This window comes from Perca flavescens, chromosome 24 (genome assembly GCF_004354835.1).
Source record: "Perca flavescens isolate YP-PL-M2 chromosome 24, PFLA_1.0, whole genome shotgun sequence".
NCBI lineage: Eukaryota > Metazoa > Chordata > Actinopteri > Perciformes > Percidae > Perca > Perca flavescens.
Genome location: NC_041354.1, coordinates 12,455,171 through 12,527,259, shown reverse-complemented (window position 1 = coordinate 12,527,259; position 72,089 = coordinate 12,455,171). Strand labels below are relative to the sequence as shown.

General features: G+C 41.8%; 3 protein-coding genes across 3 annotated transcripts; all 3 read right to left on the bottom strand.

The window, feature by feature from the left end:
• Positions 1–2,972: 2,972 nt before the first annotated feature.
• Positions 2,973–29,609, bottom strand: LOC114550887 (sodium/potassium-transporting ATPase subunit alpha-1). Its single transcript, XM_028571849.1, has 23 exons — positions 29,312–29,609; positions 19,040–19,153; positions 18,278–18,337; positions 16,733–16,834; positions 16,413–16,514; positions 15,265–15,378; positions 14,781–14,915; positions 13,478–13,595; positions 13,079–13,347; positions 12,671–12,979; positions 11,021–11,155; positions 10,465–10,657; positions 10,162–10,337; positions 9,915–10,051; positions 9,639–9,789; positions 7,581–7,749; positions 6,881–7,035; positions 6,601–6,724; positions 4,939–5,084; positions 4,710–4,840; positions 3,964–4,065; positions 3,704–3,795; positions 2,973–3,344 (listed from the first exon to the last, which is right to left on the bottom strand). Exons 1-23 carry the CDS (start codon positions 29,321–29,323, stop codon positions 3,316–3,318), a joined length of 3,075 nt encoding a protein of 1,024 aa, XP_028427650.1. The 5' UTR covers positions 29,324–29,609; the 3' UTR covers positions 2,973–3,315.
• A 4,038-nt stretch (positions 29,610–33,647) lies between these two features.
• LOC114550888 (sodium/potassium-transporting ATPase subunit alpha-1) lies at positions 33,648–50,209 on the bottom strand. Its single transcript, XM_028571850.1, has 23 exons — positions 50,037–50,209; positions 49,484–49,594; positions 45,493–45,552; positions 44,344–44,445; positions 44,058–44,159; positions 43,849–43,962; positions 43,492–43,626; positions 42,256–42,373; positions 41,776–42,044; positions 41,362–41,670; positions 40,764–40,898; positions 40,293–40,485; positions 40,009–40,184; positions 39,770–39,906; positions 38,004–38,154; positions 37,700–37,868; positions 37,430–37,584; positions 37,170–37,293; positions 36,906–37,051; positions 36,671–36,801; positions 36,248–36,349; positions 35,086–35,177; positions 33,648–33,836 (listed from the first exon to the last, which is right to left on the bottom strand). Exons 1-23 carry the CDS (start codon positions 50,046–50,048, stop codon positions 33,808–33,810), a joined length of 3,072 nt encoding a protein of 1,023 aa, XP_028427651.1. The 5' UTR covers positions 50,049–50,209; the 3' UTR covers positions 33,648–33,807.
• A 4,070-nt stretch (positions 50,210–54,279) lies between these two features.
• Positions 54,280–69,748, bottom strand: LOC114550889 (sodium/potassium-transporting ATPase subunit alpha-1-like). The gene is made up of 23 exons (XM_028571851.1): positions 69,737–69,748; positions 68,688–68,798; positions 65,577–65,636; positions 64,876–64,977; positions 64,594–64,695; positions 64,388–64,501; positions 63,942–64,076; positions 63,063–63,180; positions 62,565–62,833; positions 62,151–62,459; positions 61,137–61,271; positions 60,850–61,042; positions 60,566–60,741; positions 59,963–60,099; positions 57,874–58,024; positions 57,552–57,720; positions 57,293–57,447; positions 56,995–57,118; positions 56,723–56,868; positions 56,509–56,639; positions 56,124–56,225; positions 55,236–55,327; positions 54,280–54,366 (listed from the first exon to the last, which is right to left on the bottom strand). Exons 1-23 carry the CDS (start codon positions 69,746–69,748, stop codon positions 54,338–54,340), a joined length of 3,072 nt encoding a protein of 1,023 aa, XP_028427652.1. The 3' UTR covers positions 54,280–54,337.
• Between the last annotated feature and the right edge of the window lie 2,341 nt (positions 69,749–72,089).

Here is a 72,089-nt window from a genome sequence, read left to right as displayed (position 1 = left end):
TTGAACTCAGAGTTTAGTGGGTGTCCTGAGTACCACACTGTCAAATAGATCATTGAGCTGCTTGTGTGGCCTGCCCAATCACCTTCCCTGCTGTAAAAAGAAAGAGCTGTGATCACATAGCACATAACTATTGTTCCAGATGGGAGTTTGATGTGGGGTAGAATAGTGCATGTACATGAGTTTCCAGCATAATAGTAATTGTTTGAGGAAACGAAATGAGGACAGTTTGATTGGCAGTTTTTAACCTGAAAAATCACATTTAAGGACATATACTCTACACCACCCATTTTTTTTTAAACAACCCTCTGGGGAGATAAAACCATATACATTTTTTGTTTAGCAGGAAAGATATAAACCAATTTAATGTTGCATTAAGCATGCATTTAAGCATTCAAAGTCTATGGCTTTTAAACCACCATCTCCGTAACTTTGACTGTTTCTGTAATGTACTGTACCTGTAATGTATCCGTAAAATTAAAGTTCAATTGATTCATAGTTTTAATGAATTCATCAGGTATGGCCATTGAATATGCAGTGCATCTGGCTGGGGATTCCATCTTATTGTTCTCCCATAGACTGTCAGGTCCCTTTGTAACCACATATCCAGCTTAGATTTGCCTTCATGAATTTTGTTTTGTATATTTAAAGATTCGCTGGATTTTGCATCCTTGGTTATTTGAATTCCGAGATACTTCACCGAGGTTTTGATCAAAATATCGTAAACACTTAAGAGATTGCATTCGTGATTCGTTATTCACATTTATTTAGATGAAGTGTAATGGATTGAAGTAGTGGCAAGCACTACATACATACATCCATGGCAGTTGTATGCATATAGAAGAAGAAAAAGAAGGTGTTAGATCTCTCTTATAATACTGCATTTTAAAAGTAGGAGGATGCTGAGCTGCTGAGTTATTGCTCTCTTCTTCTTAAAGTCTTTAAAGTCTCTTCTTCTGAGTGTGTATATGTGTGTGTGTGTCTGTCTGTGTGTATCTTTTCATTTCTCAGCAAGCAGTGCGTGGGCGGACAGAGACCACATACAGTAGCTACTTGAAACTCCCAGCTTTAACCATGATGGATATTGGATTAGACATCATCACAGTGCCTTTTGGTAAACTAAATTTCCCTACCATGTCCTTAACAACTCCGGGACACTGCTGTTTTTGAAAAGATCACATGAGGCTAGAATTTATATCATCAATCTAAAGTTGCAGCATTGATTACGACTTAACTTTATGTCTAACTTAACTTTATAATGTCTAACTTGGCAGCATGACTTCATACTCAAGCTGAATATGAGTCTGGGTTTTTTTTTCTGCTTGTTCCTTGGCCAGAAATAGTTAAACAAAATATATAAATGCCATCAAACCAATATAACATGAACACAGCACAAACCAAAGGTCACTCAGTCCCCTGTCAACTGAATCTATTTTCCACCATTATAAAAAAAATAAGGAAAATATGGATTTTCACAAAAAGTACACAAAGAGGAGAACGTGAGTTATGAAACACCTCATGATTGGTCTCATTTAAACACCACAGTGCTCTAGTTTCTAGTGGTGCAGTGTGCACACACTGTACACTCCTGCAGGAATCATATCAACTGGCTGATAAGACTTTCCCTTGTTCTGCTGATAAAAAAAGTGTGCTCACAATTTGTCCCGTGGGTCGACCTTGCCAAAATGGCAGAATGATTTTTACGTGGGCTGTGATAGGTTAGAGGTAGGTAAAAGCTAAAAATGTATGAATCTCATCGTCCCTCTTGCTTTAATAAATTGTTACTTCTAAACAGATGTATACAGTAAGTTGACATATTTTGAAGAAATAAGGTATGAAGTAGTCTGCATTGCCAGACCTTCCTCCACAGCGCTGCAGAGGAGGGTCTGTGGTGTGTAAGGTGGAGTGTGGGGGTGTGGCCTTGACCAACTGCCACTTTGCTGGTTTGAAAGCCATGATGTCTCTCTCTCTCTCTCTCATGGGTGGGCCAAATTCTCTGGGCGGGCAAAGCAGAGAAAGGGGAGGTAACCTTGCTCCTTATGACCTCATAAGGAGAAGATTCCAGATCGGCCCATCTGAGCTTTCATTTTCTCAAAAGGCAGAGCAGGATACCCAGGGCTCGGTTTACACCTATCCCCATTTCTAGCCACTGGGGGACCATAGGCAGGCTGGGGGAATGCATATTAATGTTAAAAAAACCTCATAAAGTGAGGTATTTCTAGAGAGTATTGCTAGAGAAAACGCCAAATGAAAATGAAGGCGTGGGTCCATAATCCTCTAGCCTAGAAATCTAGATGCACCCTAGCGGCAGCAAATGTAATTGTCAGCCAGGGTCAGTCTAGCAACTCTCCGTTGGCTTGCGAGCTGGAAAAACCAAATTCTGGTCAGGCCAATCACGTAGTGTATAGAGTCGGTGGGCGGGCTTAACATAAGGACGGTAGAGTTGCGACGGTTCCGCGTGAATTCCCTGCTACTTGAAAACAAAGAAGATGGCTGCTGCTGCTGGATGAACAGTGGCCTTTCGAATCGGCTTCGGCCGTGACTCTGGAAGACTTGGAGTTAAGCACTGAAGTCATTCTTAAAAAAGGAAGTTTTGCGAGAGAGTTTTGCCGACCGGATACGGCAAAAGTTTAATCTATCAACTAGCATTGCTCTGGTTGGCTATGAGTGCAGAGGGACAGGAAGACAACCATTTACCCCGCCCCTCGGATTGAGCCCTGCCAATGGTGAGTTCCCAGACCCAACATCTTGATGTGGGTCTGGCTTGTCAGGCTAATAATCCTCTGCACTTGTGTAACGTTGTTTAATTTAAATTAAGCATTGATTTTTCCTATATTTAACACTAATTGGTGTCATCCCGCATGCGGAGAAGAACGGTGGGAAAAACTCAACCCAACCACCACAGAGATTTTGTATACAAATAAATCTTCACTTACAGGACACAAACACACACAATAAATGAGCACAGGAAACGCTTGTGGGACCTGACTCAAGCGCATTTTTATTGAACGTTTATAACTGTTAAAAACATGTATAAAATTGGTCCTGTTTCAGAAACAAGGCACGCATAGTCATGTCAATGTTCAGTGTTCATGTCATTATTAGCATTATCATTTTGTCAACATCATCAGCATCATCATCGGCACCTTCCATCTCAGTATTTGTCTAATAGTAGTATCAAGCATTCCCTAATATAAAAACACTTTCCAATTTTTGTTCATGGAGGTTACATTTTTTTTTATTCCGAGCAGCAAGACAATATTCATGCAAAAAACGGTGGTGGAGGAGAAGATGCGAGCTGACTGGACTGACGGGTCTTTAATAGTAGGTCTCCCGTTCCACCCAACCTGGACACACAGGGAGCGACAAAAAAACAAACCAAATAGAGATTTTAGAGGCACCTTCCTGGGTAAAACAGATAGATTTGATCTTGATACTTTATTTAAAAGCATGCAAAGAGACTGGATGATGACAAAAGATTTAAAAATGATAGCGGAATAAGACTTAAGCGTCTCCACCCTCACTGAGCAATAAGAATTATCCACAAGGCAGAGGGAGGTGGAGAGGAAAAACGGGAGACAAATGGGGCAGAAGAGCTGGCGAAAAAGGCAAAACAAAATGTGCAGGAAAAACAACAGCAGAGGGAAGAGAGAGAGAGAAGGATAATACAAGAGAAGACCATAAAAAGCATGGATACTGGACTCACCTCCTGGGCTGCGTCTGAGGATCAGCTTACGGATTTCATCATAGATAAAGATGAGCAGGGAGTAGGGGAAGGCGCAGAACCACCAGTTGGGCCTGGAAAACACACACACACAAAAAAAAAAAAAAAAAGAGATGAGAAACTGATCCAGTGCCCTGAGCCTGGATGAGCAACATGTGGTAGGTGGAGTGAGCACAGAGTCAACTAGATTTGTGCGCGGGCTTACTGGTGAATTGTGAGGTGAGTTTTTGTGCTTTACTCACTTGAGAGGGTACATCCTGAGGGCGACGCCCATGCCCGGGCAGTAAGAGAGGAAGGCGGCCAGGGCGGTCTCCTCAAACAGCCCAAAGATCAGGATCTTGTTCCTGGAAGCACACAGGGGAACCATTAAGACCGACCAGGAAAATGAAGACTTCAAAGCAATTTGAGTGACTGGCCTTAAAACCCACCTTTTTAGGAGAGCTTTTGAGTAAACTCGTCCCCTTTTCCTTATTGTTTTTGTTTCATTTCATTCTATTTATTTACTTTTATTTTCATGCTCTCCATGTGTTTTTATTTTTTTTAGCACTATCATGTAGCACTTTGAGATTTGCGTAAATATTAAGTGCCTTACAAATTAAATGTATTATTATTATTATTATTATTATTAAAATAGCTAGGATTGTAAAAAAAAAAAAAAAAAAAAAAAAAAACCTCATCATCATCATCCTGGTGCCAGGACTTTTTAACTATTGACACTGAGCCAAAGGCCCTGACGCAAACCACAGTCTGACATGCCTTTTAAAATACACTTCATATGGTTTAGAGCCCAAAATAAACACTGAAGTTATGTAGAGGTCTTCCTAGAAAAGCACAACAGCTAGTGCAATATGGAAAAAGGAGGCATGACGGAGAGAGAGACTCGGGTGTGTTTTCTGATAATACCAACGACTCAAAACGTAAACAGTTCCGAGTTGGAAGAGGATGCTGAAGTGCTCTCAAATATAGACTGGTTGTTTGTTGTACTCACTTCATGCCCTGTTGGAAGACCGAGTTCCTCCTGGTTTTGCAGATGATCAGATCGGCCCACTGGACGACAACAATACTGGCGAAGAAAGCTGTGTGACACGTGAACTCCACGATCTTCCTCTGCTCGTAAGTCTGACAGGGAAAACACACACATACACACACATCAGAAAAACAGATCTAACAGGTGATGAGGACCAAATTATAACCTTCTACAATACATGTTAACTGACCCACTGCTGTCCATAGCTGTCCTCCAGATCATTCATGTATTTGTTATCCCAGTTCACTCGGATGCCCAGCAGGGTGGAGGGCAGGAAGCCATTTTCAGCCAAGATCACAAAGTAGGTGAAGAAACCTGCCAGTGCCTGGATCATACCTGCAGGGCAAAGATGTGATTGGATGAAGGCATTAAGTTAGGAAGTCAAAAGTATGTTTGAGCGAGTCACCGAATCACTCGGATATTGTGTAATCTTTTGATTAATGGCTGAAAATGTCTTTTGAGCAGTTTTTAGCCATGAATTAATGCACTTAATCAGTCCATTTAGAATTAGAAACAAAAGCAAAACAAATTGGCCTTTGTGGTACTTTGGGAGAAATAAGATGAATGACTGAGTCAGTAAATTTGATTAGTCTTTTGGGGGGGGGGGATTTTAAGGACTACCATTTGATGAATGAAATTAAGTTGTCTTCTGTGAAATTAGAGGCTTAAAGGGAACCTAATATTTTCATTTTAAAAACGTTCATACTATTATTTTGGGGTTCTACTAGAACATGTTTACATGCCTTAATGTTCAAAAAACACATTTATCTCATACTGTCTGTCTGAACATACCATACATTTAGCACCTGTCTCCTAAAGCCCCCGTCCCTGAAAAAGCTCAGTCTGCTCTGATTGGTCAGTGTTTCCAGCTCTGCACCATCACAGACGGGGAATGACTGTAACGGCACTTTCTAGCTACTGTATATTTAGCATAGTTGTGACATCACAACCGTACACAAGTCCTGACGGCCCGTTTAAAAGGCACAGTTTCTGAAAACTGGTTGTGTGCATTTCTCTGCGTATTGAAGCCATGTCCACACGTACCAAAACTATCTTTACTCTCCCTGGAATCGTGTCAAGAATATTTGCGTCCAAACGGATCCAATTTGTAAATGACTCAACACGCTACTTCAAATTGCAGGCCTATAGGTGGCGCTGTTTCTGCTACAGAAATTCACCAAAAACGGAGTAGAAGAGGCGGAGCATGTGCGTAACGCTTGCGCGCTGTATACATCCTGTGGCAAACAAAACTCATCTTGTGATAGCACGTTGTTCAGTTTGAATAATTTATCTAATCCTGTCTCGTACCGTTACTACTCCACTGCTCGTTTGTCCATTACTGGAATTGTTGGGTCTTTGTAAATTATAGAGTGTGGTCTAGACTTACTCTATCTGTAAAGTGTCTCGAGACATGACCTGATTAAGAAAATTAATAGGTGGTCTGCTCCTTTGTGCAATAAGGTTTTAAAAAAGGGCAACAGCATGTCTCAACAAAAATATAAATAAAGTCATTACCGGAAACAAACAGATTGGTCTTACAGTAGCACAGTAGTAGTAGTAGCACAGGTTCAGGAGGGTCAAACCTATTCTTGGCTTCATAACCGAAGAGGGGAAAATCAAAAGCCAGAGGCACTGCTCTGTCATCACTCTCACGCACAAGTTCTCTATCAGTATGAGCCTATTTCTGGTGCATGCCACAGTTGTAGTTATCTTGGACAACCCAGATAGTGAGATTCCTTTCCAGAAAAAGAAAAATAACAAGGAGCCATGGACTGGTTGTGGTTTGATTTTTAGCAGTGTTACTTGGTATATTTGGACTTCTAATCACAAGTAACACAAAGTGTCTGTTTACCGATCTGTCCGTAGGCTATGCTGATGAGCCTCTCGTTCACCAGTTTGTCGGTTTTGGGGTTTCTGGGCTGTCTCTTCATGATGTCGCTCTCAGCAGCTTCATAAGCCAGGGAGATGGCAGGGACCTGGGAGACATGACACAATCAATGAGCACACCGACTTAGAGAACCTAATATAAAATCTTTCCCCCCCAGCTTAGTTTTCACTAATCACAGAGCAAAGAATAGATGTCGTGGATATCGCTACATGGCACCACATTTTAGAAATTTGTCCATCTTTACCATGTCAGTGCCCAGGTCAATACAGAGGATGGTGACGGTTCCCAGGGGCAGAGGGATGTTGGCGATGATGAAGAGGAGGAAGGGTGTGATTTCAGGGATGTTACTGGTCAGAGTGTAGGCGATGGACTTCTTCAAGTTGTCAAAGATCAGACGGCCTGACGACAACATGAGACAAGTGCATACAGTCATTTATTTTAATCATTTTAACCCTTCAGCTAAATATGAACATTACAAATCCAGTGAAATTGTCGTCATTTCTTTGCTAAATTTAAAGTCATTCAGCTCCGAAAGCTTTAAAAGTATTCTGTTAAGTAGGGCTGTGCAATTAATCGAAATTTAATCGCGATTATGATTTCGGCTCCCAATGATCACAAAAACAGAATAATCGGGAAACAATTATTTAGCTCATTACGTTTTGCAAGTAAACTCTTATTTTCTCTTGTGTTCTGAATGAAAAAATAAAGTTTCAATAGGAAAAGTATTACAGCAATTTCACAGTTGTCTGCGGGTTTTTTTTTGTTTTTTTTTACTGTTTATTTATTTGACTTTTTCCACTGTTAAAGTTCAACAATTGCAATATCTTTCCAGAAGTCAACGAGTAATCCTGTTAAATGATTGGGATTTCAATATTGACCGAAATAATCGTGATTATATTTTTTCCCATAATCGAGCAGCCCTACTGTTAAGTACAATCCGTTACCTTCTTCCACTCCGGTAACGATGGAGGCAAAGTTGTCGTCGAGCAGGATCATGTCAGCGGCCTGCTTGGAGACGTCAGATCCAGAGATCCCCATGGCGACACCAATGTCGGCCTTCTTCAGAGCTGGAGAGTCGTTCACACCGTCACCTGTGACAGCCACAATGGCTCCCTGCAGAGAGAGGGACGAGAGATGCGTTGAGGGAAATATTAATGGCTGTGTGTGGAAATTACAGTCACAAAGAGAAGGAAAAGTTAAGTAAAAATGAAGAAAGAAATATAAAAAAAGGAGCAAAAAATAAACAAAATGTTTGACTTAAGCTGAGAGAAATCAACTGATTTGTGTGTGTATAAAAAGAAAAACTGACTTATTATTCGAGTTAACAGATCAGTCACTTTCACTTCGGAGAAAAGTCACCATTCTTGCTGTTGAGTGGCATTTTCATATTCCTAACTAAAGCGGGATTTATGCTTCTTGCTGAGGCTCTATGCAGAGCCTTCGCTGTAACTTACGTAAGTGGACTGAAGTTCATACTTGTGCGTTGGTATGTGCATCAATTTTTTTAAGAGAATAGCAGGGCCGGCATGTGTGCGCGCGAGCAAGGGAGAGAATGACGGGGATTAGCGAGTGCCGACTCTATAGAGGCGTAGTGGGAGAAACTAAGGGGTCTCCCCTGTGCTTTCTGACAAGGGTCGGAAATCTGGAGCAGAAGAAGTTACACCTCTCCTTGATTTCATGTTTATGGAGAAGGAGAACCAGGAAATGAGTGGCGGGGAAATGCAACGCTGCCAAGCGGACCAATCGCAGTTGTGTTCTGTGTAAAGGGTTTCTGCAGAAGTCAAATTTCAGACTTTTTGAAGACCATTTTAAGACCATTATGAATGGAAATTTAAGACCTGTATCACGACATTAAAGTACAACAAAATGCAGAGTCACAAATGTACTTGCAAAGTGAATAAACTTATTCAAATTGAATAAAAGCTACACAGAGTAATAATAATCTATACTGCAAATTATATTTGAACTAACGAAAGAAAGAACTACGACACCACGGACAAAAATAAATAAATAAAAGATATTTCAATGAGCATTAGAGGTAGCGTTACATGTACGCAGAAAAATTAAGACCTGTTTAAAATGATTCAAGACCTAGAACACAATACTTAAATACCTACCATTTTGATTTTGAAATTCTAGACTTTTTTTTTTTTCTTCTTCCTCTTGAGCAAAAGCGAATGTCACAGCCATTTGCGTCTTTCTACTGCAAAGACAGCCCAGTTTCATGAGAGGGCCATCCTTCCCAGCTTCCTTTAAGCACAGTGAACGCTGCACTGCAAATAGCTCGGAGAGGCTATGTGGCTGAAGTTATTGAGGAACTGAATTTAATTAAAGTTATTGGGCTCATAATATGAAACGTCAATAACAAGTCGTCACTAATCTCCCCCCCTCCTACTCCTCCTCCTCCTCCTCCTCCTCCTCCTCCTCCTCCTCCAGGAAACATGTGGGATGCACTGCAATACATTATGGTAATACTTTGTGGGAAGACCACACAGAATGCAACTCAATAGTATTACATTTTGGTTATTTCCAACTATTTTGGCAGAAATATATTATGTAGTCAGGGTTATCTTAATTACAAAAAGAAGGCCAATAGAAATTTTTGTGCTTGCCCTCAAATAGGTGATAATTAACAAAAGACATTTTTAAATAATAAATAAAATATAAATAAATAAAACCATAGTCCAAGTCCACACAACTCTAAACCGCGTTCGCTCAGTCTACTGATGCAGTCATGAATATTTATGCAAGGTCACAGCTCGACAAACATTAAGCTTGATTATCCTGCCAAAACTTAGTCATCACACCAAAGCAATAATCAGAAATAAGCGTTGGGGGGAATAGGGTTATCAAATATTCACTCGTGAATTTACATAATAAGTCACAGGCACACTCTGTGTACTCCTGTTATACAGTTTGGCAAACACTGCAGAGACTCGTAAAGGCAGAAAAAAAACTTCTCCCTGACACACTAAACGCCTGCTGATGTGTTTAGTCCCCACCTGTCTCTGGCAGCCCTCCACAATGATCAGTTTCTGCTGCGGTGAGGTTCTGGCGAAAACAATCTCGGTGTGGTACTTCAGGATGTCGTCAAGCTGCTCCGGGGCCAGATCTTTTAGGTCTCCACCATGGATGACACAGGCCTTGGCATCTCTGGAAGGAATACAAAGCCATTAGGTTGAACTTGTAGCTGCCCAATACCAGAATAATCATGCTCATAATCCAATGACAACTGTGGAGCAAAAGTACTTTGGGGGTTCCCTCTGTATAGTCAGTACCTTGGGTTGACTTCGTTGACTGGGATGTTAAGACGCGCAGCAATGTCCTCAACGGTCTCGTTGCCTTCGGAGATGATGCCCACACCCTTGGCGATGGCTTTAGCTGTGATTGGGTGATCACCTGTTACCATGATGACCTGGGACAAGGGGAACATGTTATCAAGCCTGGGGATTTCACTCAAATTCTTCCATTATATTGTCATTTACACAACCACTAAGAAGTAAAGATTTAATATTATTAACATACCTTGATTCCAGCGCTCCTGCATTTGCCCACAGCGTCGGGAACAGCAGCACGAGGAGGGTCGATCATGGACATGAGGCCGATGAAGCACAGGTTTTCAGTGGGGAAGTTCACCTCCTCAGTGTCAAAAGCAAAGCCCTCTGGGAACTGGTCGTCAGGCAGGTTGAAATGGCAGAAACCTGGAGGTAGGTGGGGGGGGAGACAAGACGAAAAAGCAGTTTAGGATGGGAAATATTGCCCAGTGAAGTGATTTTCAGAGAGGGTCATTTGAGGGTCATCTCAATCCCAGCAGCCGTCCATCCTTACCCAGCACTCTCTCTCCCAGACCTCCCAGTTCCAGGTAGGCGTTCTGGAAAGCGTCTTTCAGCTCTTCGTCCAGAGGCTGCTCTTTGCCCTGAATCATGATGGTGGAGCAGCGGTCCAAAATCCTCTCTGGGGCACCCTTCATCACCAGCAGGTGCTTGGACTCCTCAGGTGTTGCATTTTTGTGAATGGAAAGCTAGGAGCACATGAGGAATAATACAAATGTTCAATCTGAAATGCTTGATTTGAGCTACGCTCTTTGCAAAGAGAGACAAACGAGAAAAGAGATGAACAAAAAAAATGCAAGCAAGCAGCAAACTATGTTTTGGGCTTTCTTGACCTTTAACATTAAGCTAAATCAGAGAATCCTATACATGAATCAATTTTTAACAATTAGCAAAAAAATCATAATGGTTAGCACAAAGACATTAAATATTTCAAAAGCACATGACTTTTTATTTTAATTTTAATTAATATTCCTGTAACAGCACCCGAAACAGTTGGTCTCCACATACTCATGATTTCAAAGAATGACATGAGCTAGCTCCGCGTCCCATACCTGGTACTTGTTAGTAGAGTTGAACGGGATCTCAGAAATTTTGGGGGTTTTATTTCTCATTTCCTGGACTGATCCGCAGCACAGCTCGATACATTTCAGCAGAGCCGACTCCGAGGCGTCGCCAGCCACGTCTCTCTGGTGGAGGGAGAGGGAGAGGAGAGGGAAGAACATTAATCACAGGCACAAAGCTCACCGGGCGCAAGTCACAGAATAACAAACATCCTGTTGGTCAAAGCCTCGCTGTAAAAGCCTTGGAATTGAGGACTGTTTGCGGCAGTGTTGTGGGGGCAATGTTATGGGGGGGGGGGGGAGCTAAGAAAATTTAAAGTAATTTTTCCATGACTTTTTAATGGAACATAGTGCTGAGAAAAAAAAAGGCAGTTCTCAATAAATGGCCAGAGGCATGGTCGCCATGAACAAATACAAGCTGGCCCCATTATATAAATATATTATATTATTATATAAACTCCTGGTGTCTGTCATATAATAATTCTAAACTTGTATTGTCCTGTTTGAGTCACTGTGAGCGTATGCGTGTTAATATTGTTAAAGTATGTACAAGGCCTGGTACCCTCTGCAGTTTAGGTAAATAAAATGGCAAAAGCGTTACCAGCGGAAACACTGGTAGCAACAGCCAATGGGGAAACTCCTAACACTTGACCGACCAATGGTGCAACTTCATCACTAACTCACTTTCAGTTAATCAGGGACGGACTTTCACGTTTTATAGGGCTGCGTGGTCCAGCCAAAAATAATGAGCAGTGAGAGACAGCTAGACATTTACAGGTGATTCACACACACACACACACACACACACACACACACACACACACACACACACACACACACACACACCTGAGGCTGGGCTCCCATGAAAATCTTGGAGTCAAGAGACATACGCACATCTTGGTGTGTGTGTGTGGGTGTGTGTGTGTGTGTTTTGGGGGGGCAGGGTTAGGAATAATTATGTGGTTACGAAATGTGTTCACTCCAGGGAGAGAGAAAACAAGCCTGCCGCTTGTAGCCTGTAGTGAAAAACATCTCTATGAAGTGTATGATATTAAGATCCAAATATGTGTATATGATTACAGGGAAATGCACTTTTAAGGCCATATCGACATCAAAAGAGGAAAAAAGATCAGGTCTTAAAAAAAATTTCAAAAATTAATCCACAATTCTCTTTTAAAATAGGTTTAAGTCTCCCTCTTTATATTCATACACAAACTCATCTTTCATTTAGTACACTTGAACTTGTGTTGGCATTACTATAAATAACATGAAGCCAATATTAGGAAAAAAGAACACTAGGGAAGAGAAACGCTTATTTGCTTTAAAAAAGGGGCACATTCAAATTAGAAAATGAGTCAGCAGTACAGGACTTAATGAGCACACTAACTAAAAACAAACAGGAAAAAGCTTTCTTGTTGTAGGAGGGATGAGGAAAGACAATATAGACTTCTGTTTTTAGTCCAAAGAGCTAATTATTTCCTTAATAAGGTTACATTTCGTGTAATAAAAAAATAAAAATAAAACTCCATTCTGAGGGTTGTTGTCTCAGAGAAGCCTTAATTTTGGGGGAATTATTTATTGAAATAAACAGAGAAAGAAATAAAATTGCAGGGTAAAAAAATAAAAAAATAAAATAATTACCTTCAGGATGGGAAGGTTGGACTGCTCTGCCAGGAAGACGGCACGGTTGCAGAGTCCGGCGATTCTGGCCAGGGCAGCCCAGGTCGCAGAGCTCCTGTCAAAGGAGGTCCCGCTCTGGTTCTCCGTGGTGTCGGCCTCGTGGATCTGGTTGTCGAACCACATGTGGGCCACGGTCATCCTGTTCTGGGTCAGGGTGCCGGTCTTGTCGGAGCAGATGGTGGAGGTGGAGCCCAGGGTCTCGACAGCTTCCAAGTTCTTCACCAGGCAGTTCTTCTTCGCCATACGCTTAGCAGTCAGGGTCAGACACACCTAGAGATGGGATTGCTTGGGTCAGTTAATGGCCAAGTTGTTCTCTTTTTTTTTGGATCCGTAGTTAGACCTTTAATAAACAGAAACACCAGGACTCACGGTGACAGTAGCCAGGAGACCTTCTGGCACGTTGGCGACAATGATACCGATGAGGAAGATGACGGCCTCAAGCCAGCTGTATCCGAGGATGAGGGAGAGGACGAAGAAGGACACACCGAGGAAGACGGCCACGCCGGTGATGATGTGGATGAAGTGCTCAATCTCGATTGAGATGGGGGTACGTCCAACTTCGAGTCCAGAGGCTAGGGTGGCGATTCGACCCATGACGGTACGGTCTCCCGTGCTGATCACGATACCACGGGCAGTTCCTGTCGAAAGGACGATTACGTATGCATATATTATTATTTTATTATTATTTTACTACAGAGCCTCTGAACTGCCGATACAATGTAGCACGGTCTCGGAAGGGCTTTGAATTGATGTATCCTGTCGTCGTACCTTCAACACAGTTGGTGGAGAAGAAAGCAACGTTCCTGGTCTCCAGCGGGTTCTCGTTGGAGAAGTCGGGAGTACGAGTCTGGGGCTCGGACTCACCGGTCAGAGAGGAGTTGTCCACCTGAGCAGTGAAACAGACTGTGATTGACGGAAGAAAGAAACACAATGTAGCTACATCCGCCTTAGGAAAGAAAATATATTAAAAAAATAAATAAAAAACGGAGAAGATGGCTGCCACAACCTTTCTTTCTAAGGAAGGAAAACAAATTCTCCAAATATTATCCCTTTTTTTTTCCTCTGTGGCTAAAACAGCTACTGAGGGGGCATATGGCAGATTCAGGATTGCAGCAAGAGCTAGATGATGCAGAGGCAAGTGACAAGATATAACAATGAATGACGCAGAGGCTAATGGAAAAGCAAGGGGAACATTTGGGTCAATTTTTGCTCTCGGGTGTTTTTGGTTAAGGGCCCAAAATGGGTCACGTACTTGGGGTTTTTTGTCCCCATAATAAGACTACCACTAGTCACAGGAAAGGCATGAGTTAGAGCTGGGCTATATGGAGAAAATCCAATATCACGATATTGTTGATGACCAAATACCTTGATATCGATATTGCGGCGATATTGTAGGGTTGACAATTGGTGCTTACAAAAACAGATTTACACAATGAGATTTTTGATAAATAATCCTCATTAAATTTGTATATAATAACTAAGTGGATGAAGGCAAACAACAGAAAAGCTAGAACAGTCTGGTAAATTAAAAACATTACAACACTTTACTGTAATCCAGCCATTAAAACCAGGAAAGACAACACTAATGTCATATCACGATATTACGATATCCAAAATCTAAGACGATATCCAGTCTCATATCATGATATCAATATAATATCCATATATTGCCCAGCCCTGGCATGAGTCTATTTATGAAAATAGTGACCGCAAAGGAAAAGTCTTAAGAGGGCAGTTTGGTGCCTCAAGCTCTACTTTACATTCTGATGACAATGAAATGTCAGCAATATGTACAAGGTGCTTGACATTGTTGGGAATTCATAATTAAAAACAACAGAAAGTAATTTATTGCTCCCATCTAGCAGTATGCTGAGGTTTTATGAGGGGGGAGTACATGGCACAAAGTTCTAGAGGTTCAAGGCACTAACACATATACATGTTTTGTGTGCAAACTAAAGCCCAGCAGCAGACTGAAATTGAAAAGGTCTAGGTACCCCCTTTAATGAGGATTAATTCCTTAGAATATGGCTCCTGGACCGTAGAAAATAACTTGTGTCAACAGGTCCCCCACCTTGCAGCCGTGGGCCGAGATGATTCGCAGATCAGCGGGGATCCTGTCACCGCCTTTCACCTCCACCAAATCCCCGACCACCACCTCCTCAGCGTTGATGTTCTTCTTCTCGCCGTCACGGACAACCAGGGCTTGCTACGAGATGAGAAAACGGCGGAGACAGACGCTTGTGTGAGACCAAGGAGAAAGCGAGACTTGCCCGTTTTATTTTCTGTGCCTCCGTGTTTTTAATAAATGATGAAAAGGATTTTTTATAATTAACCTCCAAATTATTTAACAGGGCTAATGAGAATCAGATGTCAAGAGGACTCCATTGTTTTTGTACCGCAAAGTGGAAAAGACCTTGAATTAACATACTAAATTAAGAGTTGACAATACCACAGGGTTGTTAGGAAGAGGTTTCAGTATAGTGTTACTCACTGTTCATTTGTTGTAAGCACGTTCATGATTATGTACAAAAAATGTCTCAAAATGTAAGGGGCACCTGTGGGACCAGGTTCTTGAAGGAGTCCATGATCTTGGAGCTCTTGGCCTCTTGGTAGTAGGAGAAGCAACCAGTGATGATGACGACAGCGGAAAGCACCACACCCAGGTACAGCTGTGAACGTCAAAAATAGTCACAGGACATTAGGGGGTTACGTCTAATTTATGGGAACAATATAGACCATTAGTAGATAAAGACCACTACCTTACTTAGTGTATTGCAATATTTTTAAATTTCAATTGGGGGCCAGCTACTAGGGATGGACCGATTATTGGCCCTGGCCGTTTTTTGGCAGTTTGCAAATTATCTGTTATATTGTAAACTGTTAAGTTAATTAATTAAAAAAAGGGCGCTACTTTGACTTAATGTTCCGCCCACAACACTATCGGACTATCTTTTACTGGGTATTCAGACTCTTCAGAAGAGGTCATTATCTACACTTGAGTTTCTGCGGGCAAATGTCGCCAGATGACACTAGCGACTGAACACAGCCGTACTAAGAAACACAGAGTTGTGTGGAGCGGATAGTCTTGATTAGCTTTGTAGCAACTCATTTGGCGATGGCTTGAATGTAACGGATATTCATTAATATCAAAAAGTTACGCACTAAAGCTTTAAAGCATTTAAACCAGGTGTAGTGTTGGAGTTTGTAACATTTCAAAACCTTAATTTTGACTTTGATTTGATTTTCATTTTCACGGTAAATGCATAATCTCTTCCAAATATTGGTTATCGGTTTCATTAATTACAAATAATCAGTATCGGTCTTGAAAAAACAGTATCTGTCGATTCCTACAAGCTTCTAACAGTATCTACTATTTTGTGCTGTAAAACTGGCTAATCCTGAACCCTACTCACCACACAATGAAGAAATAATAGTTTGTATTACATTGTACCTGGAAAACTATAAAGTTATTTCCCTATAATACCTACATATTGACACAATCACCATATTGTCAATGTCATAGCACCAACAGACTTCATAACAAAAAAACATCAGGAAACATACCCTCATAAAAATCGCAACATTGTATGAAATTGACCTCGGATGGCTCAGCATTTCTTGGGTTTTACATCAAGCTACGATTAAAGCATGAACTATACGGACACATCAAGACGCTACATGGACTACAAGGACATTTTCTTACATTGTCATTAGCAGGCTCATCCTCCATTGCAGCCTGGATACCATAAGCCAGGAAACAGAGGAGGGCACCAGTCCACAGAAGCATCGAGAAACCGCCAAACATCTGAAGGAAAACAGAACAGGAGTGACCTTTTAAGCCTGACATTTGAGTAAGATGCACCATTTGTGAAACTTGGAAATTAAGCGATAGAGGCTACATTTAAACATTCATAGGAGCTGGAAAAATAAAAATGTGTACAAGAGAGAATGTGCTCTCAGTCATGACAGTCCTCTACCACCAAGACAGATGGTGTACAGTTTACAACAGGGCTGATGTAATACCTGTTTGCAGAATTTGACCCATTCTGGGGTGGTGGGGGGAGGAGTGAGGGCATTGGGCCCATCACGAGCCAGGATCTCAGCAGCCTTGGCACTAGTCAAACCCTGATGCGAGAAGAAGATACCGATTCAGTTACAACAGTTGATAAAAGTTACGATTCTCGGGCCAGTGTTAAAACAACAAATCATTTATTTTAATAGGCACAACCTTAGTGTTTGCCAGCCAACCACACATGTACACACAAACTCACTGACACATATCCAAGTCAAGGGGTGGGAGTGGGGGTGGGGGGTCTGTATGTGCTACTAGTCGCCTAGCAACACAGCATCAACAGAATAAACAAGGCTGTGTCATTCAGCAGGTAGGAGGAAGAAAACTGAAGAAGAAGAGGACAATATGGGAGAGGAGTAATGGGAGGCAAATAGGATCACATGAAATCAGGGCACAGGGACTTCTGCAGCTAATAAATTATTCACACACACACACACACACACACACACACACACACACACACACACACACACACACACACACACACACACACACACACACACACACACACACACACACACACACACACACACACACACACACACACACACACACACACACACACACACACACACACCATTCTCCTTGATCTTTTCCTGAGTGATCAGGAGCACATTTGCATGAGGAGAGAGGGCCAGTTGGAGTGTGTGATTGAATGTGGTGGGGGGTTGAAGGCATGTCTTAAAGACATGGATCCTGCATGCCTTAAACACACTCCAAGAACACACTGGACAGGCAAATCATTCATACCGTTTTCTGATGTGGTTTTTGCTGTCAATATTTAATGAATGAATGAACAATTAAAGGTATACTATGACATTTTAATTTGCTTTTTTGCTGAGATTAAAATGAGAAGATCCATACCGCTTTCATGTTTTTTAACGGTAAATTTGAAGCTACGGCCAGCTTCAAGCCTAGAAGCCTGTTAGCTTAGCGCAAAGACTGGAAGCAGGGGGAAACGGCTAGCCTGGCTCCGTCCAAAGATAAGAAGATACACCTACCACCACCATAAAGCTAAATATTAACCATGAAGCTAAATATTAAGATCATCCCTCTTTCTCTCGATCAACGTTCTTTGTTTAGTAAGCGCTGGGAGAGCTGAGCCTGTAGTTGCTGATCACATCCTTCATTCTGTGAGAGGAGGTCTCGGCCCTCTGTAAACAGAGTCCTCGGTTTAATTCATCTAAGCCGCATTAATCATTCAGTCGCTGACAATCCACTGACAGAGTCAAGAGAAAAATGAAAGTTAATGGCAGCCGCTATGCTGCCGATGTTTTGAAATATTTATATGATCTCCATGATTAATATGGACACTTTTGATGGAAACTCTTTTCAAAATGACATTACGATGCCAGACTTTGGAGTAAAGAATGCTGGCTGTCAAAATGACATCTCAGTGGGACTTTTAAAGCGATACACCTTTCAGGTACAACACATTCAAAAAAACAGACACACCGACAAATAATACAGCACATTTCCCCAGTTATCTCACTCACATTGTTGAGGTCGGTTCCATATTTGCGATTAAGTTCATCAAGGGTCAGCTTGTGATCATCCTGCAAGGACACACGGGGAGAAAAGAAGGTGGCGTCAGTCCTGTGTTTAGGTCTGTGTACATGCGTGTATCTATTATGTGTGTGTGTGTGTGTGTGTGTGTGTGTGTGTGTGTGTGTGTGTGTGTGTGTGTGTGTGTGTGTTCAACATGCCCAGACCCAGTGACATTTACAGCTCAATGTGTGCAGACCTTTCACTTTAAAATAAACTACCTCCCACAAGTAGACCTATGACAGATAAACATTCCCAGTTAAGGGAAAAGAATGAATGGACGGATGAGGAGCCAACAAAAGACACAGGGGAGGTTGCAAGAAAGCGGGAAGGAGGAGGAGAGGAAGAAAAGTAAGGGAAAGCTAAAAGGGAAATAAGTAGGAGGAATAGCAGAAGGAAGATGGTAGGTGAGCAACAAATGAGAGAAAGAAGCATGAAATGAAGTGAGGAGGGAAGGAGAAAGTGAAAGAGTACATTTTCAGTTCTGGTATGTGATTTTACGAGAGAGAGAGAGAGAGAGAGAGAGAGAGAGAGAGAGAGAGAGAGAGAGAGAGAGAGAGAGAGAGAGAGAGAGCACAAAGAGGTATGTGAAGGGAGGAGAGGTAGGAGAAATAAAACCGAGAGAATGGGATGACGGCGGAAAATGAGGGGGAAGAGCTCCTGAGGCCAATGAGAAGAATGAAAAACAAAAAAAGTGAAGCTGAGACACTCACCATGTCCACTTCTTTCTTCAGTTCATCCATATCTTTCTCTTTCTTCTTCCCCTTTGCCTTCTTCTTGCTGCACTGCTCCGAGGTCGCAGCGAGCTCATACTGCTCGCGTCCTTCCTGGAAACAACAAAAAAAAAAAAACATTGTTTAGTAACATAATATTAAGTGAGGATGAGCAATAATGCCCTCAGCACAGATGTAGACTGGGACACAACCTAGTGTACAGGTCCAGGGTCAGAAATGCATTTGTTCTTGAGCTGGTTACCATCATTTCTCATTTTCTCTTATTTCTGCCTCCGATGGTGCTTAGTAGAGCCCTTTAAGGCAACGCACAAGCTTCGGTAAATGTTTTATACCAGCTGTAATACACACTGGATATTTTACAGTATGATTATGGATACTTTGGTGCAAGCTGCCCTTTCAAAAATACTGTATTATCACTATAATGATAAAATAACGGATATAATCTCTTGTTAAATTACAGTTTTCTATCGTCTCCAAACGTTATACCATATGTTGGAGCTGAATTTGTCAGATGTGGCAGCAGTTTGAATGAGTAATATTCTCAGAAAGTGAGCCTCAGTTAACACATGCATGTATGTGATTAAAGCCACAATGTACCCACAAGTCTTGATATCGAGCATGGCTGTGTTACAGCCTTAAACGGAGTAGTTTCAGGGGCCTGAAGATATAAAATTACCTAGTTATTCGAAAGCAACTTAATTTTGTGTAGCAGGAATGGGTTTTTTCTCCGCTTTCCTATCCTGTTTAGCATGTCCCGACCCCTCACATTTATCCCACGAGTCACGACCCTTTGGGCGGGGGTCACCATTGATTTAGATCAGCTGATAGCACATGACCAACTACAGCTAGTCTGATGTCATATCATTTGCACTGCAAAAGTTTACAACTTTACTGTGTGGCAACAAAAGTGACATTAGTGCATTAAGAGAGATACGGACTCCTGCTGAGGTTTGATGACTCAAAACGCCAGAAGAGGCTTGTCATAGTGGGTCAATGCACACACAGAACCAGATATAAAAAAGTACACAAAGCACAAAGCCAAGTCGAAAACTGAAAAAAACATGGCCTAAATTGGGAGACAAACTGCCACAAACTAACAAACAGTCCAACAGTCTTCTTTATCACATGCAGTTATGTTGTGAGATGAAGAGCCCTGTTGGAGGAGCAGAAAGTCAAAACAAAGTCTCGGATAATGGCTTTATGTACACGAGTGCCATCTGTCACTGAAAAAACAACTCTATGGGGATCCACTTTTTCAGCATTTGCAAACTTTTGAAAGACTTTTTTTTTTTTTTTTTTTTTTATTGTGAGAGCAGCTTTTAAGAAACCACTTCCTTTTCTTTTAGTCCAACTTCATCAGCTGATTATTAATTAGCGTCAAAGCTGAGCTTGGTATGTCTTCAACATGTGTGTATATTGATTTAATCCGAAGTAATCCATGTATCTTCCAAACCCGTGACGATCACTTAGTGCAGCTTAAAGGACCAGTCAAGCTCAAGAGTGTGTGTACATCAACAATGTAACCAAAGGGAGGAGCACCATGTAGTTTTTGGTCAGTTGGAAGATAAGTGCTTTTTGTTTTTTTGCATGGTGAGACAGATTTAGGCTGCAGGGCAGGGGTGAAAACTAAATTCACTTAGAGACATTTCTAAGTTTAAAACTGGATCTCACAGAAACACAATTTAAGATGTGGAAATAGGTGAAACACAAACATTTCAAGTACAGAAATATCCTTAATTTGTGGGACTCTTCTTTTACTTGACATTCCCTCATCATGCCATCAGCTCTGGCACAGAGTGACAGTCAGCCTCTCCTCGGTCCCTTTCTCTCCGCTGTCTCTTCCGCATACATCCCCTCTTATTATTATGACCAGCGGCCACTGTAGCTGACAGAGCAACAAAAGGTTGTGTCTTAGACGGCTGTAAACCGGACGGTGTGTGAGACAGCGTGACAGAGAAAAGCTGAATAGGGAGGAAGGAACGAGGACCAGGGACAGAAGACGTGCTGAAGTGGAAATTAAAAAGCCCAAAAGATTCAACAATCTAGCAAAAGGGAGTGCTAAAATCATGAACTTGAATATGAGAGTAAATCACTGGGCAGTGAACAACAAAACTATTTCGATCGTCTCTTAGCCAACCCCAAATAGCTCGCCAAGTCAGTGTGTCAGCAAACATCTCCATCCTGCCCGCTGTCTTGCCGCAAGTGTAATCAGGTGAGTTGCCAACAGTTAGTATGAGCCTACACTCCATTTATAGACTCATTTATGGAGAGATGTATCGCCCTGAAGGACATGTTGTACAAGGAACACTAGTGGCTTGACTTAACAGGTGAAAAATGTGTAGGCTTCGGTGTGTGTGTGTGTGTGTGTGTGTGTGTGTGTGTGTGTGTGTGTGTGTGTGTGTGTGTGTGTGTGTGTGTGTGTGTGTGTGTGTGTGTGTTAATCACAGAGAGGGAGAGAAAGTTAAGCCTGTATGTGGTTTCAGGCAGGTAACGCGAGAGCGGAGCCAACATCGATTAGCGGTTAAGGCTCATCTATAATTCAGCTCTGTACAAGTATCAGAGGTTGTTAGCATGTTAGCAGGGAGGTAGGCTTCCGAAAGACTACAAATGAGCTATTTGTCTGCATGCAGCACCACAGCGTGAAGCAGCCATTTTGGAACTCTTTTCGAGAACGATATATTTGACACAAAATGACCCAAGTGTGGCTCCCCCCACGGCGGTATGACCACATATGGACATCAGTCACGGAAACACGCCAACTAATATTGTTTATCTACTGCATTAGCCTTTTCAAGTTTCCCAGGGAGTCAGTAGAGCAGAGTGTGTGATCCTAGCACATGTTGTTATTGTAGCTCGAGCCCCCTGGCCGGCTAAGCTGGGAAAACACGAAGCCTGGTTCTGGATCACTGCGGCCAGATCTTAGCCTCTGGACCCCCGAGGGCCCCCAGAGGCCATCTGGCTGATGGCAAATCATTCACAAACCATGGTCCAGAGCCCAAAGTTGGAACTCTTGAAAGACTTTATTTCCAACAGACATGACAGAAGTGCTAGTGGTCTGTTTGAGCCTCATTCAAATACTAAGATATTAGATGTATTGTTTCCTGTTTATATATAGCATAACATTCAAGTATCTGTCAAATACAGATTGCATTTTATAAAACCGTTATATTGGTAGATATTTAAAGGTCCCATGACATGGTGCTCTTTGGATGCTTTTATATAGACCTTAGTGGTCCCCTAATACTGTATCTGAAGTCTCTTTTATATAGACATTAGTGGTCCCCTAATACTGTATCTGAAGTCTCTTTTATATAGACCTTAGTGGTCCCCTAATACTGTATCTGAAGTCTCTTTTATATAGATATATTATTATTATATTATATAGATAGATAGATAGATAGATAGATAGATATATACACATATATATATATATACACATACATATATATATACATATATATATACACATACACACACACATATATACATATATATACACATACATATATACATATATATACATACATAGTATATAAAAAAAGATTTAATAATTTAATTTAAAAAATACATAAAAAAATCATCCATGATTACTAAAATTATCAATTCAGTTTTATTTATAGTATCAAATCATAACAAGAGTTATCTCAAGCAGGTCTAGACCACCCACCCACACCCACCCACACTTTACAAAGACCCAACAATTCCAGTAATTGTAGGGTACATCCTAAGTACACTCAAATTAGCTGTGCATTGTGGGTATTTTATAATGGACTATAGTATTCGAACAACATTACAAAATGGCGAACACACAATATAGTGCACTATTCCCTGATAGGGAACGCTTTCGAACACAGCTCAGGTATTTCAAGTGCACCACTTCAACTCAATAAATGGAGACGGAGAAATGCCAGAGAAGTAATGTTAACCTATTTCAGGGCACGTCGTCCCTGGTAACAGACTCAAAGAGTGAGCTGATATTCAAACGTTTTTTTTTTTTTTTTTTTTTAACTGTGGCATTCTGTTCTGGAAAGCTGCTACCATGTTAGACCAGCAGCTGACAAGAAACAGTGAAGTCAGAGCTGCTGCCCAGTCCTGCATCTGCCCTTGACATTTCCTTTAAAAGACTGCGAGAACTGAGAAGTCAAGATAGTCGTAATCAGACAACCAAGCTGCTGTTGACACATCTACACCCTTATCTATGCTCACGCATTTTTGCTACAAATTTAGTGCACTTGAAGACCCGGGCTACAACACTTGACTGACATTTTTCTTCATTCGGTTGTCTTTATTCTTATTAATATGTGTAGTTTGGCGAGTGGGCGTACAGTTAATCTCAAAACATGTGTGTGCAGGGCCTTCAAGGGAGAGTCCCAATTTGATCAGACAGTTTCTCTCTGAAGTTCCACTTGTCACACTTTCAAATAAACTTTAGAGACACTTTCAGGATTTACTCATCTTACTCACAGTACAGAGATTAATTCACCTACCTCCAAACCACTTCCTGGTATCATTTTGTGACAGATACTGCCATTAATGGTATTAATAAGATGGACACAATCATGTTTTTCTTGTACATGACATCATAGTCCATATACAGTACAGGCCAAAAGTTTGGACACACCTTCTCATTCAATGCGTTTCCCTTTTATTTTCATGACTATTTACATTGTAGATTCTCACTGAAGACATTTAAACTATGAATGAACACATATGGAATTATGTACTTAACAAATAAGTGTGAAATAACTGAAAACATGTCTTATATTTTAGATTCTTCAAAGTAGCCACCCTTTGCTTTTTTGATAACTCTGCAAACCCTTGGTGTTCTCTCAATGAGCTTCATGAGGTAGTCACCTGAAATGGTTTTCACTTCACAGGTGTGCTTTGTCAGGGTTAATTAGTGGAATTGTTTCCCTTATTAATAAAAAAAGCAAAGGGTGGCTACTTTGAAGAATCTAAAATATAAGACATGATTTCAGTTATTTCACACTTTTTTGTTAAGTACATAATTCCATATGCGTTCATTCATAGTTTTGAAGCCTTCAGTGAGAATCTACAATGTAAATAGTCATGAAAATAAAAGGAAACACATTTGAATGAGAAGGTGTGTCCAAACTTTTGGCCTGTACGGTGTATATATAATGAGATGATACAATGAGGCTTTCTATGCCCAATGCTGTTTTAATGCAACTACAATTCACAGATATGATATTTGTCCGTGTTACAGGAAGCCTGAAAATCCTTTTTGGTATGCACCTTATGCGTTTGTGATTTGTGCGATGCATCAGAGGGGAAATAGGGTGAGAAGAGGGCACAGAAAAGCCCAAATGGGAGGATGCTCTACAGCCTACTGGACACAACAATGGCCCTTTGAACAACTTCCATTAAAATCTGATTCAAGAACAAACAAAAAGGCTCAGAAATCTTTTCACGTGAGCGTTAAGACCACGGGGCACGTGGTCCACGCACTGCAACGCTGCATTTTCTTCAGCCTTTATGGAGATTTGGGGGAATTTCAAAATGCCTTCGTGCAGAATACAGACTGAAATGCTTCATGCAGTGAAGTCAAAGTGTAGTTTACAACCAATTTAAGTGTTGCTTACAGTAGGGAATGAAGACCCCATACTGATCCTGATTCAGCGGAGCAGTGTCCCGGTCAGGAAAACTAAATGAAAGTTATCTGGGAGTTTTTTTGTGAAAATTGAGGAGAGAATGAGAAACGGTCAAACTGAAAAACAGTTCGAGAAAAGCTAGGGTTTGTGTGAGAAGGACATTGAGAACTCTTCAAATAGCAACGAAACCCTAAAAAAAAGAAAAAAAAGCTTTCCCTCGCCTGAGAGAACAGCAACCTACTGGCTCCAACTAACTTCTGAAGCGAGAGTTCGGTCAAGCGGTCGCATATTTTAAAAGCACACACTTTTTTTTCAGACTTGAATTCCTATAATGGTCCTTCCTAGTCTCTCTCTCTCTCTCTCTCTGTGAATGGACAGAGTCGAGTCTTGTAGCACCTCCCCCCACCCCCATTTCTTTCCTCCCTTCTTCTCCCTCCTACTCCCCAACATCCCCTCTCGCCTCCCCCATTTACCCTTTCATTTCCTCCGAACTACCCCCCTTTTTTCTCCTGTGTGTTGATTTACACACGGCCCGTGTTTAACACTCCCTTCACGTCCTGTGCAACATTCACTTTTCTTCCGGCAGAACAAAAGTGAATGAATGAATCAATGCCTTTCCTTCTTGCAAACTTCACGGGCCCTTTTCTACTGCCCAGGTGACGCACACCACTCACGTGACAAATGCCACCATCTACTTACAGAAAAACAGTTGAAAATGGAGGAAAAAAAAGGTTTACATTTCTCGGCACTTCAATCTCTGTTGGGAAAAGCAACGTTTCTAAAATTGTACAGTTGCGATCCTGTTCAAATGTGGCGTCCTGCTGCTGACACTGACTTGGCTCTTTAGAAACTTAAAAATGTCATGAACAAAAAAGGAAATATCAATTTTCAGTCAGTCAAACTCATCGGCAGAGAACGCACAAGGCATTTCTTCCGGAGCTTTTCTTTCTTGAGCTTTGTATTCATTGAATTTTCTTACAGATTATATATATTTCTATATAGTTCATTCCTCATACATCAAGTTGATAAAATGGAAGCCTATAGGCAAAGACATTATGTCGTCATACAAGAAAGGATATTCCCCGGCCCCGACAGGTATACATTTCATGGTAAATTGTTCTCTATGTGGGGAAAAACAAGTAATTTAAGAGCTGAACAGACCCCGGAGGGGATCTGGACTAGAATGAATGAACCACTAAATCAATGGCTCTTTTTATTCACTTCCAGAGCTTAGCCACACCTCCGTGACATTAACTGGCCAAGACACCATAGCTACAAGTTGCATCATTTCCTCAATGGGGGGAGGAAGAGCTGAATGTGTCCCACATTATTTATCTTTAACATTCAAACTTCCTGTGTTTTCATGTCATAAATCACATGCACAATCCACCCAGGGATTCAGACTACAGTACTTTTGAGGCCGGGATTATGGTATGGAAAAAGTCACGTTTCCTCATCGATGCGTGGACAGAGGCCAGGGGAACAGTGTGCTCTGCAGTTTGGTTATATTTTAATGTTCCACTTTTGCCAGCGCAACAGGCTCGCAGTGAAAGTTCAAAGAGCTGTCACAGAAAACAAATCTCACGGTTCAAGCTGCTTAGCCAAACAGAGGAAAGGACAGAGAGAGAGACAGAGAGACAGAGAGAGGGAGAGAGGGAGAGGGAGAGAGATGACATGTGAAAGAATAAGAGAAAGAGAGGGAGGGGGAGCGACAAAAGGAAAGAAAAGAGATGAGAGAAACAGCAAAAGCAAAAAGATAGATGAAACAAAAGTACAACTATGAGGCAAAGGGATTTAGGGGGGGGGGAGGAAAGAAGAGGGAAATTGAGTGAGTGTGAAAAAGAGAGAAAGAGGGAGTACGCTGCGTTCTGTCACAGACAAGGGGTGGCGTGTGACAAAAGCCCCGGTTAATACAGAATGACTGCCAAGCGGAAAGAATGTTAAATCCTCAGAGAGAGAGAGAGAGAGAGAGAGAGAGATGGAAAACAGGTACAAACAGAAAGAACAAGGAGGGAAACAGACTGTAAAGAATGGATGTGAAGGTATAGAGGGGGTGCCCCTTCCGCTGAGATGAAGAGCGGCCCGATGGCTGACATGCCGGGTCAGCTCACAGCGGGAATAATAATAATAATAATAATAATAATAATAATAATAACCAGCAGAATCCTCACTTGGAGATAGGATGGTGGCTTTTGTGGTCGAGTGTTAAAGAGATAGATCCTCCGTTGAGGAATTTACCTAAATCTTGTCAAATGTGAGTTGCTACATGGTCTAATTGAACTACACTGGCAGAATGTACATATCTGAAAGCATCGGATTTAAAAAAAAGAAAAGAAAAATCCTCAGATTCCCACCATGGGTCTCCTGTGACTTTGACAGCTGTCTCATAGCTCCTGCTCTGCAATCGCTGCCCAGTTAGCCGGTACGGGTGACAGGACAGGATTAACATGTTAGAAATTGTAAATTTTCGCCTCGATTTATTCAGAAAAGAAAATTTTCACTAAAATATAGACACAAATGGGTCATTCATTAGAGTAATTGATCAATATTGCACTTTAGAAATGGAATGTTTTCAGCACCACCCCAGTGTTTTCGCTCTCTCTCTCCTCCTCTCTATCAAGTCTGGGAGCTGAGTTGCTCAACGGTGGCAATGCGGCAACTGGTGTCTCCTGGCTCGCCCTAATACGCCCCCCCCCCTCCTCCCCCTCCCTCCCTCCCTCTCTGAAGCAATCAATCCCTCCTCTCGCTCCTCTCAGCTAACTCACTTGTTACCCATCAGTGTTTTCCCATCACATCGGTCGACACACACTGTGCGATGAGAAAACACCGAAAAAGGGCACGCAAAAGCATTCTCTCGTATTTGTTCAAAACACGAGGGGAAACTGGGAAAAATAATAATAATAATCATCACTGTTGGACTCTTCTCATACCGGTGCTCCTTCTCACTGCCCTGATTCTTCTCCATTACATCAAAACAACTTCTCATCCTCCCTCTCCTCCCCCCTCCACCTCTCTCTCTCTCTACTCGCACCAGGAAAGCTCTGTAGCGGCGAGCATCTCTTCCAAGTCTTTGCCATTTTTCTGTGCCAGCACTGAATGTATTGGAGGAGAGAAGAGAAGAGGAGGAATGGAGGGGGGCAGGAAAGGAGGGGGGAGACGCAGTGGGGAAATGGAGGGAGGTTGGATGGGGGCAGGGCACGGCTTTCATCGCGTATTGGGGAGGAAAAGAAATTCATCAGCAGCCAAGAGGCCGAGAGAGAAAGAGAGAGAGAGCGCAAAGATTTTCAGAATTGTAAATTAGCATCATTGGGTGAAAAAGGAGGAAGGAGCGAGACTGAATGAGCCATTCTGCTTTACATCTCCCGCCAGATCCCTCTCAGTCCATTTTGCTCCCTTTTCACTCCATCCATCCATCCATCCATCCATCCATCCATCCATCCATCCCTTGTAGGCTGAATCTCTAATGAGCGAAGCTGTTGCGCAGCATGGCAGGGTGTGGCGACTACTGACTTTTCATACAACAGGGTTCAATTTCATCCTATACAATTCAAGTTTGTGGAAAAACAGAACAATAACAGAAGAGTCGCCGGTAAATCTAAAACAAATTTAATTTGTTACGATACAATATCCAAGCTTCGAAAGGTGGCGACAACAAACAACAAAAAGCAGCAACGATGATCAGAAATTCCAATTTTTATATGCCTTATTCCTGGAAACTAGGACAACTTTAATGCTGTTTACTACAATGCATTTTTTGAATTTGCATCATAGCAACTGTGTGTCAACCTAAAAGGCATTCACACTCCCAAGCTACTTACTTTTCCCTTACAAGGTGTGCAGATCTGACTTTAAGATAAGTTGGAGATCATTTTGGTCACAGAGCTCCAAATCTCCCAGCAAAAAAGGGGGGAAGAGAAAAAAAACGTGGCATAATGGACTTTCAACATATCCCTCCCACTGCCAAGCCATTTCATACCCATGGATGTATCCCAAACATACACAACTGCTCGAAAAAGTGCCACACTAAGAAAGCTAAATGTTAAAAAATAAATGACAAAACAGCTTCTTTTTGAAAACTACCTCATGATTCCACACAAAAAAATAAGCACGTATCAAGAGTATATTTGAACAATTTTCCGACTTAAATTCGACCAAAAAAATAGCCCTCCACGGTTATAACGTCGCAGCTATAGCGTCAATTCCAGTCCAACTTTGACAGTCCAGGCGTTTGGTTGGAGCTCATCCAGTTACGTAACCGTCGCTGAGAAGCATCTTTTGAGAGCAACGGAAACTTGTATTTCTTTTCGAGTTACGTTACTTTTTACTGCCAGCCTAGCTAGCTAAATGAAAGGTGGGTGGTCTTGCGCTTTTGGGGGGTTGAAAACACGGAAGTCGTCAAAGTAGTTTTGATACAGCCAACAGCAGGCATTTTGAGAGAAAAGATGAGGCTTGTTGCTTATCTTAACACATGGTGAACCTCCACCTACCACCCCCTCCCGTGACAACATCAACATGTATTAAGTAAACCACTTGTTTGAATGCCGAAGTTTTAAAACCCGTCTTGTCCCCACCACACACCTCAATATGAACAGCGTTAGCGTCCGCGAAGTCAAACAAAAGACAACATTTTCATACTCACTCCTCTTCCCATGGCGGCTAGGATGTGGACTTAATTCTTGCCCACTTCAAGTACAATTTGGGAAAGAAAAAAACTCCACTTTAAAAAGGATGCACCATCAAAAATCTTAAAACAAAATAAAACTCCAGGATGTGTCCGTTATTATTATTGGTGGTTGTTATTTTTTTAATTTTTTTTTTAATTTTTTTTTGTCTTCTTCAGCACGTGTCAACCGTCCGGAACACACATCGGAGCTCGCGAGCGGCCGCGGCAGAACCTCCAGTACTTATAGACGGCGTTCCTTCCATTGTGACGTCGACGCCGTTTGTCATGGTAACCCCACGGATGGAGGCGGGGCGTCCACCAGTACTGGGCTTCTTCTTCTTCTTCTTCTTCTTCTTCTTCTTCTTCTTCTTCTTCTTTTCAGTTTGTCATGCAACACACACACACACACACACACACACACACACACATTCACTCACACACACAGGGCACACATTATTCACTATGTAAAATGTTGTTTATAACAGGACTGGACACTCTATGTCATTGTTTATTGATGCTGTTTAGATACGGTTTTATATTTAGTTTCCATGTATCATTTGAATGAGATTTTTTTTTTTTTTTGCACACTGGAATCATATGGAATGTCTGCTCGCAATATTTAATTAAGAATTAAAAAAAAAATAAAAACAATCACAAAAAAAAGCATCATTCACTACGGATGAGCAATAAGATCCACTGATAGGAATCAAATACAAATAACTGAGCGAAATGATCAATAACTATGATAATATTACAGGAAAACACAATGATAGCTTTTCTATAGGCCTATTCTTAAAGGAATGGTTTGGCATTTTGGGAAAGCCAGTTAGCTTAGCTTAGCACAAAGACTGGAAACAGGGGGTGGAAAGCTAGGCTCGATCCAGTGCTGAAACGCCAATTAACTTGCTAGCCTACATCTTGTTTGTTTAAAAACTATTAAAAAAAATTACAATTTGCCAACAACAGTCTGGTTGCCTGGCAACAGCTTCCAGCCAAGAACTAGTTTAGTTTAGCAAATAACCCCTTGCAAAACAGCAAATACAAAAAAATCATTTTCTTAAACATTTCGTACAGTTTAAACAAACACTATATACAACATGTTAAACAGTGAGCGTTAGAAATGCTGCCGGGCGAATTTTGTCTTCTTTTTGTCGTTCTCTTCCGACAGAGCATCTTTGTGCTATAAGCTATGCTAACAGAGAGGTATCAATCTTCTCAACTAACTCAGGAAATTTCCCAAAATTGCTTTAAAAAGCTGTATTGCTCTAGTGTGAGAAGAGGCCCACCCCACCTTACCCTGCCACACACACACACACACACACACACACACACACACACACACACACACACACACACACACACACACACACACACACTGTTCTGATTCATTTACATCTCACCCGGCTTAACAGCTGGGTTCGCAGACACCTCCTTTCCCCTGCTGCTTTCACAAGGTTGTTGTGTGCTGATGGCGGACAGCCAATTTCTGAACCCTCTCCTCCTAAATACGGAGCTGCAAAAGCAGATTTATCTGCGGAACACAGCCGTTGCTGCACTATAGGTCCATTGCATGTGTTATCAGTGCGCAGAAGCTGTGCATTACCATGTCGACAGGCAAAACTAAAGCGTCTGTTTAGTTATTTTATGATACCATAATGTCAACATTGCTGCTTAATGATGCCAGTGCATGCTCTGAGCCCCCCCGAAAGTATTCCCCCTTTTCCCCCCCTGGACTAGCGGGGCCCCCCGTGCATTGTTTCCTCTTAACATATTTATCTGGCTTCAACTGTTGCTGGGCCGCAAATTCTTGCAACTCGGAATCCCCGCTAGCTCCAGGATGCTCCCTGACCTCTGACACCCCCTGCGGAGATGGAAGTTGGAGGAGGGGGGGGCGTCATTCATTCCACGGAGACCCCATCGATCGCATTACAGCCATGCGAGCAAGTTTAGCCGGCAGCACCGTTATGGCCATTTGCATCTGTTCCAGGAGCTTTTAATAAACCCTTTGATCCCACAACACAAATGAGAGATTTATTCTTTCATCCCTGGATCTATGCACTCAAACAAGAACCATCCAGCCACTCGTTGTTGTTGTTGCACGTTCAAACAGAATAAAAGGAGTCTGCTTCACCTGCGTCATGCGAACCTCTAGCCTACCAGAGTCTCATATTTGATATATTTCTAAGAAAAACCAGCAATAAGGCCAAGCTTTAACCGGCTATATCAGCGGGCTGCATATACAGTAGTTTACATGTTTAAAGGGACCACTTAAACCATGAATTAGAACCAGGCAGGCAGGATAAGCCCACCATTGAAGAGTGATTGGATCCTGATCGGTAGACTGTTGTCACTCGCTGTCTAGCACCCTGTGTATTCTTACAGACCTTATCAGTTGGCCTGGAGAGCGCTCTGCACCAACTGACAAGATAAAGCTGAACTAGATCAAACAGCGACAATGAGATTTCACTGCGAGGGCTTCGTCTCTTCTTCTTATCTATTTAGGGCTCTTTTCCACAAAATATGATGCGAAACATAAAACACATCAGAATAAACAAAATCACGAGTAAACAAGCTGAACCACAGGTGGACTTGATTCACAGATGGACACAGCAGCGAGCCCTGGCACTGTGGAGGAGCGTGTGTGTGCATATGCTCACACATGTGCATGTGCTGGTGTGTGTATGCACAGTCTATATTTTTTGTTTTGGTGAGTGTATTCACATCCATGCGTGTGCGATCAGCGCAGCTCGCGTGTTACCACTGCATCTCTATAAATAGCCTAGATTTTTATTTCGATGCTGGCGAGAAAGCGAGAGTAGGGCTCGCAAATGAGTTGCCATAGCAACAGGCACGTTCAGGGGCCCTGCTTGTGGACGAAGGATGAAGGCGTGATGGTGTTAGTGTCCGTCTGCAGCCTCTTTCTCTCTCCACCCGCTCCACTTCATCTCAACTGAATTGTTATCGGCATCGACAGTGAATCAGAAAAAAAGAATGACAAAAGCAGCCACGCGCATCGGCTATCAAATCATAGTAAGATGATTAATTACGCGTCTTGAAAATGTGGGCTACAAAAACGCCAATGTTTGATCCGACTCTTTTCCTTCCTCTTTATCACATGGATTCACTTTTCTCACCATCCGTCGGCCTCATTCTCTTCCTTTTCCTATTTTCTTGTTATCCCTCCATCCTTTGTCTGCAGACTCTCTCTGCCTTTCTTACACTAGCACCCTCTGCTGTAAAAAAAAATATATATATTTACCTGTGAGGTCGGAAAGGAAAATAACCTGATTGGCTGGTTGAAACATTCGACCTGAATTGGGCAGCATGGTGATAGTCTGCTTACAAGCTCAAGTGTTTCCTAAGTGCATGTGTGAAGCAGGCCATCTGAGAGCTGGTTGGTATGACGATACTGTGTATGCACTCACACATCAGAGAAGCCGAGGAAGAAGAGAAGAGAAGGGGCCTTCATAATAAGCAGGGTAAACACAAAATAGATACAGCGCTAGAGTGGTCTCAGTTCATTTTCACCGAGGGCCTCTTTGCATTAGCGGTCAACAGAGCAATACATAGCAAACACCATTGTGGCAGACTGGCTCTTGAGATAATGGACATACACACACACACACACATTGCTCTGACATGCTTTTCCTTAATATCTGGTAGGTAAAGATAAAATTCTGGGGGAATAATGATTAAAAAGCTTCTAAAAACAGTGTGGTAGCTGATAACACTGATAAGTCAGTCATGCCAAGCCCATTGAGGGTTTCCTTTGCATGTTGTTTTTCATTTAATGTCTCTTTAATGTATCAGTGTTGTGGTTTTTTTTCTTTTTAAACGTGCTAATAAAATAAATTCAAACGTAAAATTACTTATTTTGATCGAGATGATCAGTTATTTCATTCAGTCACAAGTATACACAGCTAATCTAACTATAACATTTGTTGTGTTTTCTGTCTTCAAAGTAGGATGTGTTGCATGTGAGCTGCTGTTCATTCTGTTAATAACAGCATCCGAAAACATCCCATTTGCTCTGTGAAGTGTGGAGAATTCTCTCTCTCTTCATCATAATTGCGTTATTTTAAATTCATGCCCACCCTCTTCGAATCGAATCTGTCTCCAGAACTAAAGTTTAGGAACTGTTGAGGTGGATAATCCCACTGCATGGGTCACCGAACCTGACTCACTGGTACATATTTATTGATCATTGAAAAAAACATCCTGCATCAAATCCTTAAAAATGCTGTTTTTAGCCATTACTTGTCAGAGAAGCAATAACTAAAGTGTGGCACCAAAAAAAAAAAAAGCCTTAATGTACAGTGGAATGGAAAATGATTTATTGTGAATGACATATAGATCAAAACATTGACATCAATACATCTATATTTATTCATCCATGCTTTGTGGTTTTTGGGTCTGATTAACATCTCAGACAAATATGTAACATGGCAGTAAATAACTTGTGTCTTGTTGTGTCAGTAGTATGTCTCCTGTTCCACCCAACCTAGAAACCAAAAGAGACAGAATTAGGGACATCTTTTTTGGGAGGTTTCGCCTCACATTTGGGGTCTAAATTCTCCTTTTTTTGTCTTTCACAGACCAATCAAAAGAATGGATGACTTGATGGATCTAAAACAACTGTGACCTTAATTTAACACTCAGGCTGTAGGAAGATATCATCACTCATGTCGGCTGACAGTGATTCAAAGAAATAAGATCGGATTGGGGAGCTTAAGCAGGACACGCCCTGAATATCTAGAGCCGAGACTTTCTTTATGATGCCATTAAGAGATGTGTCCTGCAGGGACATGGAGGCTCAGGACTTTCTGTCTCACAGCTACTCATGACATGATGATAAAAGGTGAACTCTGACCTGACAACACAAGGAATTCTGGCTTGTGTCGCATCATTAGATGTGCGCACAATCAAATAACACTGTATTAGAAGTCAGTGTGACTCCACGGTGTGTATGCTGTTATTTAGCATCTTTTACCAGGACCCACTGAGCCCAAAGCTGCATTTTATTTTTAGGCCTTAAACAATATTATTACATATTCACAGAAGGCTAAAAAAGAAAACCCACTTGGCTGGAATCGTGGTGTCCACGTTTGAGTGATACTGTAAAACTGAATGTAGCCCAGATTCAAAAATAGCATTGGGCCATGAAGGCTACACGGTGGAAAACATCTTTGTTAAAATAAATCCCACAGAATGTAAACTGTGTCAGTTTAACTTTTCTGCCTGATTGTAGCACATTGTTCACCATGGATGGGCAATGGGATGTTCACTGATCTGTGCTGTGGGGCTCAGATGTAATGCACAGACGCACGCACGCACGCACGCACGCACGCACGCACGCACGCACGCACGCACGCACGCACGCACGCACGCGCACACACACACACACACACACACACACACACACACACACACACACACACAGCTGCATCAGAAGTTCTGCTCAGCTCCGTGGGTGGAACGAGGCAATAACAATGGTAGGGTTTAGGGTTGGGGTGGGGGTTTAAATGGTTTATTTAGCTAATGAAGTAGGAGACATAATTTAGAGACATGCGGTTTTCTTTGGACAGAAGCGAAATTTGATGTGATACAGATTATTTTGGTCAAAATGAAATGATCCTGTCCTCCTCACCTGCCCTACATTCACCTCCAAATACACAGAACAGAGGAAAACGTGCAATACAAAAGCTTTAACTGCCTCGAAAGGCAAAAAGAAGAGTGTGTAAAGGTCTTACCGCCTGGGTTGCGTCTGAGGATATATCTTCTGGCTTCGTCGTACACAAAGATGAGGAGGGAGTAGGGGAAGGCACAGAACCACCAAGATGGCCTAAGGTACGACACAGACACAGAGATTGAGCACACAGACATGGAGAGATTTGAAATGATACTTATTCGTTTCTGTAACTTGTGGGCTGCTTTTGAGTGTCTAAAAAGAGCCGTGGACAATAAAAATATTGTCAACTAACGTATTAAGCCAAATGTTTTGTTATTGACTGAACCTTTGCTGTAAATACGGCACATTTCTGCAAATCCTGGACTTTCTTTAGTAATAAGTACCTTTCGATGTCATATTTGAATACAAACTGAGACAGCGAGAACCTCCGAGGTAAAGACAGAAATAAAAAATAGAGAGAACCCAGTCACAGTCAGACAGAGAGGAAGAGAAGCCAATGTTAGTTAAACATCAGCAGTCACCCAAAGAGAAAGCTGAGGGGGTGGGTGAGGAGTTTGAAGAGACAGACAGAAGCAGTAGGAACAGATGAAAAGGTGGCAAGGAAGAAAGGAGAAGCAGTAGAGTAGAGGACAGCCCAAAACAATAATGAGGTGATTTCAGCTTGGGAGACTCCTGAGCTAATGAGCCCAATGTGCTTTTATTGCTTTCAATTGGTCTCTGTTGGGAAAAGAATCCCATTAGTACAGCAGCTTTTCTGCTTCATTCTGCCTTGATCACCTGTGTGTAAATGTGTGTGTGAACAGTGAATGGTGCCTGTGCTAGGGAAAAGCACTTTGAGTAGTCGTTAAGACAAGAAAAGCGCTATATCAATGCAGTCCATTTACGTTCAAACAATAACGAGGAGATTTCAGCTGCTTGTGGAACTTCCTGAGCTAATGAGTCTTTCTATTATGCTTTTTATTATTCTGCCTTTGAAATGTATCAGTGACACTAGATAAAATCTACCTTTTTTAACAAGATAATGAAGCTAAAACAGCACTGACTTAAACTTCATCATCTGGAAGTAGAAGGAAAACAATGTTTTCACACTGGCTGCACTGATTGGCAAGAAGACTTAAGTGTGGTAAATGACCATTTTTCTTCTAATTTGTGTAAATTCAGTATAATTTATAAGTGAAAAATCATAGTACCTGTATATAAGGTTGTGTGTGTGTTTTACTCACTTGAGAGGATACATTCTGAGGGCAACGTCCATGCCCGGGCAATATGACAGGAAGGCAGCCAGAGCTGTCTCCTCAAATAGACCAAAGATGAGGACACGGTTCCTGTGGAAGCAAAGAGTCAACACTGTTAGAACAATTCAACTAATATGTGTTACTTTATTAACCTGAGATCATTCTACGCTATGATGTTAATGTTATAATGACAACTCTTGATGCTATAAATATAAACCCCGAAGAAATATCTGGATTCCCAAAATAATTCTAATTATACGTTAAACAATTCACTCTCATGTTATTGACACTTGTGACGTGTACAGAAAGGTCAGACTACAAAAGTACCCTGCTTGAATTTATTGTGTAAGAGAACATGTGTTTGGAAGTCACTGTCTGTACTTTAAAGGTCTTCTATGTCTTTATACATACTTCATTCCTTGTTGCAGGATGGAGTTCCTCCTGGTCTTACAGATGATCAGATCGGCCCACTGGACCACCACAATACTGGTGAAGAAAGCTGTGTGACACGTGAACTCTACGATCTTTCTGCGCTCGTATGTCTGGTGAATACGACATTAAAAAAAGATTAGCTCATTTTCTTCTTCTGTTCTTCCCTTGAACATGTGAATGAACAAACCATTCATTTAGCATGAGCGTTACTGACCCACTGCTGTCCGTAGCTGTCTTCCAGGTCGTTAACATATTTGTCGTCCCAATTCATTCTGATCCCCAGCAGGTCCATGGGGAGGAAACCATTTTCAGCCAGGATCACAAAGTATGTGAAGAAGCCAGCCACGGCCTGCATCATACCTAACAAAGAAGAAGTGCACTTTGTTTCAAGGTTCAACATTTTCAAAAAGCAACAAAATAACAACAACCATTTGTTGCAACACCTAAACGTCATTTAGGTACCATTAGGCATGCTTACCGATCTGTCCGTAGGCTATGCTGATGAGCCTTTCATTCACCAGTTTGTCGGTTTTGGGGTTTCTGGGCTGTCTCTTCATGATGTCACTCTCAGCTTCTTCATAAGCCAGGGAGATGGCCGGGACCTGGGAGACAACAAGTTAACAAAAAAGGTATTTAAAAAAAATAAGTCAATTAAGTATTGTCAATTGCTTTGTCACACACATTTGAGTTTGTAACTATTTTTCCATGATAGAAAACTGTAAAGAAATAAGAGCTCACCATGTCAGTTCCCAGGTCAATACAGAGGATGGTGACGGTTCCCAGGGGCAGAGGGATGTTGGCGATGATGAAGAGGAGGAAGGGTGAAATCTCAGGGATGTTACTGGTTAGCGTGTAGGCGATGGACTTCTTCAAGTTGTCAAAGATCAGACGGCCTGACAAAAGAAATTAAGAAATTTATATTGCAAGGAAAATCAAGAGCTTACCATGATGCCTTTCGCAGTCTGTATTCCACATTTCTGCAGGTATAAGCCTTGGTGTAATTCTTACCTTCTTCCACTCCAGTAACAATGGAGGCAAAGTTGTCGTCGAGCAGGATCATGTCAGCGGCCTGCTTGGAGACGTCAGATCCAGCGATCCCCATGGCGACACCAATGTCGGCCTTCTTCAGAGCTGGAGAGTCGTTCACACCGTCACCTGTCACAGCCACAATGGCTCCCTGCAGAGAAAAGAAAGAAGCGTTAGGATGTCCACTGCAATGTGTATGTTTAATTCTAGTACTGCAGACATTTCTGAAAGCTTTTAATCCCAATGTGTGTCTGTGAAATTTTCTTAAATTTTCTTTGACGCTGACCTGTCTCTGGCAACCTTCCACAATGATAAGTTTCTGCTGAGGGGAGGTTCTGGCGAAGACGATTTCAGTGTGGTGTTGCAGCACATCGTCAAGCAGCTCTGGGCTCATGTCTTTCAGCTCACCCCCGTGGATAACGCAGGCCTTGGCATCCCTGGAGAGGAGATCAAAGCAGCATTAGGACAACTGTTGCCATTCCACATCCTGTTTTTGAGAGGTAAGACTGGGGTATAAGCAGCACAATACAATTCAAAATTATTTTTGAAAACAGACACCCATTGTAGAAAAGTATGGCATCGTCCGCAAAAAGCAAAATTTAGAAAAAAGTGCTCTACATCTTCAGGATTTTCTAAAACATTAGACCACAAATACATGTTTGATATTGTATCGGTCCCATGGTACAGGATAGTGTATTATTTTTAGCAGGCTCAGATTTAAAGATAAAATTAGGATTTTGGTATCATATAAAACTAGACTCCAAACAAAGAATTCAGTGGACCCAACCATGGCATGCTAGCTTGTCATCTCTAGAATAATTACAGTATGGAACTTTACAACCACAAGCTAGAGAACTAGGATATTTAGAAGAGATACAGCTTTCATAGGTATATTGACTATAAAGGGGTTTCCTGCAGTTTCCAGAACAGAAGTGATCCCCATCTAACGCTGGATAATGCAATTCTTGCAGAAATCTCCATGGATTATTCCATGGTGTTCCTCAATTTGGACCATTTTTATCAATTCTTAAGTGGTAAAAAATGGCTAAACAATTGTGCACCAAATCTGTGTAACAAATGGAACAACTTTTGAGACATGAGTGAGCGTGGGAATGTCTATCATAAAGTCATATCATAATGTACTAAGCCATTCTACATTTCACAATTCTTTTTTTTTCTTTCTGATTCATGACTAGAAAAACTTGACACAAGGTTCTAGGCTGCATGTCAAATTAAGCCTTGGGTTCCCAGCTCTAAAATTATATATACCACTATATAATTTGTGGAATTTACTGTTGACCTAAACATCCCCTGTTTCCCAGCCCTACCCCTCTAGAAAAAGGGGGTGGAATGCTAAGGGATTATCCAACAGGAATTTCCTGCATGAGGATTGTGCCTAGGATGACAGTATTTTTAGTGTATGTGTTTGGGGAAGAGTATTTCTGCAGCGTGACTGTGATCTGAACAGACTAAACTGGCTGATGAAGAAAAGTTAGGCCACCAGCTCAGAGACTCCCGAGATGTTTTTGCCTCCAGTGAATTAATGGCAAAAGCCTTTTTGGCTGAGTAGATTTCAGAGCCTTGATTGCCAACGTGGATTTAATGTTGCTCTATTAATACAAGTAGGGGCGGGAATCACCAGAGGCCCCACGATAAGGTATTATCATGATACTTATGTCACGATATGATATTCTGTGACATATTTTCTTCAAATCATGTGTTTGACAACATGTTTTATCTTAAAAGATACATTTCTCTGTTTTATTATTTCCTTTATTATTCTAGTAACAAAAAGTTAAATTCTCATGTGCCAATTTATATAATAAAAGATCGATACTTGGCATCCGTATACAGTACTGCCAGGGAAAATATCGTAATACTAAGCTGTATCGATCCCCCCCACCTCTAAATGCAAGTATTAGGAAGAACTGCCACGAAAGAAGAGACATGTTTAGAAGGAAGATTTCAGCTCCTGCTCATGTAAGTCATTTTAAGCATGGTGTTCATCTGCAACCAGAACACTCAGAACTAAGCTTTAGTAAGTGTACTGACCTGGGGTTGACTTCTGAGACTGGTACATTCAGGCGGGCAGCAATGTCTTCAACTGTCTCGTTGCCTTCAGAGATGATACCCACACCTTTAGCAATAGCCTTGGCTGTGATGGGATGGTCACCTGTGACCATGATAACCTAAGGGAGAAGAAGTTAAGTATAAACACAGAACGTGATTGTGGTTTTGGTCTTGAGATGATAGCTACATGTACTGTACCTGAAAAAACTACAGCTACATACCTTGATTCCAGCGCTCCTGCATTTGCCGACAGCATCAGGCACAGCGGCACGAGGAGGGTCAATCATGGACATGAGGCCGATGAAGCACAGGTTTTCAGTGGGGAAGTTCACCTCATCAGCGTCAAAATCAAAGCCCTCTGGGAACTGGTCATCAGGCAGGTTGAAATGGCAGAAACCTGAGTAAGACGGGAAGAAAATGCTCGTCATAAGTTCAAAGATGACTGTTTCTCGCCACACTAGTTAAAGACATGAGGATGTAGCTGTAGAATGGAGCTATGTTGTACCCAGCACTCTCTCTCCAAGTCCTCCCAGCTCAACGTAGGCATTCTGGAAAGAGTCTTTCAGCTCTTCGTCCAGAGGCTGCTCCTTGCCGTTCATCATGATGGTGGAGCAGCGGTCCAAAATCCTCTCTGGGGCACCTTTCATCACCAGCAGGTGCTTGGTCTCTCCGGGAGTTGAATTCTTGTGGATGGAGAGCTTTTGGACAAGGGAAAAACTGTGTTTTAAAACCTTGTCTCAATTAAATTATGATTTTATTTTAAATTATGTTAGTACTCATTTATCAAAAACTGGTCGATGGAAAATCAATAAATCAACATTTCCCTCCGAAACCACTGCAAGTATAGTCTTACAATGCTATGTTTGCGAGGTTTTTTACAATTGAAATCTGCATGATTTCGCCTCTCTTAGACAGGTGGAACCTTTTCCATATACATGTCAAATTTGAAAGCTATGGGGAACTGTGGATTGTTTACCTGGTATTTGTTGGTGGAGTTGAAGGGGATCTCAGCAATATTGGGGTATTTGTCTCTCATGCCGCGAACGGATCCACAGCACAGCTCAATACACTTCAGCAAGGCAGCTTCTGAGGCGTCACCGGCTACATCTCTCTGAGGATTTAAGCAAAGGACAAAGAGTTGGATTTTGACTGAAATTGTGGAAAATATTGCCCATTCTTTATATTATAATATTTGGTAAACAATTATTCTGCCTTATTTCATCCTGTTCCCATTGTGCAGTTTGAGAAAGAAAAAAACTTGTCAGTACTCATTGAGAAATAAATCAATAGGTCTGTGTGGCCACCTCTTCCTATAGCTGCAGCTATATATATTTCTGAAAATAATTATGTTAAGGGCTTTTTATAAAGATTTGTAGTGCAGTCTGGCGTCATTTCATTTTGTTGGATCCAAACAGTTTCTTGCCAAGTCACCTCATTGAACAATTCAACAATTTATTTTTCTCTTTTATAAAATATGGCATTACACCAAAGGCAAATGTTGGTATTTTCCTCCACTGGTGAGATGTTGTTACTCTTTTGTGGTGATCAAATATTACATGCAATAAGCTTTTCACCTTCAGGATGGGGACGTTGGTCTGCTCTGCCAGGAAGACGGCACGGTTGCAGAGTCCGGCGATTCTGGCCAGGGCAGCCCAGGTGGTAGAGCTCTTGTCAAAGGAGGCTCCACTCTGGTTCTCTGTGGTGTCGGCCTCGTGGATCTGGTTGTCGAACCACATGTGGGCCACGGTCATCCTGTTCTGGGTCAGGGTGCCGGTCTTGTCGGAGCAGATGGTGGAGGTGGAGCCCAGGGTCTCGACAGCTTCCAAGTTCTTCACCAGGCAGTTCTTCTTTGCCATACGCTTAGCAGTCAGGGTCAGACACACCTAGAGGCAGAAAGCAAGTGTTCATAGCTATAATATCTTTATTTTTTATTATATATGCCTTTGCATCAACTAATGATAGAATGAGACTCGGCCGGAAAAACTCACAGTGACAGTAGCTAGGAGACCTTCTGGCACGTTGGCGACAATGATACCGATGAGGAAGATAACGGCCTCCAGCCAGCCATACCCAAGGATGAGTGAGAGGATGAAGAAGGAAACACCCAGGAAGACGGCCACGCCCGTAATGATGTGGATAAAGTGCTCAATCTCTTTGGCAATGGGAGTTTTGCCACCCTCCAGGCTGGAAGCCAGGCAGGCGATACGACCCATGACAGTACGGTCTCCAGTGTTGATGACGACTCCTCTGGCAGTACCTGGACAGAGACGGAGATTTTTTGAGTGAATATGGGGTAGCTTCTACTTTCTTTACCATCAACTTTATTGTCTCCATACATTTCCCAGCCCTTTTATAACCTTTGTAGTTCATGAAATCTTTTTTAAGTTTAATTTCCTTCTAACTTGGACTTTAATCTTTTGAAAAGTCTACACAACTTCTATGTTGTCTGCTATTTGTTAGTTCTCTACCTTCAACACAGTTGGTGGAGAAGAAAGCAATGTTCCTGGTTTCCAAAGGGTTGTCGTTGGAGAAGTCGGGAGTACGAGTCTGAGGCTCGGATTCACCAGTCAGAGAGGAGTTGTCCACCTGAAGGAGTGAAAAGTAAAGCAAGAATGAAATACCATAGTTATCCAGAGTAGTAAAAGTGACATGATGTCTACCGGACAATGTGAAATAATTGTTGTTGGTCTTGGACAAAAGTAGGACAATAGAGGATGACACTATTTCCCGTCAGATGTTAAGCAACTTTAACCATGACTTACTGACATGGTGTGAGTACGTCATGATTAATTAGGGGCCGAGCAGCAAATCTGCGGGACCGTATTGTTTTTGCCAGTATTATTCTTCTTCTTCCAAAGAAATCCATCCACAGCAGCCATCTAAAATTCTAAACTTTAAAAATTCATAATAAATGCAGTCATGCCCATTGTCTACTCAATGTCATAAAGCCAGTTCACCCAGATAACAGCTCCCTGAGATCAGCACCAACAAAGGTTCTGAGTTCGAGGCCCTGGTGTTGCAAGATAATCATACTATATCTAATCAGGCATTGTACTGTGGACAACTGCACTGCATGTTTTCATAAAATACATTACAAGCATATCTATGTTGTCTAGACAAAGTGCACATAGCCTCAGTCTTTTGTAATGATGAATGCATTTGGACAGTATTTTAAATTCCTGCATAGATCTATGCAGTCCTGCACATTGTCTACTTAATGACATGAAGCCATTTGAGACATCACCTACCCAATAGCTCACTAAGCTCAGCACTATGCCTTCAGACCCACTGGTTGTGAGGTCAAGCCCCCAGTGTTACGACGTGACCACCTTCCCTACATGTTTTAGATGTGTCTCTGCATCAACACGCCTGTCTGAATTCATCAACTCATTAGTCTGTGTCCTAGGTTAACATCAGAATCAGCTTTATTGGCCAGGAAGGAATCTGACTCCGGTAATCTCAAAGTACAACACTTAACATATATACTTTGAGAGCAAAGATAACAGATGAACGAGCCACTGTGTATTCTGGCATTATGCTGTGGGGATTGGAAAAACAATGGTTTCTAAGAGGAGCTGTAGCTCAACAAGGTTGATACTGGTTACAAGAACACAGGAATAATGCATACATATGTATTATCTTATGTGCTGTTTGAAGCCACTGCTCCATAAGCGAAATTAATAACAAGTCTTTGAGGTACGGACCTTGCAGCCGTGAGCAGAGACGACTCTAAGATCAGCGGGGATCCTGTCTCCACCTTTCACCTCCACCAAATCTCCGACCACCACCTCCTCAGCGTTGATGCTCTTCTTCTCGCCGTCACGGATGACCAGGGCTTGCTACGAGAACCAAGATGAAATATATGGCTTTTTCAGGGCAATTTTTTAACATAATTATAGATGGTTTTATTCCCAGTAGCAAGAAACCAGATGATAAATGGAAAAACGAGCCATCAGTGTGGTAATGTTGATGAAGCAATATGGCTCCTTCTTGATATTCTATCATTTTGTCACAGTTGTGACATAGATATGAAGGTACAAGTCAAGTCAAGAGAAAATCACCTGTGGGACCAGGTTCTTGAAGGAGTCCATGATCTTGGAGCTCTTGGCCTCTTGGTAGTAGGAGAAGCAACCAGTGATGATGACGACAGCGGAAAGCACCACACCCAGGTACAGCTGCAGCAAGAGAGAGAAAAGACTTTTAGTCAGTTAATTTTTTTGGTGGCATTAATTCTTTAATTCATATCATACACTAACAAAGACCTCCTTACGTTATCGTTGGCCGGTTCATCTTCTGAGACAGCCTGGATACTGTAAGCGAGGAAGCAGAGGATCGCACCAATCCACAGCAGCATGGAGAAACCCCCAAACAGCTGGAAACGAGATAAAACAACGTTCAAGTTTCATGACTTTACTGGTTTTACCATCTGCAAAGAATCAAAGTGAATTTGCATTTCTAAAATTTGAATAACTTATGCAAAATAGGTTTCCTGTTTTGCATGCAAAATGTTGCACAGTCCCGAACTGGAATTTCAACTCAGAAGAAGTGACTTTTACCTGTTTACAGAACTTGACCCATTCAGGCGTTGTGGGAGGAGGTGTGAGGGCGTTTGGGCCATCTCGGGCCAGGATCTCTTTTGCTCTGCTGTTGGACAGACCCTAAAAAATAGACATAAAAAAATGACAGGTTTGACAGACTCTACAGCTTTGTCCTCATTTACTGGAGGACAAAAACTATGAAGGAATGACATGTTTTATTTGGTAAACAGATACACCACTATCACTTCAGGTGTTGGATTAAAGTTTGAATGAAACAACAACAAAAAAGAAACCACATCGACAGGAAGAAAGATGTCGATCACGTTTGTGATATGAAAAGAGGAATAATAGTGTGATCAATCAACAGTGGATACTCCAACTGGGTAACTACGTTCTTACGGTGTAAAAGACATGGAGAAGGAATTACGAGTAAAGTGTGACTGAAGGTCTCTTTGGGGCGGGAGGGGGCAGGTACCAGGAATGAAAGCAGCATTTTTTTTTCTTGTTGGTAGGGTCAATGAGACCAGTGTTCCTGCGTGAATGAAGTCTTTGTTTTGGGGCAAACTGATCAGATTTCAGTGGATAATCGGCATCAGTCAAGCATTTGGCCAGTGTAGGGCTGTATTGGGTTGTGTAATGGGATTGTGTGTGTTTGTTTTTGTGTGTGTGTGTGTGTGTGTCCTCAGCGTGATCAAAACATAAAAATTACATTTTGTGTTACAGCTTTCCTTTTACTGTACAATGTGACATTCATTGGCTTGTTAAAGGGTCAGTTCAACCACATCACAACATTTTCTCTCCTGCCCGTAATGGTAATCAGCCATGCAGATCGTTTTCATTTTATTGGAAAAAAAAATATGTATAGTGGTGAAAGCAGAGATCTCAAAAGGCAAACCAAGACTATCCGCATAGCCAGACACCCCTGGAGTTAGGGGAGAAAAATGCTATCAGTAATTTGGCTAAACTGACCCTTTTAAAATAATTTCCCCACACAATGAGAATGTTAAAATGTTCTGTCTCTTCACTACTTGCATAAAATAGTGGCAATTGGGTCTGTGCATAGTAAGATCTTCCCTGGCCTCTGGGCCTATCAGCTTCTGTGGCTCTCTCTCTCTCTCTCACACACACACACACACACACACACACACACACATGCAGGGTACTCACCCTGGTTAGGTCGGTTCCATATTTTCTGTGAAGTTCATCCAAGGTTAACTTGTGGTCATCCTATGGAGAGAGAGAGAGAGAGAGAGAGAGAGAGAGAGAGAGAGAGAGAGAGAGAGAGAAGAGAGAAAGAGATTGAGTTAAAATCCCTTTCATTTTAAAACTGCAGATATTATCTCCTTTGAGGATTAAAAACCCTAACCCTAACCCTGTCATGTCCTCCAGAGGGACACAGGGAACATAAAGATGACGAGGCAAAATCAAGTCATCTGATCAGGATTATGGATGCATAATGCCGGTCCATACAGCGTGATATTTAAGACGAGTCAAAGCAGTCATTCGAGTAAAACTGGAGTCGGCTGATGATTGAACATTCGCAAGAGCTAAACCGCCATGAGCTCAGTTAGTTACGGAGTCACCCAAGGCAAGGTGAGAGTTGCAGCAGACCTGCAGTTTTTCTGACAGATATGTGGCGCGTAACAAACGGAGCCCTTCTTAGTTCTTAGTTCAGGTTGTTGCAGACCTGTCCCAGACGGCCTCCGAGGTCTGCGCGGTTCAAACAGTTTGCCGCGAGCAAACAGTCCATCCAGCTGAATCAATGTCACCCAACTGATACACTGATGTGTGCTCCCAAGAATCCTGCTTGTGTGTTTTGACATTCAGGTGGAGCCCACCCTTCCAGAGCTGAACTCACGTCACCCAGTGCCAGCAAAATGAACTTGTTCGATGAATTGATTGGTGAAAGTGTTGCTTAAAACAAATATTGTTTAACAGCTTTGCTGGTATTTTGAAGGGGGGAATAATGCAAATTACAACAGATCTGATATTGAACAACCAAAGAACCCACACTGTGTTTGTTGAATAACGCCTACAGCGAGTCACTGAATAGATATTCTTCCTATGTCATTTGGATGATCTGCAATAACATCCCACTCTTGCCTTTCATTTGGTCACACTGTGAAACAACTAAGCATTGTAGTATTTATACAAATGCGAGCGAGCAAACATCCCATGTAAAGATGCTGCCGCTGGTTTATGCGCTATACTGACTTCACACCTGACACATTCTTGTTGAATGTGCTGTATTTCACCTTTCAGTATGCCATTAATAGCGTTTTATTACTTTTTGTGAAATAAAAGCTGCACCGCTTGCTACATCCTCGAAAAATGCAATTAGTTAACTTCACACGTATACATGGAAGGCATGTCATGTTGTAGCCGCCTGACTGCAATTTGAATCGTATGATTTAACGTTGGCTGGTTTTAGGAATACTGTGGTTATTTGTTTTAAAACAGACTCCTATTTTATGATCTGTAGTAAAAGCACATTTCCTTTAATAGATGGCAGCTTTTTGTCTCAGCTACTGTTAGTCCTTAGGGAATGAATAAAAGAATGGATGACTGAATGGTTGAGGGAATCAGTTCATACCACTCAGTGACAGTGTCCCATTATATTAGGTAAGTACAAGTTTACACTGACATTTTAAAGTCCAATGTTTCACATCCACTGCTTTGAGCATATATATATATATATATATATATATATATATATATATATATATATATATATATATATATATATATATATATATATATATGCGTACTTTAATGAAATTATTAATTTACATTATACTAATATGCTACTCAAAACCTTAAACAGTTAATAGACGAACTGAGTCCCTTCACATCCTCTGCTTGGAGTATATATGTACGTAGTAAATGAAATATTACATTTACATAGTAGTAATTTGACCATTAGGACTGGGGAGTCCTGGCCTGTTAATATATGATCTGAGTCTATTTACATTTATTTTTTTACGGTGGGTGGAGAAAATGGATGCAATTACACGGTTTTATCTCGACCGCCAACGTTTTGCATTATAATAAGCAAAGTGTTCCATGCCAAATGTGCCGTGGATAATGTGTCTTCACATGCACCACACCTCTGCTGCTTTTTATTTTTTGGACTGTTTGTCAGCACTTCTTTTGAAACCTGTCGAGGAAATTTCTTCACTAGCTTTCATGCTGCACGTGCTCATGGTTCTGTATTTAGCGTTTTCTGTCACGGACTTTGTCACATTCGATCGAATCACCTGCGGCTTTAAGTTGCTATGGGAATAGTCACCGTCTTTTTAGCTTGGACTTTGACGCCTCGGTTAATTGTATGATGGTGCAATAATGATTAACATGTCGGCTTTATGGGCTCCGTAGGGACCCACCTACGCTGTTATTACTGTTTTACTGCTGCTCAATAGTTCATCATTCCTGAAGATCATCAATACATGGCATTGAATCACTGTTGCCCCATTTTTTTTCTGAAACTTTCTGAAGACACAATGCAGTTTCAGCAGTTGGAAGACACACTAAAGACACCGCCTGCTGTTAATTGCAGTAAATGATATGCTAAGTTAGGGAGGTTATGGCGGACTGGTGTTAACGGTTTGATGTGGCATTGAGATGTCCTTCAGCAGGCCGGCAGGACTTTGAGATCTAGTTAAGACGTGCCGAGGTCAATATTCATTAATATGTCATCCGGATGGGGATTTTTATTGCCTGATAACCTGCAGCACTCTGTGACCTGTTGGGTGACATTGGGCAGAGGCCGTTGCTGAACAAACACGCAGTAATGAAAGGACGAATTATAAAACTGGCATTCGCATTCCGTTGTAATTGTAGTTGTAATTGTAGTTGTAATTGTAGGCGCTTTACTTTGGCGCGTCGGCAACAAACTGACGGCAACAACCTATCATTTCTCAATGACCTTGTGAAAGTCAAAGAGCAGTTGACGTCTATTATACGGCAAAATGACAGAAAATGATTATTATAACATCAAATCATTAGACACTTGGACATGTTCACTCGTGTCTTGCTTTGAGATGAACACCAGACCTGATTTGGCCTCCTTGTGAGCTGACCTTGTGAAGGACACTATGCTACAGAAGCCTTGTCTTTAACAAGCCATTTTAAGATATCGAGTTCATGGACGGACACACAACACAGTAGCGAGAGCAGCTTTGGTCAACTTCTTAAGAAGAGAGGAAGAATTCAAGTTGCAGATGAAACCTTCAAACACCTTTAATAAAAATGTATTTCTGCCTTTCAAATGAAACCGTTGTGCACGTTAATTAATGTTAAACAGGCGGTGGTATTAACTCATTTATTAGCCTCCTTCTCGTTGACGTGGGGATGGACTTAACGCAAGAGTGCCTCGCTGTTCTTGAAATGACCTCAGCCAGCTACAGATACAGACTGAGAAAAAGCTGACACCAGTGGAAAGTGGGGCCCTGTTCGACACAGGAAACCCACATAAACTTTGATGCATGCAATTTTACAACTCTGCAAATTTCTATGCACGCGAGTGCAGTTTCAGTATGTGCGTGATCCACAGACCCACAGTGAGCCACCCATGATCTGAGAATTTGAAAGGTAAATTAGAAGCAGAATAATTCATGTTTACCGCCTGCAGAAGAAAGGGACTATTCATGTTGTGAGAAACCTAAGACAATGATGACAACAGAGGCTCTCACCCAACACTTCAGCGTTGAAAACTAATCTAGATAAGCATGACTTAAAGTTAAGTATAGCTGTGAACTCCTTAATAACATGTGACAGTACATGTAGGAGTGTAAGTAGCAATCTTTAGGAAATATGAGGCAGACAGCTACATCTCATGTGACTAGCCGTGAGGTGAAAGCGCAGGTTTGTCTCTCGGCCTTGACTGTATCATTGCTGTGTCTCATGGTAGTGAGTGTGAGTGTGAGTGTTAACATGGCTTGAATGAGGCATTAAGTGTGAGGCAAACAAAGTGTATGGGAGGACATGGCTGTAAAGTTCAAGAAGGTCTTTCTATTCATGGTCTGTTCCTTTCAGGTGGATTTTGCAAGTTACAGACCACTTTTACAAAGTCACTTTTGAATATTGCCTTATTGAAATAGTCCAACGCAGGTACTTAAGGCAATTACAGACTGCTTTTTACGTTTGTTTGTGTACTCACCAGGTCAACTTCTTTCTTCAAATCATCCATATCCTTCTTTGCTTGGGCTTTCTTCGTTTTCTTGTCCCCACCGTCTGAAGTTGCCGCCAGTTTGTACTCATCTTTTCCTCTCTGGATTAAAGAAAGTGAAACAAAATAAGCTTCTGAATAAGACTGAGCACATGTGGCGAGTTTGCTCTGAAGCTTCCTTTTTTTAGTTGCCCCAAGCAAGAGCAGTGTCAACTTTGCTGTTCAAACATGCTGTAAAATATGAGTTAATCATTGTTGGAAAGATTGTGAATGATTCTCATAAATAATCTCCTATTGAAACGTTTGAAGGGTTCCTTAAAACTGTGAAGAAGAAGAAAAAAAAAAAAACTGTACACTGCAGATTTCGAAACTAAGGTACAAAGTACTTCAGGCAATCCACAACTGTCAGGCGTAACCAATAACTTGTGACTAAAACTTGCTTTGAGCTCAAAACATGAAATAACATAACCAGCTTAATCTGAACCTGAATCTAAAGACTCTTGGAAACTAGTCCAAAACATGTGACAAAGCTCCCAATACTTACTCCCAGCCCCATGGTTGCAATGCAAGTCTGAGAACAGTCAATCCAATTGTCTTTTTAAATTGCAACTTTCCTCCGCCTCTCTCTCTCTCTCTCTCTCGCGCGCACACACACTCTCTCTCTCTCTCTCTCTCTCTCTCTCTCGCTCTCTCAGCCCCGTGGCTTCCTGTCTTCTGCACAACAGCCCAGAGCAGAGGAGATAGGTTGCATGGCATTAGCCTACCTTTATACCCATGACTGGCTTACCTGCCCTAATAGGAGGAGTTTGGGTGGTGGGGGTGGGGGAGTGTGGGGGGGGGGGGGGGGGGAGTGGAAAGGGTTGAGGACAGGACAGGTGAGGAGTAGTGTTGGGGGGGGGTGTGTGTGTGTGTGTGGGGGGAGTAGGTGTTATTGGATGAGGGAGGGGTTACCGGAGGAGGGAGGCACTTGTGGGGGGAGGAGGGAGGGAGAAAGGGGAGGGGTAAATCTTGCTCAACTTCCCTGTTTTGTTCTCATCGCTTCCCGTCCTCTTCTTACTCATTTACTCTCCTTCCTCAATCCATTCCTCTTTTTTTTTTTTTTTTTTTTTCTCTCCATTAATTTCGACCTTTCCTCGCAGCAAGTAAGTGGACAACCAAACGGCCACGCCCCCCACTGTCTGTGTGCTTTAGTTTACACTACAAACAAAGAGACGGACTAAAAAAAGGCAAGGTAGTGGAAAAGTGAACGAGAGACACATAGAGCTAAAAGCAGACGTAGAAAGGTGAAAGTACAGTTCCGCGGGTGACTGAGTGGCCAAAGCTGAAAGTGCATTTACATAACAAAGAATGAAAGAGGAAAAAGTGAGAAGCTGATTAAAACTGACTTCTTTTTTTCTCTTTTTCCAAGACCCGCTTGGGAAAAAGAGGTTGGACTAAATGCTAAAAGATAACAAGTGGAATGCAAAGGGAGGAATCCACTGAGCCTTTAGTTTTCCCTCTCAACAAACCCTGACCTTGTCATTGATTCTGAAGTCCACCCACCTCAGGAAAAAGTGAAAAGACTAGGACTGGAATGTCTTTCATAATGCTTAAACCCTCGTGTTTAGCAATAGAGTCACATTGCTGCGACACCAAAGTGAGCTTAAGAAGGTCCTTTGCAAATTAATATACGTTGATCATCCTGTGAAACACACCGAAATCGGATTTGAGATTCAATTAGTGCTGAGTCCTCTAAAAGAGTTCAGGTGACATTTAGGGTTTCCCTGTCCAAACTTGGGCAAAGATCCGCGGTTTTCAAAACCAGGAAGTGGATATTGATACTTATTTTATTGGTCGAGCCGATGTACTTTTAAGATTTGCAGCCACAATTGTAAGCCCTACTTCAGTGTTCCTGTGGTTAGCAGAGATCTAAAAGCAAAGCCATAAAGTTGAACTGAGAGTGTTTGAAATGAATGGTTGAGCCACCTAATGCCCTGGACATTACTGTGTCCTTGAACAGACAGAGTGGGTTTTTTCCTAACTGGCCATCAAGTTGGTACAGAAAAGCTAAAAGCCCAAAATAAGTGTGACGTATATGTTGTGCAGGAGATGATACACTATTTCCCAGCTTTTTTATTTTGTTATTGTTGATTGTGTTTGGCTGCAATCTTTTGCCCATGACCCTGAAGTATGGAAACCAAGGAGTGCTCTTCCTGCCCACTGAAAATGGCAGGGAGGAGGAGGGGATGGGGGGGTGGGGGCTGGGGTTGTTGGATGTGTTTGTAGTAAACTTTCTACTGTTTATAGTCACTAGACTATGCAGGAAAGAGGGGGGGGGGGGTGTTATCATACAATAATGAGGAGAAAGGAAGGGGGGAAGATTGTAAAATAGCAGGGGTGGAGAATAGGAATTCTGAGTGAGAGAGGAACAAAAACATGAAAAAAAGTTGAAGGGATAGATTGAGGGAGAAAGGTTGAGAAAAAAAACCTTAAGGGGATAATTTCATCCCCAAAATCAAATCCACTTTTCCTCTCACACACAGCGTTGTGTATCCGCTCAGATAATGGCTGCAGCTCGCCAAAAGACCACAGAACACAATGGAAACTGGTTTGTGGTGCACTTTCTCATGGCACTACACATCAAAATCATCGGAATGCTAACTAACAACATGTGCTTCACATTCCATCATGTCAGTGGCTGTGTGGGAACCCTTGTAGGACCTTAAAGACCTTTTAGGATCTTTAGCTTCACAGTGACCATGCCTTCTATTCAAACACATTAGCACACACGCACACACATTGAGAATGTTTAGTGTCTGTCTGCAGCCTCTTTCTCTCTCCAGCCGCTCGCTTCATCTCAACTGAATTGTTACCAGCATGACAATTCATCAGAAGAAAATATTAACCAAAGCCACACCCAACAGCTTTCAAATCATAGTTAGATGATTAACTACGCGTCTTGAAAATGTGCGCTACAAAACGCCAATATTTGATCCGACTCTTTTCCTTCCTCGTTATCACATCGATTCCCTTTTCTCATCATCCATCGACCTCATTCACTTCCTTCCCATTATCTCGTTATCCCTCCATCCTTTGTCTGCAGACTCTCGCTGCCTTTTTCATACTAGCACCCTCTGCTGTAAAAGACGTCACCTGTGAAGTTTGAACCTGATTGGCTGGTTCAACCTGAACAGGGCAGCATGCACAGTTTTCACTAAGGCAATCCAAAACTCTCTGGTAATATTCTGCCTACAAGCTCAAGTGTTTCCTAAGTGCATGTGTGAAGAAGGCCAACTGAGAGCTGGTATGTATGACGATACCGTGTATGCACACACACACACACACACACACACACACACACACACACACACACACACACACACACACACACACACACACACACACACACACACACACACACAGGTGTTGAGAGAGAAGGGGCCTTACTAATAAGCAAGGTAAAAGAAAGTAGATACAGCACTAGAGTAGGCTCAGTTGATTTTCACTGAGGGCCTTTTTGCATTAGTAGTCAACAGAGCAATACATAGCAAACAACATCATGGCAGATTGGCTCTTGAGAGAATGGACACACACACACACACACACACACACACACACACACACACACACACACACACACACACACACACACACACACACACACTGCTCTGACATGCTCATCCTTAAAGGCAGGGTTGGTAATATTAAAAAGCCAGCAAGATTTGAAAGTAGCATCTCCCCTGGGAAACCACCCCTTGCCCTCGAGGCTCCCCCCACACCCAGACGTGAACAAGACATTTCTTGTAAACAATGAATGCCACCCTCCCCCCCCCCAAAAAACAAAACAAAAACGTACCTGTCCAACAGAAAGAAGGCAACCATGGCAGGTAGAGTTTTGTCCTCCGTTCTCCAGGAGACTTGAAGTAACTCTGGAAAGCATCTATGTGCATTGAGCTCTGGCTTGCAGCGGGACAAGGAGGCATTTCATTGGTTCTTTCCAAGCAGACCACGAGGTAGTGTTTGGTGGGCTTTTTTTTTTACAGGATTACAGCAGCCAGAGATGACGTTTTCAGAGCCCATAAAGACTTTGTATTGCTGTTGGGGTGTAAAGACCATTTCAAACAATATACAAAAAAAAGGTTATTGGAAATAGATAACAAAGCTTCCTTTAATATCTGGTAAGTAAAGATAAAATCCTGGGAAAATAAGGATTCCAAAGTTGTTGTTTTTTAAAAAGTTTAGTAGCTGATTTCGTTAGTGATTATCAGTTATTTAATCAGTCACAAGTACACAGCTAATCTAACACTTACATTTGATTTTAATTTTACATTTTTGATGCACTATTTGGAGCTGTTGGTTTTCAATGTAGGATGTGCTGTATGTGAGCTGTTCATGCTGGTTATTAAAGCGCCCCAAAACATCCCATTTGCTCTGTGAAGTGTGGATAATTCTTTCTCTCTTTATCATAATTGCGTTATTTTAAATTCATGCCCACCCTCTTTGAATCGAATCTGTCTCCAGAACTAAAGTTTAGGAACTGTTGAGGTGGATAATCCCACTGCATGGGTCACCGGACCTGACTCACTGGTACATATTTATTGAACCTTGAAAAAACGGCCTGCATCAAATCCCTAAAATTGCTGTTTTTAGCCTTTACTTGTCAGAGAAGCAATAACTAAAGTGTGGCACAAAAAAAAGCCTTAATGTACAACGGTACAGAAAACATTTTATTGTGAATGACATATAGTTCAAAACATTGATATCAATACATCTATATTTATTCATCCATGCTTTGTGTTTTTTGGGTCTGATTAACATCTCAGACAAATATGTAACATGGCAGTAAATAACTTGTGTCTTGTTGTGTCAGTAGTATGTCTCCTTTTCCACCCAACCTAGAAACCAAAAGAGACAGAATTAGGGACATCTTTTTTGGAGGTTTCACCTCACATTTGGGGTCTAAATTCTCCTTTTTGTCTTTCACAGACAAATCAAAAGAAGGGATGACTTGGTGGATCTAAAAAAAGGGCTGTGACCTTTATTTTAACACCCAGGCTGTAGGATGATATCATCATATTAGAAGTCAGTGTGACTCCACGGTGTGGATGCTGTTATTTAGCATCTTTTACCAGGACCCACTGAGCCCAAAACTGCATTTTATTTTTTATGCCTGTAACACTATAAATAGATGGGTTTCACAGAAGGCCAAAAATCACTTAGCTGGAATTAACTTGCTTTTTTCTGTTTGATTGTTGCACATTAAACATGGACACACACACACACACACACACACACACACACACACACACACACACACACACGTTTGTGGCACTATCTTTGTGGGGACCTTATATTGACATAATGCATTCCCTAGCCCCTTACTCTAACCATCACAACTAAATGCCTAACCTTAACCCTTACCCTCACCCTAACCATAACCTAATTCTATCCCTAATCCTACAATCAAGTTTTAACCCTCAAACAGGTCTTTATACTTGTGGGCTCCAGCATTTTGGCCCCACAAACTGTTGGGACCCCACAAGTATACTGGACTCCCGGTTGTTGGACCCCACGAATATAGTTAAACAAGAACACACACACACACACACACACACACACACACACACACACACACATGCACAAACACAAACACACACACACACACACACACACACACACACACACACACACACACACACACACACAGAAAATGTGTGATACAAAAGCCTCAAAAGGCAAAAAGAAGAGTGAGTAAAGGTCTTACCGCCTGGGTAGCGTCTGAGGATATATCTTCTGCCTTCATCGTAAAAGAAGAGGATGACGGCATAGGGGACAGCACAGAACCACCAACCAAACCTAAGGTACGACGCAGAGATTAAGCACACAGACCATCACATGGAGATTTAAAATTAAGCTTATTCCTTTCTATAAATTGTGGGCTAAAAAGCAAAAGAAAATACTCAAAATATTGTTTTTTTTTTAGCAAAATATTTATGTTTAATTGATTGAACATTTGCTGAAAATACTGCAAATTTCGGCAAATGTTGGACTTTCTTTAGTAATAATCCTCGGCCACCTGTGTGTAAATGTGTGTGTGAACAGTGAATGGTGCCAGTACTATGCAAAAGCACTTTGAGTAGTCGTTAAGACAAGAAAAACGTTATATAAATGCAGTCTATTTACATTCAAACAATAACGAGGAGATTTCAGCTGCTTGTGATACTTCCTGAGTTAATGTAATGTAAGTTTTACTGCTTTTTATTGGTCTCTGGTGGGAAAACTGTTACTGTAGCGCTTCTGCTTCATTCTGCCTTGGAAATTGATCAGTGACACTAGATCATATCATACCTTTTGTAACAAGATAATAAAGCTAAAACAGCACTGGCCTAAACTTCATTGGGGAATACAAGGAAAACAATGTTGGCAAGAAGCCTAAAGTGCAGTTAATGTTTAAATGTTTAAAGAAATTAACAGAAAAAAATAATTTCATGGATGACAACTTTAATAAGGATAAACTTAATGCATATTGTCCTCAAAGATTCACCTGCAAACATTTGGATGGAAAATTAGACCATTTTAGTTGTGTAAATTCAGTATAATTTATTAGTGAAAATAGTACATGTATATAAGGTTGTGTGTGTGTTTTACTCACTTGAGAGGATACATTCTGAGGGCAAGGTCTGTGCCCGGGCAATATGACAGGAAGACAGCCAGACCTACCTCCTCAAATAGACCAAAGATGAGGACACGGTTCCTGTGGAAGCAAAGAGTCAACACTGTTAGAACAATTCAACTAATATGTGTTACTTTATTAACCTGAGATCATTCTACACTGTGATCAATGTTATAATGACAACGCTTGAAGCTCTAATTATAATTATACATAAACAATTCACTCTCAGATGTTTTAGCGTGTTATCGAAACTTTTTACTATGTTGTTGTCTAATAAATCGACTGAAATATAAGATACTAAAGACAAAGGACCGACTACACAAATACACTGTACCCAAAAGGTCTTCTATGTCTTTATACATACTTCATTCCTTGTTGCAGGATGGAGTTCCTCCTGGTCTTACAGATGAGCAGATCGGCCACCTGGACCACCACAATACTGGCGAAGTAACCTGTGTGACATGTGAACTCTAGGACCTTTCTGCTCTCGTATGTCTGGTGAATACAACATTTAAAAAGATTAGTTCATTTTCCTCCTCTGTTCTTCCCTTGAAAATGTGAGCATGAGCATTACTGACCCACTGCTGTCCATAGCTGTCTTCCATGTCGTTTAAATCTTTGTCGTCCCAACGCATTCTGATCCCAGGCAGTGACAAGGGGAAGAAACCATTTTCAGACAGGATCACAAAGTATGTGAAGAAGCCAGCTACGGCCTGCATCATACCTAACAGAGAAGAAGAGCACTTTGATGGGTCTTTTGGAAAATATTCAACATTATAGAAAAGCACAAAGTAACAACAGTAATTTCTGTCACCTAAAATATAACTTAGGTACCATTAGGTACGCTTACCGATCTGTCCGTAGGCCATGCTGATGAGCCTTTCATTCACCAGTTTGTCGGTTTTGGGGTCTCTGGGCTGTCTCTTCATGATGTCACTCTCAGCTTCTTCATAAGCCAGGGAGATGGCAGGGATCTGGGAGATAATAAGAAAATGAAAAAAATGGAAAAACATCAGTCAGCAAAGTATTTTCAATCTCTTTGTCACACACATTTGAGTTTATAAAGACTTTCCTATGATGAAAAACTGTTACGGTAAGAAATAAGATTACCTATTATTCCCTATTATCCCCTCATTTAAAAAGCTCACCAAGTCAGTTCCCAGGTCAATACAGAGGATGGTGACGGTTCCCAGGGCCAGAGGGATGTCGACGAGGACGAAGAAGAGGAAGGGTGACATCTCAGGGATTTTACTGGTCAGAGTGTAGGCGATGGACTTCTTCAAGTTGTCAAAGATCAGACGGCCTGACAAAATCATTTAGAAATGAATATTAAAAGGAAAATCAAGCGCTTACATCAATGCTTTTTGCAGTCTGTATTCCACATTTAAGCCTTGGTGTAAGTCTTACCTTCTTCCACTCCAGTAACAATGGAAGCAAAGTTGTCGTCGAGCAGGATCATGTCAGCGGCCTGCTTGGAGACGTCAGATCCAGCGATCCCCATGGCGACACCAATGTCGGCCTTCTTCAGAGCTGGAGAGTCGTTCACACCGTCACCTGTCACAGCCACAATGGCTCCCTGCAGAGAGAAGTAAGATGTTTTAGGATGTTCACTGCAAAATTGAAGTTTAATTTGTTTACGAAACAAAAAAATCTACGATTAGACATTTCTGAAAGCTTTTAATCCCAATGTGTGTCTGTGAAATTGTCTTAAATTTTCTTGGATGCTGACCTGTCTCTGGCAACCTTCCACAATGATAAGTTTCTGCTGAGGGGAGGTTCTGGCGAAGACGATTTCAGTGTGGTGTTTCAGCACATCGTCAAGCATCTCTGAGCTCATGTCTTTCAGCTCACCCCCGTGGATAACGCAGGCCTTGGCATCCCTGGAGAGGAGATCATAGCAGCAATAGGAAATGGTTGTAATCCCACATCCTGATATGAGAGGTAAATTGAGAATGGGATATAATCAGGGCAATACAACAAGAAAATCATGTGGAAACAGGAAAATCTTTCGAAAACAGACACCACACCAATTTGTTTTTGGTGCACTTTTTAAGTTCTTATTTTTTTTAACTGGAACAAGCTTTTACTTCTCAGACGTCTGGGACCTTCTTGTATACAGACTGCCAACAGCCAACTCTGCACTGTTGCTAGCACAGCAAGGTTTGTTTTTAGCCTAACGGCTAAGCTAGCCAGTCCCTTTTATGGAGGATTTTAAACCTGGGCACTTTTATAATGCCAGCGTTCACCTCTCCAGTTGCTCCCAGTTCGGTAAGGAGGAGTGGCTCATGAACTCCATGGTAATCTAGTGCTGCAGCACCTTAGCAGCTGCATTTGAGACTGCCAGTGGAAACTTGGATGACATGGTTCCATGGACAAAGCTGGCTCATCCACATACTGAAGACCAGTGGTTGCGAAAGGGAGCCAGGACCAAGACTGTACTGTGCCCAGGGACAATCAGCACCATGGACGATGGTTCATTGGGCTCATTGGGCTCATGGCAAATCACCTACTGGTCCACCTCCAGCTCGAGACATCTGCCTCAGATCTCAGTGCTGGATGAACAGGAGTTTCCTCCTCTTACTAGGTCCCTACACCGCAGCCCGGGACAAAATCGGCCTGCCTGCTGCACCTGCACCGACAGGACCAGCTCCAGAGTAGCTGCTCGTCCCTCTGTCCTCAATAATGTACCAACAGCTGCTACATCCGCCTGCCTGGTTTCCAGTCCACGTTGAGCCTACAACCCTCATCATAGGGGATTCCATAGTGAGGCATGTCAATACGCAATCCTCCACAACTTTCCCCCTGTGTTTCCCTAGCGCTACTGTATACAACATCTCTGCCAGGATTCCGGAGATACTGGAGGCCAATGATATCCGGAGTCTACAGTTGGAGATTTAAACTTCTTTTTTTTAACCAACTCTTTGGCATTTTAAAAGACTCCAGACTGAATATCTTTAGCTCTGGACTAGTGCCCTCGCTAGGTTGCAGAATAGGATGCTTCTCCAGGCTCCCGAGCCTCCACACATGGCTCTCGATCGTCTCGCCGGGAGCATAGTGCTGTATTTATTGACAATTAGCATGCAACTGATCACTGACACTCATTATCCACATCATTATGTAATTGACTACCAGGTACACTCTCCACTAGGCATCATAGCACCACTAGCTCCCCCTGTAATAGTGACACCCCCAGCTCTTCTATAATTTATTTCATCATCACAAACAGACAATAACTGCAGTCTCAGAATTGCGTTCATCTCACTAATAGATTTGATTGGTTTCAGTCAGTGTACATAACCCCCACTCATATATCACATATAACACCCACTTATATCACGATACTAATGTCACGATACTTATGTCACGATATGATATCATTGCGATTATAAACATTTTGCGGTATTTTGTGATTAATTTCAATTTATTACCTTTGTTCCAACTTCATTATGTCCCCAAAGGAAAACTATGTCAATATCTGTTTTATCTAAAAAGATACATTTCTCTCTTTGTTGATCTCACTTCAATTTTATTATTTCTTTTATTATTCTAGTACCAAAAAGTTAAATTCTCACATGCAGTTAATATAGTAGAAGATCGATAGCTGGCATCTGTGTATCGATACAGTGTTGCCACAGAAAACATGCGATGCCATGCTGTATCAATTTCTTCCCCCACCCCTAAATCCAAGTATTAAGAAGAACTGCTGCTCCTGCTCATGTAAATAATTGTCAGCATGGTGTTCATCTGCCAAAAAGTCTTATTATTAATATTTAATGCCATCAGAACACCCAGAACTAAGCTTTAGTAAGTGTACTAACCTGGGGTCGACTTCTGAGACTGGCACATTCAAGCGGGCAGCAATGTCATCAACTGTCTCGTTGCCTTCAGAGATGATACCCACACCTTTAGCAATAGCCTTGGCTGTGATGGGATGGTCACCTGTGACCATGATAACCTAAGGGAGAAGAAGTTAAGTATTAACACAGACATGATTGTGGTTTTAGTCTTGAAATTATAGATACATGTACTGTACACCAGCGGCGTAGTCTACCTGATACGCAGGTATACGCAGTGTACCCCCTAAGAAAGCTCCAGGATTTCCATATACCCACTTAAAAATGCCCAATGACACGCAACGACATACTTTGCATTGTAATTTTGATATATTTTGAATTGTCATCTGTGTTTTTCTTCTTCACATAGGCTAAATAAAGGCATTTCCACCGTAAATTGGTGCATAAAAGTGTCCAGAATACAAAAAAGTCGTGGGTGCTCAAAACTTTCCTAGGGGAGGACACCCAGACCCCTTACTATGATATGTCCCTCCCCCCAGATTCTGGCCAATATACAGTATAGTATACCCACTACAATGCATTAGACTACACCACTGCTGTACACCTAAAACGACTACAGCTACATACCTTGATTCCAGCGCTCCTGCATTTGCTGACAGCATCAGGCACAGCAGCACGAGGAGGGTCGATCATGGACATGAGGCCGATGAAGCACAGGTTTTCAGTGGGGAAGTTCACCTCATCAGCGTCAAAATCAAAGCCCTTTGGGAACTGGTCATCAGGCAGGTTGAAATGGCAGAAACCTGAGTAAGACAGGAAGAAAATGCTCGTCATAAGTTCACAGATCACTGTTTCTCGCCACACTAGTTGAAGACATGAGGATGTAGCTGTAGAATGGAGCTATGTTGTACCCAGCACTCTCTCTCCAAGTCCTCCCAGCTCAACGTAGGCATTCTGGAAAGAGTCTTTCAGCTCTTCGTCCAGAGGCTGCTCCTTGCCGTGCATCATGATGGTGGAGCAGCGATCCAAAATCCTCTCTGGGGCACCTTTCATCACCAGCAGGTGCTTGGTCTCTCCAGGAGTTGAATTCTTGTGAATGGAGAGCTTTTGGACAATGGAAAGATTGTAAAGGTTGAACCTTTTCCATATACACGTTGAACAAAGTTGAAAGCTATGGGGAATTCTGTGGATTGTTTACCTGGTATTTGTTGGTGGAGTTGAAGGGGATCTCAGCAATATTGGGGTATTTGTCTCTCATGCCGCGAACGGATCCACAGCACAGCTCAATACACTTCAGCAAGGCAGCTTCTGAGGCATCACCAGCTACATCCCTCTGAGGATTTTCGCAAAGAGAAAGATGGATTGGGGAGAGAGAGGGGGAATGACATGCAGCAAAGTGCCGTAGCATTGAGAACTGAGCCTCTGTATATTGGTGTACGCTCTACCAGGTGAGCTACCCAGGCGCACCACAAAGTTGGATTTTGACAGACACCGCTGGGGCTTTCAACATATGGAGACAATTGAATTACGGGATTGTAAAGAATTCAAAACTGACCCTTAATAGGCCATCTTCCTCCTAGACAGGTATGTAATATGACCATTTCAATCATAAAATAACTTTACAATGCGATGTGGTTGTACGTTAGAAGCCTACATGAAATAATGTCCCCCTTCCATTTGGTGCTCAGTTTAGCTCACAATACATCCAAAGTAGGCTAAGTTACCGTATGCAACACTTGAAAAGCAATGATTGCATCAGTAACGTATTCCCTTATATAAATTATTTTCTGAGCAAAACATTCATAGCAACTATATACTGTTCCGGTAACTTCGCAATACAGTGGCCTGCACTTGCTAAAAAAGACCTTTACGACAGCAGGTGTGGTAAAAACACAACTGCTTTTGTCCAAAGGGGCTGCTAGAATCAATTCTCATAACCACTTTACATTTCAATGATCAATTCAACAATAAAATAGTCACAATTTGAGCAATGATGGAAATCTCCTCTACCAAAATTTCAAATATTTGGTAACCAATTTTTCTACCTCATTTCATCCTGTTCCTAACTATGCAGTTTGAGTTTGAGAAAAAAAACGAGATGTTCTATGTTACACCAAAAGCCAATGTTATTGGTATTTTCCTCCACTGGTGAGTTGATTGGACTCTTTTGTGGCGATCAGATATTACATGTTTATTATTACAAGCTTTTCACCTTCAGGATGGGGACGCTGGTCTGCTCTGCCAAGAAGACGGCACGGTTGCAGAGTCCGGCGATTCTGGCCAGGGCAGCCCAGGTGGTAGAGCTCTTGTCAAAGGAGGCCCCACTCTGGTTCTCTGTGGTGTCGGCCTCGAGGATCTGGTTGTCGAACCACATGTGGGCCACGGTCATCCTGTTCTGGGTCAGGGTGCCGGTCTTGTCGGAGCAGATGGTGGAGGTGGAGCCCAGGGTCTCGACAGCTTCCAAGTTCTTCACCAGGCAGTTCTTCTTCGCCATACGCTTAGCAGTCAGGGTCAGACACACCTAGAGACAGAAAGCAAGTGTTCATAGCTATAATATCTTTATTTTTTATTATATATGTCTTTGCATCAACTAATGAGAGAATGAGACTCGGCCAGAAAAACTCACAGTGACAGTTGGCAGGAGACCTTCTGGCACATTGGCCACAATGATACCAATGAGGAAGATGATGGCTTCCAGCCAACCATACCCGAGGACGAGTGAGAGGATACAGAAGGTAACACCCAGGATGATGGCCACGCCGGTGATGATGTTGATAAAGTGTGCTATCTCGATGGAGATGGGAGTTTTGCCGCCCTCCAGACTGGAAACCAGGCAGGCGATACGACCCATGACGGTACGGTCTCCAGTGCTGATGACGACTCCTCTGGCAGTACCTGGACAGAGCCAGAGATTTATTTTGAGTGATAAAAATTACATTTTTTGATGAAAAAAGTGATGAACTTACTGTATATTGTCTACATAAATTTGCCCAGCCCTTTTATAACGTTTGTAATTTCATGAAATCTTTTTTGAAGTTTAGTTTCCTTCCAACTTGGATTTAACTTGAATCTATTTAGAAGTCTACACAACTTCTATGTTGTCTGCTATTTGTTAGTTCTCTACCTTCAACACAGTTGGTGGAGAAGAAAGCAATGTTCCTGGTTTCCAAAGGGTTGTCGTTGGAGAAGTCGGGAGTACGAGTCTGAGGCTCGGATTCACCAGTCAGAGAGGAGTTGTCCACCTGAAGGAGTGAAAAGTAAAGCAAGAATGAAATACCATAGATATCCAGAGAAGTGAAAATGACATGATGTCTACAACACCAACAAAAGTAAAAAAATTTAAAGTTATAAGATAAATAATCATTATGTTTTATAACTATATACAATATATATCATAACATCTTATAAGGTCAAGTATCATAATACTCAATAATAACTGGTCACTCTGTGTCTATAATGCATTATGAACGCATTTATAATGTGTTATAATCTGCTTATAGCGATGTATATATAAGTATAGTTATAAGCACTTATGAATAATCATAATGCTTTATAACAATAATCAAAACACATAAACCATTTTATGACTTATAAGGTCAAGTATACATTATAATCCTTTTATAATGCAAAATAATCACTGTCATAAGGTATTATAATGTGATTATAAGTCAATAAGTGGTCATTGGGCGCTTTAGGTTAAATAGTAGTAAATAGTAAATATAATACCTTACAATCAGGTTATTTTTAACTATAAGTTTGTTTGCTTTGAATAAAGTGAAAAACAATTACTTAAAAATTACCGTAAGAAGAACACAGAACACTTTTATTGTGTAAATGTATTTATGAACAACTGAATGATTTAACTAATGTAATGTAAAGACTCAATTGACTTAAAGTATAGATATACTAAACTATAACAATGCATACATATGTATTATCTTATGTGCTGTTTGAAGCCACTACTCCATTAGCGAGATTAATAACAAGTCTTTGAGGTACGGACCTTGCAGCCGTGAGCAGAGACAACTCTCACATCAGCGGGGATCCTGTCTCCAGCTTTCACCTCCACCAAATCTCCGACCACCACCTCCTCAGCGTTGATCATCTTCTTCTCGCCGTCACGGATGACCAGGGCTTGCTACGAGAACCAACATGAAATATATGGTTTTTAGGGCAATTTCTGACCAGAATGATACATGCTTTTATTCCCAGTAGCAAAAAACCATATGATAAATGGAAAAACGAGTGAGTGTGGTAATGCTGATGAAGCAATACGGCTATTTGTTGATATTTTATCATTTGTCACTGTCTTAAATATGACATGAGCAACATTTTGAGCTATTTTGTCAATAATTGCAACTAAATGAGCTTTTCAATTACGCTGTTTTCTGTTTCAAAAAGTTGTGACATAGCGGTACATGAAGGTACAAAAAGTCAAGAGAATCTCACCTGTGGGACCATTTTTTTAAAGGAGTCCATGATCCTGGAGCTCTTGGCCTCTTGGTAGTAGGAAAAGCATGCACTGATGATGACGACAGAGGAAAGCACCACACCCAGGTACAACTACAGCGAGGGAAAAAAGACTGTTAGTCAGTTCATCTTTGGTGCTATTAATTCTTTCACATAATATCATACACTAACAAAGACCTCCTTACGTTATCGTTGGCTGCTTCATCTTCTGTTATAGTCTGGATAGTGAAAGCGAAGAAACAGAGGATCGCACCAATCCACAGCAGCATGGAGAAACCACCAAACAGCTGGAAATGAGATTAAACAACATTCAAGTGTCATAACTTTACAGGTTTTTCTCTCTTCTCTATCGAATTAAAGTGAATTTGCACTGACATTTAAATAATGTGAAATAGGTTTCCTGTTTTGCATGGAAAATGTTGCAAAGTCCCGAACTGGAATTTCAACTCAGAAGAAGTGACTTTTACCTGTTTACAGAACTTGACCCATTCAGGCGTTGTGGGAGGAGGTGTGAGGGCGTTTGGGCCATCTCGGGCCAGGATCTCTTTTGCTCTGCTGTTGGACAGACCCTAAAAAATAGACATAAAAAATACAGGTTTGACAGAAAAAAAAGAGCTAGGTGTGAGGTGTAATCTAATACCCTTTCACACCAATGGCTTGAACATTGTTATACCAAGGTTGACTGTGTGTTTGAATGGGTTAACCCTCCTCGATCTACTTGGGTCGGAGGTGGGTTGGATCAGGGTATCACTAGGGTCGATAGTAACGTGAATTGCGTAAGACCTGGGTCGCTAACAGCTGGGACGGGACAAATCATGTGATTGGTTGGAAATGAGAGTGGGGCAGTTGTCACAGGTTGCCGCACACTTTGAAAAAACAACAAAAACATACATTTAGTCTCACTGTGCTTTACGCTGGGTTTTCACCATAGACTGTATAAACTGTTATTTTCACAGGCAGCTTCAACAACAGCAGCGCTGAGCGGTTCAATTCATGTCCCGAATAGTCCACTGACAGTGAGTGCCTGGAGGTTCACTAGTCTGCCTTTTTCAGAGTGGTAGCAAAGTTTTTACAGGCAAAGTTGTCTGCATAGTAAGTACTTCCCTGGCCTCTGGGGCTCACAAACACACAAAAACTAACACACACACACACACACACTACTACTCACCCTGGTTAGGTCAGTTCCATATTTTCTGTGAAGTTCATCTAAGGTTAACTTGTGGTCATCCTATGGAGAGAAAGAGAGAGAGAGAGAGAGAGAGAGAGAGAGAGAGAGAGAGAGAGAGAGAGAGAGAGAGAAAGAAAGAAAGAGATTGAGAGACATTGCGTAAACCAAGGTAAAATCCCTGTCATTTTATCTCCTTTGAGGATTAAAAAAATGTGATGTGAAATAAAGATGACAAGGCAAAATCGATCATCTGGGTGGGCGACCTCTAGCTCACCCGGTAGATTATGGATGCATGCCGGTCCATACAGTGTTATTTTAAGATTAGTCAAAACAGTCATTTGAGTAAAACTAGAGTTGGCTGATGATTGAATATTTGCAGCCAAACCCAAGAGCTAAACCGCCATGGGCTCAGTTAGTTATGGCACGGCAAGAGTTGCAGAAGGTCTGCAGTTTTCTGGGAGTTTGTTCCAGATATGTGGTGCATAAAAAAAAAACTGAATGCTTCTTTTCCACGTTTAGTTGTGACTCTGGGGAAAGAAAGCAGACCTGTCCCAGACAACCTGAGAGGTCTGCATCGTTCAAACAGTTTGCTGCGAGCAATCAATGTCACCCAAGATGAAATTTGAAAAGGGTCTAAAATCGTCTTTTAGCTGTACTTTGATGCCTCAGGTAATTGTATGGTGGTGCAATAATTATTAACATGCCGGCTTCATTGGCTCCATGGAGACCCAACTACACTTTTTTAATACTGCCCAATAGTTTATTATTCTTCAACCAAGGTTCAAAGGTGACACCTGAAGATCATCAATACAGGACATTGAATCACTGTTCACCTTTTTTGTTCTCAAAGTTACATTTTCTGAAGACACAATGCACTTTCAGCAGTTGGAAGACACACTAAAGACACCGCTTGCTGTTAATTGCAGTAAATGATATGCTAAGTTAGGGAGGTTATGGCGGACTGGTGTTACGGTTGCTATGGCATTGAGATGTCCTTCAGCAGGCCGGCAGGACTTTGAGATCTAGTTAAGATGTGCCGAGAACAAAAATCAGTAATATGTCATCTAGATGGGAATTTTTATTGCCTAATAACCTACAGCACTCTGTGTGACCTGGTGGGTGACATTGGGCAGAGGTTGTTGCACAATAAACATGCAGTAATTAAAGAACGAAAGAAGAAGTTCTTAAGATGGGATAAATCATTCAAGTTACATATTAAACCTATAACCACCTTTAATACATGTATTTCTGCCTATAAAATGTGACCATTGTACATTTTAGTCAGTGGTTTATCAGCCCTCCTTGTTGACCTTTGGGATGAACTTAAAGCAAGAGTGCCTCACTGCTCAGCCAGCTACAGATAGTAGACTGAGAAAAAGCTCCAATAGAAGCAGTAGAAATTGGGAGTACTGTTCTACACAGGAAACCCACCTAAACATCCATGTATGTGTCACAGGGTGAAAGTGTGTTTTAAACTTGTTGCTATAGTGTTTTATATGTTGTGTATTTTTTTTTATCTTGCATGTTTTTACTCCTTGCATTACTTATACCCCTTTTGACTAATTATGTCCCAAATGCCTGCACCAGAACTAATAGTAGTAGAAAATCTTGAGTCTGGAGGATAGCTTAGGGCTTGTGCACTTTTCCATGTGAGGGAGGAGATGGAGGAGGAGCCTACTCGGCAGGATTAGAGGCAGAATGTGACCTTTTTTTTCTTCCTGAACTCATTTAATGCACATGGTTTTAACCTATGAGAGGTGGAGGCTTGCCAGAGCCAGCCTATGGTGTCGTCAGTAGGGACCAAACACAAATATAAGCTGGCCACAGGTGAGCAGGAGAAGGGGAAAAAAAATTTAAAAAAACAAGAGGACAGAAAGAGTTGGACGGTGTGAAACGGAGGAAGGGGGGCGATGGACCTGGGGAGCAGCATTACACCTGTCTGTGGTTATAAGGTTACAACATTGTTCAACACGCTCTCAAGTTATTTTTAGTATGATTGCTTTGACCATGGCACTGAGCTAACCCACTGTTTGTTAGCTGTATAGATAGATGACTAATCTAATGCTAATTTAGTCAGTTAGCACACCCCCGTCTGTCTGCCTCACTCCCCCAGCACTAAGAGACTTCAGTCGGGATGAGAGCTGACAACAGCTCCGGAGACACATCCACAGTCAGCCCCCAGTCAGCCCCCAGCCACTATGATTACAGCAATCTGAACCCAGCCAGCATAAAGTCCATTGCCAGGTGCTAACGACTAGGGCTGGGTATAGTTACAAATATTTTCGATACCAAATAACGTGACTTTGATACTGGTTCCTGAACAAATTAATTTTAACAAAAAAAAAAGAATTACAACATTACACATCACGTGAGCCCCGTCTTTGCGAGTAACAGAGTTTTTCCTGCGTGTCTCTACGACGTGTAACAATAGACAGCCAATCAGCGGCATTATTAGATCTTGGTTGAAGCATGCTGCATGCTTATTGGCTCACTGTCGCTGATGAGATTTGCTCCTTAGATTTTGAAATTGGGTATTGAATGACAAGGCATTTTTCGTCGTAGCTTTGGACAAGCTGGACGGGACGAGGTGGGGGCAAGACTTGGTTCAACGCCTGTATAAGCTAAGTAAAGGAAAGTGACCAATGAACTGGACCTGTGTGTGTGATAAAGTCTCTAAGTAGAACACTCCCCAAATCATGAACAATTTGTATTACCCATGTAGGTATTTGGACTGTGGCTAGGTCATTTTACATATTAAAAGTGCCTGTCTTTCATTTGTTTAAGTTTTTTAGAGTAGTATTGGATTGATTTAGATTTTTTAAATCAGAATAAATTCATGTTTTTAACCTCTGAAATAGCGTCTCTTCGGTTACCGCAGTGTTGCTGCCCACCCAAACAAAGAACCCTAAAAAAACATAATTCCAATTAGCTTTTCCCTCTCCACAGGTGAGCTGAAAGAGTTGGATGATGTGCAACGGAGGAGGGGCGAGAGACGGACGATGGACCTGGGGAGCAGCATTACACCTGTCTGTGGTTTAAGGTGTGGACCAGGTGTGTCTGTGTGGTTAATGTTGCGTATATATCCCTCAAGCGCATCTTGTGTGTACTTACCAGGTCAACTTCTTTCTTCAAATCGTCCATATCCTTCTTTCCTTGAGATTTCTTGTCTTTCTTTTGCCCACCATCTGTGGTTGCCGCAACTTTGTACTCGTCTTTCCCTCTCTGGATTGAAGAAAGTGAAACAAAATAAGATACAAGAGCAAGAGCAGTGTCAAAAGCTGCTAACTAAATGTTCTTTTAATACATTCATGCTACCATGGCCTGGGAAGAACTAGTTGCAGCTCAGTTCAGACCAAATATTTGCTATGATACAAGGTTAAAACTTGACCAGTTTCCCTGCTAGTTTACACCAATGCAACTAGAAGAGAGGGTGTAACATTTCCATAGCAATCACTCTCTGTACTTCCGTTCTAACTTCCCACTTTTCAGGGTTTTTGTAGATATATATAATTTCTAGCATCTTAACTTTCTACAGCTGCATTTCTAGTGATGCCGCTCCCTCTCTTCAGTCCCTCTCTAGCTAGCTCAACCATATACCATGCTCGCAGGCGCTCCATGAGCCTCCGTCCAAAACTCTGCCATTTCGACCATTTGACAGTTTGTAACTAATTGATATAAAACAGTCAGTTGTATCAGACTTGACCAGCTGACTTCCATATTGACTGTTAAAACAGATGATGTGCCTTCTGTTCTAAAACCAGCCACAGGCAACTTGACGAGCTGAGTTGCTGGTGCCTCCATCAGCTGATGGCGAGCTGAAACTGGCCAGTTCAGAATGCAGCAACTTCTCAATGCACCGTTGCGTGCATATTAAATTGTCAGTTGCAGAATTCATATTCAAATTGAATGACGAAAATGCAAATTGAATTGACAATTGCAAAATACATTGTCATTTGAACAGAGACCAAAAAAGCATGGCGAAATGAAATGCTACTGATTGAGCTTTCATTCCAATTTTTGTTAAAAATAATTTCAACAGAGTTGAGGAGTGCATTGCCACTGTGCATATGAAATTGCCAATAGCAAAATGCTTATTCAAATTGAATGATATGATGATTGTCCTTAAGAAAGTAGTCGAAAACAGAGGCTCCAATACTTACTCCCAGTCCCATGGTTGCAATGTGCAATGAAAACAGTCAATCCAAGTGTCTTTTTAAATTGCAACCTTCCTCCGCCACTCACTCTGTCAGCCACAGAGCAGAGAAGATTGATTGCTTCACATTAGCCTAGCTTTATACCAATGACTGTCTCATCTGCCTTGATAGGAGGAGTTTGGGGGGGAAGGGGGGGGAGTTGCAAAGGGGGGTGATGAGTCATGTTGGGACAACAAGTGGAAGTGGGGGGGAAAAACGGGGGGGGTTGAAAGGGGTGAAAGTGAACAGGTGATGAGTAATGTTTGGAACAACAAGTCAAATGCAAAGGAGTGAATCCTTTGGTTTACCCTCTCTGTCAGCTGAGGTCAATTTGCCCTGTTAAAAAAAAAACGAAACAACAACAACCATGTAATTGATTCCGAGGCTACATTTACACTACTACGTTTGGGTATGAAAACAAATATCTCTCGCTATGTTTACATCTCGCGTTCACACTACCCAACAGGAAAAAAACAAACAAAGAAATTTGGAAATGCTCCTGCCCCCGTTTTGGTTTCGAAAACTCTGGGTTTGCATTGTAGTCTGGACGGGCATAAACGGAGACCTTTGGGAAACGATGATGCATGTCAGTCAGTCTTAAGGCCATGTTATAGTCGTGTGTAAAATCGACAGCGTAGCCCCACAGACCCCTCTGAGTCCACGCTGGACCCCACGCCGTAGACTGACGCGCATCTCTCGAAAAACGTAACTACACGTCGCAGCGACGCAAGTCGCTCGGCCGTGGCTTTGGCCGCTGCATTTCCCCCCGGCTCATTTCCCCCCGGCTCATTTCCCCCCGGCTCATTTCCCCCCGGCTCATTTCCTGGTTCTCCTTCTCCATAAACAACGTGAAATCAAGAAGAGAGTTAACGTTAACGAGTTAACGTCTCCTGCTACACTTTGTTTCTCTCACTGTGACTCTAGAGTCGGCACTCGCTCTATCACTCTCTCACTTCTCCCTCGCTCTATCACCCACTCCTCACACACACACACACACACACACACATGCCGGCTCGACGCGCACACCATTGCACAAGTATAAACATCAGGCCACTTACGTAGGCTACGGCGAAAGGTCTGCGTGGAGCCTCCGCACAACTGTAAAACGGCCTTTACCGGTTAGGTAGGCTTACATTCCTTTTAAGTAACAGTTCTACATCGTCATCAGTCCAAGAAAATAAATCACTGGGCTTACTTTTCGGACATTAAGAGGAGAGAGAGAGGGGGGAGGCATGCAGGACAATGCCGCAGGCCTCTGCGCCGAGGAATAAACCTCTTCATATGGGCGCGTGCTCTACCAACTGAGCTACCCAGGCGCCCAAGTATTTTCTGTATGTTCAGTTTATACATCCATGATTTTGAACCGCGGATTAACGCCTGGACAATCTACTTCCTGTTTACACTGGCACGCGCATGCCCAGTGTATGTGGGTGGTCATGTGATAGGCTAGTCAGATAATATTGACTACTGGAGCTAAAGCTCTTGTGTGGACTGAGATTACTTTGCTGTTTGGTGTTTTAAGCCACCAACGACGTCTTCCAGGCAGCGCTGCCTGGAAGGCACTAGGATTAGGCAATGGTTAGGGTTAAGGTTAGGGTTAGGTGCCTTGAAGTCGACATTGGGGGCTTAAAACACCATTGAGTGATTATTTTTGTCTTAAAACATTGATTAAAAAGGAAAATTTAGTAGTGTAGATGAAGCCTGAAGTCCACCCACCTCAGGAAAAAGTGAAAAGACTAGGACTGGAATGTCTTTCATAATGATTAAACCCTCGTGTTTAGCAATAGAGTCACATTGCTGCGACACCAAAGTGAGCTTAAGAAGGTCCTTTGAAGGATTAATATACGTCGATCATCTTGAGAAACACACCAAAATCAGATTTGAGATTCAATCAGTGCTGAGTCCTCTAAAAGAATTCAGGTGAGATTAAGGGTTTCCCTGTCCAAACTTGGGCAAAGATCCGCTGTTACAAAACCAGGAAGTGAATATAGATACTTATTTTATTGGTCGAGCCGATGTACTTTTAAGATTTGCAGCTACAATTGTAAGCCCTACTTCAGTGTTCCTGTTGCTAGCAGAGATCTAAAAGCAAAGCCATGACGTTTAACTGTGTTTTGAATGAACTAATGCACTAATTAATGTGTAAAGTATTATTGTTCGTTTTGTATTTATTCATTTTTTACACACCGTGGTATAGACTTTGGTTTATTGAATATCGTGTACTTTTACTGGTGTCGGAACTGACTACTAGATTTTTGGTATTGTGACATCCCTATCTTTGACTGCCACCTTTAGTTCATGACCCTGAACTTGCAAAAAC

Coding starts and splice junctions, on each gene's coding strand:
- LOC114550887 (XM_028571849.1), bottom strand. Junction 15,379..16,412: donor ATGAGCCTGCTAATGACAAT/GTAAGAAAATGT, acceptor TGACGTTCACAG/CTGTACCTGGGTGTGGTGCT. Junction 9,790..9,914: donor GTCAACGAAGTCAACCCAAG/GTACTGACTATA, acceptor TATTCCTTCCAG/AGATGCCAAGGCCTGTGTCA.
- LOC114550888 (XM_028571850.1), bottom strand. Junction 40,899..41,361: donor CCAACGTCCCCATCCTGAAG/GTGAAAAGCTTA, acceptor TTAAATCCTCAG/AGAGATGTAGCCGGTGACGC. Junction 40,185..40,292: donor ACTTGGAGAGAGAGTGCTGG/GTACAACATAGC, acceptor CGTCTTACTCAG/GTTTCTGCCATTTCAACCTG.
- LOC114550889 (XM_028571851.1), bottom strand. Junction 64,502..64,593: donor ATGAAGCAGCCAACGATAAC/GTAAGGAGGTCT, acceptor CCCTCGCTGTAG/TTGTACCTGGGTGTGGTGCT. Junction 57,448..57,551: donor TGTTACTGGAGTGGAAGAAG/GTAAGACTTACA, acceptor TGATTTTGTCAG/GCCGTCTGATCTTTGACAAC.